This window comes from Zosterops lateralis, assembly GCF_965231275.1.
Source record: "Zosterops lateralis genome assembly, chromosome: 9".
In the NCBI taxonomy this organism is placed as follows: Eukaryota; Metazoa; Chordata; class Aves; order Passeriformes; family Zosteropidae; genus Zosterops; species Zosterops lateralis.
This window is the reverse complement of record NC_139769.1, coordinates 27,942,693-28,000,252: the sequence shown is the minus strand read 5'-3', so window position 1 is coordinate 28,000,252 and position 57,560 is coordinate 27,942,693. Positions and strand designations below refer to the sequence as shown.

The window sequence follows — 57,560 nt, the reverse complement described above, 5'->3', positions numbered from 1 at the left end:
TTTGAGTCATCCCCCAAGAAGTGGTGTTTTGTGTCTCCCTCACAAACGTTACCCTGGGGAGAAGGAGCTCAGCTCACCAGTCTGGGGGAGCTGAGAATGTGCCTGGCTGGAGACCTCTCCTTTTAGTCCTGGCTGTGCTCCACAGGGACAAAAACTGGGACAAAGGCTGCTCCAGAGGGCCGAAAATGGGACAAAGCCTGGGGTTTGTACCTTGCTTTCTCTCTCTCCTCAGATACACACAAGCTCATGAGAGGGTGAGTCACAGAACACGTCACCAGCAAACAAACTCTAGTAACCTCCTGTGAGCTGCATTTCACACTGCAAACCGGAGAGTTTTCCCGAAGCCAGAACTTACCCACTAATCACTTACTGGCAAGTACACATCTCTCCTCACGACATCAGGGCTGTGCTATGCATGATATGTCCCCAAGTGCACCTTGAAAGGTCACCCCAAAACAAGGTACAAAGTTACAATGGGGTAATAAAACATTTCTGTCACTTTTCACCTATCAGACCTGTTACTAAAATTTATTTTGGCCAACACACACCCCAGCTGCACATTTAAATTGTAGCTGCTGAAACTTTCAGGAGTTGTTTTAAATATCTTTGGGGACTCTTGAGCAGAACCACTGAGTGAAAAAGTCCCAAACTGATTTATGTTGTGATGTGTGTTCACACTATTATCCCATCACTCATCGTTCATGCTGCTTAATAAGAAAACTTGTAAAAATGAAAAGAAAAAACTAAAAGCCTTATCATCACTGTAATGCAGTGGGTGAGAGCAGCAGGAATTTTCACATAAACTCATCCCTGTTCTTAAGAAGTCAGCTTTAACACAGTGCTGCTCAGAGATACTTTCAGGTCAGGCTTTATTTGATCTGTGGTGCCCTCATGCCAAAAAGGCTGTGCCAGCTATTTGCGATGAAGTTGTGGGGCCAGCATTGGCTGGTTTAGCAAGTGTAAACAAAATAAAAACCAAAACCCAACAAAATACTCAATGCACAATGTACAAAAATATCCTAAAGTTCAACAACTTCTGGTTGAAACTGTTTCATCCAATTAGTAAAAGCCTGACTCTGGGTGGTAGGAAAATGAGATTCCTTTAATAGAAAAGTGCAGCTAACCTTCAGAACAAGTTTGCTTTGCTTACTTTACTCTAAAGAGGCTGTACAGAGGTGCCACCAGATTTAATCTCTCAGGCCAAAGCAGCACAGTGTGACAAACACTGAGCTCCCTCCCTGGTCTCTGGTTTTTTCCCCTGGCAGAATTTTTTCACAGCTTTCCTTCTCTTCTCTTTAGGGGCTGTTAACCTGGAGCTCACCGAAAAGCAACGTGGCTGCTCTCGTTACCTTCCTTCCCATTATTTACAAGCAGGTGGGAGAAGGCACTGCCACCTCTGCTTCCTGCCACTCACGCCCATCATCTGCTGTTGTCTTTACTACTCTGAATTGCTGCATTGTTTCATCAGTGGCATCGTTTACCCCGCTTGTCACCACGGTGCTTGTAAGCCTGATTTTCTGGAGTGTTGTACATTAATCCTCCGGTTGCGTTGCTCAATGATTGCCCAACCACAGCTGTTCCTGAGCCCTCTCGGCTGAATCACCGCGTGGTGCTTCCCATTGTTGGTGTGGGAACCTTGGCCCTGATCCCCCAATTTCTTGCCTCAGCTCCACTGGCTTTCACCTTCCCGGCACTGGGCAACACCTTGGCTTTAGCAGCCCTGGTTGCTTCCCTCCTTTCTCTTTCCTTCTTTCTTTGGGCAACGCTCTCAGGCACGAGGTGTGATTTTTGGGGATCTCCTGTGCAGGCACGTTGGACTTGATGCTTGAGGGTCCCCTCTAACTCAGGACATTCTGTTTCCTTTTTTCCTTCTCTTTATTTCTGTCCTGGGTCCTGCTCCCTCCTGTCATTTTTAGCACTGCTGCAAAGTAGATGTGATTAATGTTTCCTACTTTTAATTCTGTGTAACTCTAATTTATTTTCTATTTTGAGAATTTTGGTATCAGTCAGCCTAGGGAGTGAGCAGCTGTGGCTCTTTCTGATGCCCACAATATTGACCAGGATGATTAATTCCTTTAAAACTTCTATCTTAGCTTTAAACTCAGCCACTTGAGAGCCTCAATGGGTTTCACATATGTCAGCAGACCCTACAATTAACTGTTTAAAAACGTGGTTTAGAATTTCCCAATGTGCAGGCGCAATGGGAACATCCTGATGGATAAATGAAGGAGCTCCCTCAAGTGGTGAAAAAATATTGTTACCTGTTCCACTTGAATATTTTCCTTTTAAAAGCATTTTAAAAAGGACAGCAATGTGAGATTTAGAATGTAAAGCCAGTTACAAATGTAGCATTGGGTGAGCTTCCGTTTTTACTTAACCAGAAATAATGGTGTGCATGTGAGACCGAGGCCAGAACTCAGTCAGGCAAGTGCTACAGTTAAAAAGGAAATAATTTAAGAAGCTGTGGAGGACTTAAGCCTGATCTGATAATGCATGACTGAATTTTGGCAGGAAAGCCAAAAACTGGCTCCAGCAGATATCATATTGTTGAGGATGCCTGAAGTGTTTATAAATCATAAAGTTTGCTTTTTAAAAACTCCAGCTCAAGCTTTCACAGTTTCTGCTAGCATCATGTCAAGATTTTGTGCATAAATACCCTTGCTCCTTTTTACTCTGCGTGAGGCATGGAGTTTTCAAAATATTTGGTGTGAGAGATTCAGATCAGCAAACTTTGGTGAAAAGGCAGAAGCAGCAGCAGCTACACTCATTTTCCATGCCGTGAAGCTGCTGGTTTTGCTGGTAGATGAGTTAGAAAGAAATGCCCCCATCCCTCTCGGCAGAGGGCAGTGGTAACCTTACTCAGAATCACATTGCTTTTTGCTTCTGAACTGAGATCATCCTTGGGAAAAAAAAAAATAAAAAAAAGTGAAGTCCTACTGCAAACCAGTGAGTTCCTGGCTTCCTCTCCCAGCTCAGAAATTCAAGTGATGAACTTGCCATGACCAAGCAGGAGGTGCAACAGCCAATTTAATTGCTGTGATTCCACTGCTGAAAGGGAAACCTGCGCTTTTTTTTTTTTTTTTTTTTTGTAATTAATTTTGCCTTTCCCTACCATTTTAGGTAATAGAATGAATCTTACCAGCTGGGATGGTGTAATAGTTGGGGTTTTATTTGTTTAAGTTGAGGAGGTAATTCTTCAGTATGTTTAAAAAGGAGGAGATCCTTCTAGTCTGGCTAAACATCAAACCATGAGAGGTATTGACCCTGTATAAATACTGTCTCACCCTGCTAAGCTGAAGTGTGTTTTCTGAAGCTGTTCTTTACCCTCTCTGACACACCAGCTTTCTCTTTTTGTTGGGCTCGGAAACTATTTCACCTGGCTCCCAACCGCATTATATAATATCATTGTTCTCCTTGTGACACCAGCTCAAACCAACCTCAGATTTATTCTGCAGCATACTCTGTTGCTTATTAAAAATGCATGAAAATATTGAACTGCCTCAATGAGAGGGTCTCTGAGGTTGTTTCAGCAGGAATACATGGAATTAAATGTGCAGTCAACCTTGGAAGGGTGACTTCAGAGAGAGGCATTTCAGAAGGAACAGATCTAGTTACCAGTATTGACTCTCCTGCATATAATATTCCTAATTTTTTTTTGTGGAAACAGAGCACTGAACTTGGCCAGCACCTCCTTCCCACTCCTACAGTAGCAAGTGTCCATGTTCCTTGTGACTCCACCGACTGCCAGCTGTGTTACACACCTGGGACCCTTCCTTGTGAAGGTCAGACACGGCAGGTGGAAGGGCAGACATTTTATGCCTAATTTAATGATGGCTTACTACTCTAGTGCTAATCTCTTCCTCTCCATTTTTCAAAAGTGTGTGCATCCTTTCTCTTTTCCCTAAATAAATACAAACCAGTTTGCTATTGGTCTCCCCACTGCTGCTGAGGTGGAGAAAAGAGTGTATGCCAGTATTTTGTATCAATTCCTTGTTTATTTGCTACAGTACAAATGTGCTGACTGCTGATGGACATGGAAGAGAATCAGTGCTCATGGAATGACAGATCCAGGATGATTCCCCAGAGAGTTGTTTGCAGGTAATCATGCAGTTCTTCCTGTTCTGTACTTTGCCAAGTGCAGCTTCTGGGGACTAATAACTTTCTGTTTGCAGTAATCAAGTGGCAAAGATGTGAGACAAAAACTACTGAGGTGCTGTGGGGAGACCAGATCAGCCTCTTTGGGGGAGTATGAGATCCTTGGGGCCATCAAGGATGGGGTCATCCAATGTCATGTAGAGAATGTCACATGGGGAACACCGTGGAAAAGTCCAAGAGCATTGAAATGGTGGCTAGAGTCATAATGCCAAAAGTGATTGATGAAAGACCCCAAAAAGTATGAGGACAGGGGGAAAAAAATAACCCCCATCAAAACCAGGATATATTTCTCAGAGGAGAACAAATATCTCCATTAAGCCACAAAAGATTGACTTTGCTGTAAACTAAGAAAGAAAACAGGTTTTTACTCTCAGTGTCAGACATTTCCTCTTTTCCACCTTGTTTTAATCCCCGCAGAAATAGATGACATGTACCAAAAGTCGTCCCAAGCAGGAGACATTTCTAAATCTGCCCAGCCAGCTCTTTGGCTGTCTCCATGGAAATGAGGCAGCACATCCTGCTGCTCTCCCTTCTGTGAGCTCCTTTCCCAAGTTTGACATGGACTGACAACTCCATGCCTTTGCAGCTCCCCTGCCAAAAACCTCCCTCTCCTCTGCTCAAGGCCAGTCCCATCTGTTCCACCCTGCTTCTCCCTGATTTTAGAAACACCTGGCTAGAGGGGGAATCCATCCATTGCTTCTCTGCTGCAATGATTCAGGCCAAGGAGGGACTGCTGCTGGGTGTACAAGGGGAGGGACTGGAGAGGGCAGTGCTTTCCTGTTTGGGAAGAAGTTTTGGATGATGGTAAGGGAGAACGCTGCAGGGGCCAGGAGCATAAACAAAGCAGAAGGAAGGAAAATCCAGAATTCTGTCTAGTCTCCCAAAAGAATCACACTGAAATTTGGCACCGCTGGCCATAGCAACAAATAGAGCAGTAAAGAATGTACAGACTTGGTACAATGCAGTACTTATTGAAGGAGATAACAAGCGTGAAGGAACACTTCCAAACCTCTGAATTCAGATAGATCTGTGTCACAGCTGAGTCTCTGGCAGCTCTCAACAGCATTTTGCTGAAAGTGGAGAAAATAGGAATTACAAAGCTGAAAGAGACATTTTTGCTATCAGCTGAGGACTGGCAGAAATGGGAGGTTCTGATGGAACTACACCAGGAGGTGAAGCAATCTGCAGGGTTTGCTGCAGTTGATCTGCCTTGGGCTGAGTTGATGTGGTTACAAAAACATCTTTGTGCTCAGCACTATTCCGTTGTTGGCCTAGTGCCTTGAGGCTTACATGCTTTGGAAATATGGATGAGGAGATGAAAACTTGAGCTTGTTTAAAGGATTTAAATCTGAAGATGGCAGGCCCAGGAGAGGGATTCTAAGTTCAGGCATGTAGGTCATGCAAGAGAGGTCTTGTCTTCACCAGAAAGTTAATGTGAAATATAGTAAAAGTGTTCCTGTTAGTTCAACCCTTACCCACACAAAAAAATCCCTCATTGCAAAAAGTGGCTGGAGAAACATAAATTGACAAAGCAACCAGAGAACAAGGTAAACCTTGAGTGAATTCACTTCATCCTTTACCACTGCTTTTTCTCTACAGTGGGGACCCACACTAAGGACCACCATCAAAACATCCAGCCGTGCTCACTCCCCACACTTTTTCCACTTGTGCTTTCCTTAGTAGCTGCTGACTCTCCCTTCTATTTGTGAGCTTATTCCTCCAGGTGCAAAAGGCCTCCAGTGCCCCCAGAACCAATCACTCATCTTCATGCAGAAGTCTTTGGTTTATTATTCTGCAACTGTGTCTAAGCAAGACCTCAGTTTCCTGTTGCCTGCTGATCAGACACCGAGTTATGGAAGAATCTCTGGCATGATGCTACTGCAGTCTATGATTTTCAGAGGAAGGATCCAGGCTGAAAGCTTTCTGGTGACATTCCAAGTAAGCTGTCATGAGAAGAGAATCCAACACCCAAGACCTCAGTGCTTAGGGAAAATCAGAGGGTTTCATCTACTCAGAAGAAAAGAGTAGAACTATAAATGCTAAGTCAGTAACTCCCCAGGAATGAGCATGTGCCGTGCTGAGACTGAATGCATCATTAGCAATTCCCTGGGGCCGGATGCCTATTTCAGACTGCACAGTATAACAGCTCCAGGGAACACCAGAGGATGCTGACAATTTCACAGTTTCTGCTTCCCCGTGAGGCAGAAAATAGAAGTGCTCTGAAGCTCTTTCCCAGGAACACAGAAGTAACGTTTTCCAAAGCCATCAAAAGCAGAGGAAGATAGGTGTTTCTGCAATCTGGGAGAAAGGGAAGCAGAATAACCTGCTGCTATGGCTGCTAAAGGAGGCTCTTGGCTGATCAGCAGGCTGTGTGGACTGAAGCTATGAACTGGTCCCCTGCAGAAAAGATTTTGGGGAAGCATGTGACATTGGCTCAGGTAGATGGATATCTCAGAAGCAGGTAGAGTCCACACTGGATTCACACCACACCAGTGCCTCCCCTCCTAGCAGAGATTAAAATGCTCCTAGCATTCACACTTTATCACAGGCAGCCCATGGGAAAAACTTGCAGGACAGATGACTCAAGGTAATTTGGTAGTGTGACTGCATCCTCAGAAAGAGCAGACAAAAAGGGAAAGGCAGACAGCCAGGCAGTCTCCAGCACGCTGAGGTCAAATTCCCCTTTCTGCCGCTCTCGGCTATGGGAAAGTTGAGGACAGCAGAGAGGTACCAGACACACTCCCGTGTCTGCTGGCAGAGATGGGCGAGGCCCCAGGCAGGCTGAAACCCTCCTGTGAGCACAACCATGCAATCTCTGCCATCAGAAAGATGATGCCCGGGTTTCAGGGATGCTCCTGAATGTCTCAACTTCTCTGCATAGTTCGGATTGCACAGTAAATGCCTCGGCTGCATGAGATGTGCTGTTGGCTCTGGGGAGGCATTATTTCAGGTTGGCTGCAGCTGGGAGTACGTAGCATGACTTCAGGCCTCATTAGATGCACACTTGACAGGTCTTCTGCACTAACATAAAGGGAAGAAAGGTTTTCTTAACAAAACAAGGCTTATACAGTTGTTCTATGTGTATGAGGAAAGGTGTGTCTGTCTTCTGCCCCAGCTGTCTTTTTCCTCACAGTAACTTTTGAACTTCTTGGCTAGTTTTATGCAAATTGGATGGAGAGATGAAGGTTCAAGAACTAATTCTGTTCCAATAGCTTTTGTAAAAAATCCAGCCTAGTTAGAGGACACAGTCTTAATTAATGCCCTGAATGGAGCAAACTTTTTCTGGAATAAGAATTTAAGCTGGCAGCAATTGCTAGTCCAGTCTCCTGCTGAAAGCACAGTCAGCTTCAAAGTCAGATGAGGCTGCTCAGGACTCACTTTGAAAACCTCTGAGGTGTCAGGAATCTACTCTGGACTCAGCTTCACAAAACAAATATACTGAGTGCAACACCTTTGGCTCTGCCAATCAGAGAATTCATTTCCCCCTCTTTTAAAAGAAGTATTGAAGTGGCAGCCCATGGTAAAGCCTGTGACAATCCCCACACCAGGCAGCCCATAAGGCTCTGCTTATGTTAAATCTATTTAACCAGCAGCTAGTTACTTTATTTTGGCATTCTGTGGTAGTTAATGATTCCAAGTACAAAGGTCATACTCAGAGACACAAGGCTTTGTGTATCCCATTGTTTGATTACCCAGAAGCTACAAGAGAAGGAGTGCTGCTCTGTGTGAGTGGGAACTACAAGCTACACATCCAGCCTGACAAGCTAATGAGAACAAGTCATTCATTAACAGGAGACTTGCTGCTAGGCAAACACACACAGCTGGTATGGGAGAAGAATTTGGATGTGAAATGAGACAGTGTAGTTGGTTTTTTTTATAAGACATTTCCTATTTCAGCAAGTTTACAGTCTAAATAAAGACCACACAGAACACATTAAGAGCCTGATCAGAGGAAGATTTGGGCTTATGTCTTTTCTGAAAGGTTTGGTAACGAGCAGAGAGGCAGAACTTGCAAAGAGAATGGAAATATTTGCATGTTTAACAGAAGGAACAAGTTTTAGATTTAAGTGAGATTTGATTATAAACGTAAATGCTGCTACCTTGAGTACCAGTCTATTCTGTACACACACACACACACACACGTGTATTCACAGAAACATCTTACAAACCTTTGGTGCTTTCTCCTGCTTCAGTTGTTACTATTACATTTTTTTTAGAGTTTCACACTAGTAAACATTTTTTACAGGATTAACATTAAAGTTGAAAACTGCAAAGCATGGCTATTTAATAGTTTGAGGAAGGAACACAGTGTCATTTGAAAGATAAAGTAAGCACTTACAATTCTTGCATAATCAAATAAAAAAGCCTGTCAAGAAAGAATCTCTCCAGACTTTGTGGAATGAAACAATAACAACATTTTAGAACTCTGACTTTCAAAGTGATTTAACTGTTTAGGGACATTGCAATAGAGCATGACACCATCCATGGCCAGGGCACAAATGGTCCAGATCACAAATGATCCCTACCATCCTAAATGTGTAACACAGAGCAGCAATCCTGCAGGAAGCTGTATCCTCAGGCTTCCTTATGAGATCAAAGGTTATATGCAGAAGTGTGTACAACTGAAAACAATACTAGGAGTGCAGTCACTGTGGGATTCATTATTGTTACAAAGGCATCTTCTGAAGATGTGTTTTTCAGCATGACTTAGAAAGGGAAGTGAAGGTGCTGGGGAAGATGGAGGAGAAGGAAATATTAGGGGAGAAACAAGAAGCAAAGAACATGGAGAGGAAGCACTGCTGATTCCAGAGTCTAACAATCTTTTCCAGCCTAAATGGCTCTATGGTTTTAATTCCATCTTATTTTAGCTTCACGTCTTGTTTTAAATGTATCTTTATTTTGTTTTGGACTATCACAGAGGTTATGCTAATCCAAACAGCACAGCAGTCATCAGAGGAATCTATGCTGGGATGAGGCTGCTCTCCAAGGCACTGGTGGAGGAACTGCAGTACAGCAGTGTGCTCTGAAGCATTTGCTATCACTTAACTAAATGTCAGCTCTCTGGATACAAACCTCTCAGCAAGAGGAAACAGGAAACACATGAAGAAAAGCTTCCATCTGCAAATCAAGAGAACCCCCTCACTGTCCAATGAGCTACTAAGATTTTAAATTAGGAAAAATAAAAATTAGGCTCCTAAACATAAATTAAGGCAACCCTGGAACTCTGGTGGCAAAACATTTCTATTGACCCACCTGCAGCTGAATGCCTAAAAGCCTGAATCATCACCAGCGCTGTTGAGGGACCTCACATTACCTCAGCAAATGTACTTTATCAGTGATCATTGTGCAAGCTTAGTACTAATTTGCAATTCCCAGCAGATGCAGAGGCTTGTCATCATTTTTGTTTGGTAGAGGCAACATTTTCCACATAAAAAGGCAAACAAACAACATTCTTAATGTTCTTATTAGCATACTCTTCTACAGCCTTTGGTGGCTGGAACAGATGCTTGGGAAGGGTGGTGCAGCTGTAAGACTTAAAAAAATCTATTGAACAGGAAAGAAATTCCCAAAGAAGTCCCATAATCTCATTAATTCCATCTCTCCCCACCTCTGGCTCGGCTCTTCTGGAGGCTGTGAGAGGTTATGTGTTATACCCTGATGGGTACAGGTCCTGCAAAACCTCAGCACGGGTAATGTGCTGCTGTTGACAGGTGACAGATACATGCACAAGCTACACAGTTCTGATCCGTGAGGGTGCTTAGTTACCCAGCATAGCTAACCCCAAAACACTGGGCCAAATAAAAGAAGGATGAGGATGCCTGAGATGCTGTGGTGAGCTGGCTGTCTCTACACACTCATCTTTTCCACTACACCACCATGTGCCCAGTCCCTTTTCCCCCATGCATGGAGCCCTTCCTTTGCTGGCTCTCTGGGCTGGCATCAATGTTTGGACTTGTGGCAGTGTTAGAAGAGTGGTTTGAATGAGGACAGTGCTGAAGCAGCAGAAAAGACAGAACAAAAGGCTGCTAGCACAGAGGAGGAGGATGATTTGGGTAGTGGGATGCAACATTTGTTGAAGTATGTATGTATAGTTTTCTTTTTATCTATGGTGGAAGAAAGAAGAGTTATTGACAGAGGACATTTTATCTGCCAAGGGCTGGATGTGAACCCTTCTGTGCCGTTGGGCAAAAACTGTTACTTCCCCAGAAAGCTTTTATCTTCATAGACTCTCACTGAACAGGCATGAGAGTACCCCAAACTATCTTGTATGCACTGTACATAAATTCTCATTTAAATCATAGTAATGATTCAAAATAACTTTTAAGACAACATGGAAACCCTACCTATTGTGCCACGACAGGTCAGTGCAGACATTTTAAGAGCTGTCAGTCAGAGATGAAAGGGTGAGTGTTTGAATGTTACACCAAGAAATAACATCCTCCTTTGATATGGCTCAGCACTTACAAGCTTTCAACTCACCTTGTGTCACAGAGCCTTTATTAGATTCTCAAATCTTTATTTTTTGCTTTAAAGCTCTTCCCCAGAACCCCTGGGTGGCTGAATCCCAGGAGCCAGGTGGCTCCCTGGTATCAGGAGTGGCAGAGGGAAACAGCAGCACTGCCCTGCAGTGGGCAGTACCCATTGCCTTGCAGACATCCCAGGGGAGCTGCAGCTATCCTGAGCTCCACAACTTGTTCGGACCCTGCAATAAAGGCACAAAAATCATGACATGCTGTACCCAGGTCAATCAATCAGCCCTCTGCTGTTCTACACACTTAGCAAATACACTAACTAATACATCTGCATCCTAAATACCAGTCAAATATTTCACACACATCTGTTTCTCTGTACAGATTTGGTATACAGAAGGTATATGATCTGGAAGAAGAGCAAAGATTACTGCTAGAGTTAATTTTTAAGCTGCCACCAGCATCCTGCTAGCTAATTTTTTTAAGTTACAAATAGAAACTGCCCAGTTAAGTCAACACTCAAGCTCAGGAGCCTCCAATTTGTCCACAGGCTCCTTCTGGCACAGAAACCATACTTCAGGCAGATGACAGTGAGACTGTCATGCACAGCATGACGTAAGGCTGCTCAGCCAGAAATTTTTTGAGTGCGTGATTTTTAGAGCACGCTATGCATGGGGAGCAAATAAACTGTCAGTGCTTATAAGAAGCTTCAAGAAATGGATATACCATTAATATTTAAAGTTCAGAAGTGTTTCTAGAAATACCACATTTCTTGTCAGGCACATGACTGTAACCTCAGTGTTGCCTTGGTCCTTTTTATCCCTTACTTGAACAGCTCATGAATGGCAGATTGACTGGAAACCCAAAATCACCGGGACAGTAACCGTTACTGATGCCTCATTAAAGCGTGGTGCCAGACCTTTTCACAAGAAATTACCCTTGAAAAACAACCTGCTCCCAGTGCTTCATGAGGCTGATAACATGACAGCTAATAAAAATAGATAGCATTGGTGCAGATTTTACCTCTTGGCTTTGCATGGTTAATAACCATGACACTGTGTGAAGTAAATACTTATTAGCCTCCATTTTAACAACAAGGAATGGTGTGGCTCAGTGTCATTGATAACTCAGCAGCACAGAGCCCTTTTCAGTTTGGGGAGTTTCTTGTTTATATCCCCACTGCTGTTCTAGCAGGGACTGGAAGAGCTGTCACCAACCAGGGCATCCCCTGTTTATATGACACCATAAAAACGATGTTGCTGAGGGGACCAAGTAGGGCGCAGTCTGAGGGTCTGGCTTGTTTAGCACACATCAAGCAATGACTGGGGCTCTGGGTTTGTTTTTTTTTTCACAGAGTACAGCATGATGTTTAAAAACTATTATATAACAGCAAAAACCCCATGCTGCTGCCCTCTTCTCCTTGCAACAGGACTTCTTAGAAAGCCCCTACCTGACCCCATCCCCAGGACAATGGTTTTGTGTATCAGACAAGTTTCCTGTAGCTGTACATTAATGTAACCCACAGTGAGCTGTTCTATGTGCAGAAGGTGCTGGGAGAGAAAGTGAGAGATTTCATGGGATTTGAGGAATATGAACAGTGTTTAAATCCAATTCTCCTTGGTGCACTTGCATATAACAGTCTCTTGACACTTGTATCTTCTTTTAAAATACTAATAGCTTTCCTCTGGATATTCTTCATGATCAGCAAGTAAAAAGCATTAGGAAAGAAAAACAGTATTTCTGTTGATTTTTAAAGAGTGGCTCTATGCTACATGGCAACTGCAAATGGCACGAGGGAGTTCTGTGTTTGTTGTCTCTACAGTCTCCAGAGAACATATATTTTGTTTACAAGGCAAACCATTTATAAATGCCAAATCCTGCAAATTCTAGCTGGAACAAGACCAGGAAATAGCTCCACTGCAGAGTTTACCACGGGCTAGTTCTGCCCGAGACTGTCCATTCTGCAGGAACACCCTCTGCTCATATCCACATCCATACAAGGTCCCAAGCTTGGCACCATGTACCCCATGCTGCACCCTGGATGTTCCCAGCACTATTTTAAGAACTGTTTTGTTGTGTGTCATTAGCAGGTCTGTTTGTAATTCCTGATCTCCCAAATGTTCTTAGGCCATTAATTTAGTGAGTTAAGGCATTTCTGGCTCCACGTGCTCCTCATTCCCATTTACTCCATCCAGCCTGTGTCACAGTACACATCAGTCCAGTGGGATGAGCCACCCCTATTTTAGGCAGAATTATTATTGCAGCAGGGCTCAGTTTGAGTACATGCACCAGTATGGACAGCACCTTTTGACCCTGGGAAGGTAGAACATGAGCTCAGAATTCCTGTCACTGAAAGCTGGCTTTCACAAAGCTCTGAGAGGAATGTCTCATCACCTTCCCACCATAGGACAGCGACACAGAGATTGGAAGCTGGTTGGCTCTGAGTGTTACCAAGCCAATTTGTCACTGTCACATCAGTTCTCAGTGGTCAGAAGTCTTTTTCTGAGGGGAGCGGCACTGTGACTCATCCAGGAGGAAGCAACTTTACCAGGACATTGCTGAAAGAGTTGCTAGCATGGAGAGAGAAATATTCCCAACTGACCAGGTCCTATGAACTGTGACAAGCACCCTTATCTTTCAGGATGAAACTTCCTGCCTTCTGCTTTGATTGGAGCGCCTTATGCTAATATTACAGAAGGTGAAAGAAGTTGGTTTATTAATGAGTGACAGAACAGAGTATATGTATGTTGGTTTATTAATGAGTTCAGAATAGAGTATAACCACCCAACAACAAGATGCTGCTGCCAACCACTCCAGCTGTTATTCATACAGAAGTGTTTTCCTCCTTCTCCATGCCCTTGGCCAGGACAACAGGTCCTGGTGGGAGCCCAAGGAATCAACCTGGAGCCTGGTAATCCACAGAGATCACAGAATCAATTAGGTGGGAAAAGACCCTTGAGATCATAAATTTCAACCTATGACCTGACCATCACCATGTCAACCAGTGAGTGGTGAGTGCCACATCCAGTCTTTCCATAAACACCTCCAGACGGTGACTCCACCACCTCCCTGGGCATTCCAATGTCTAAAAATCCTTTCTGTAAAGAAATTAATCCTAATGTCCAGCCTGACCTTCCCCTGGCACAGCTTTAAGACTGTGTCTTCTTGCCCTGTCCCTGGTGGCTGCAGAGAAGAAGCCAGCCCTCACCTGACTACAACAACCTCCTTGTGCACAGCTTAGGACAAGTCCAGTGCTGCTCCCTTCCATGGCTGGGCACACGGCCCTGGCTTTAGCCTCACGCCCGTTCAGGTTTGTAGGTGAACCAGCCTGGCTGTAGCCTACAGGCAGAGTCTTGCTCGGGCTAGGGCAGGCTTGAGGCCACGGCCATCGCTTGACAGAGTTCAAGAAGTATTTGGATGACAGTCTCAGGCATACAGTGGGGTACTTGGGGTTGTCCTGTGCAGGGTGAGAGATGGGCTTGATGGGTCCCTTTCAACTCAGGAGATTCTGTGACTCTCCTGGGCTGCTCCTTGGCTCAGGGCCAAGATGGGAGGCCTGTCCTGGGGTGTGATCCGGCGAGATACCTGAGTGGACTCTTGCCCCTCAGCCCACGTCCATGTGGATTCCCTCGTGTGCCCATCCCCACTGAGGTGCTTGCCTGTGGCAGTGCCAAGAAGATGGTGCCCAGAGGATGGTGCTCCTCAATGGTGCCCAGAGACAGGAGGAGGAGCAATGGCCATAAACTAAAACCCAAGAAATTCCACCTCATCATGAGCAAGAACTTCTTTACATTGAGGGTGGCAGAGCACTAAAACAGGCTACCCAGGAGGAGCAATGGCCATAAACGAGAGCCCAAGAAATTCCACCTCAGCATGAGTAAGAACTTCTTTACGTTGAGGGTGGCAGAGCACTAAAACAGGCTGCCCAGGGAGGGCGTGGAGTCTCCCTCTCTGGAGACACTGCAAACCCTCCTGGACACCTTCCTGTCACCTGCTCCAGGTGATCCTGCCGTGGGCCTGGGTGATCCGCAGAGGTTCCTTCCAACCCAAACAGTTGTGGGATTCTGCGTGCCGCGGCGGGGCGGGCAGGGCTGGGCTGGGCTGGGCTGGGCTGGGGGGGGCGGCCGCCCTCTCTCTCTCTCTCTCTCTCTCTCTCTCTCTCTCCCTCCCAGCTTCCCTTCCTCCCTCCCTCCTTCCCTCCCTCGCTCCCTCCCCTCCCTGGGCGGACCGGAGGCGGCTGCGGGAGCCGCTCCGTCCCCGCTCCGCCGGCGCTCTGTGGTTTAAGATGGCGGCGGGGGCTGCGGGGGCGAGCCCGTGAGCCCCGGCCCGGAGCTCCGCGGGCGCCGCCGGCACCGGCCGCGGGAGGAGCGGGGCGCGCCTGCCGGGCCCGGAGCGGCGGGAGCGGCGGGATGTGAGCGCGGCCCGCCATGGGGCAGCAGGTGGGCCGCGTCGGGGAGCCGGGCGCGGGGCTCCAGCACCAGCCGCCGCCGCCGCAGCAGCAGCAGCCGCGGGGACTGCGGGGGAGCAGCGCGGCCAGGCCCGCGGGCCGCCGGCGGGAGGCGGCCGGGCGCTCCGCGGAGGGAGGATTCAATGTCTTCACCCAGCACGGTGAGCAGCCGGGGCGAGGGGGAAAGGGGCGCGATCGGCCTCCCTCCCCTCCCTCTTTTGTTGTGGTGGGTTTACTGGGGGAGGGGAGAGGTAGGCGGGGGGAGCGGGGCCGCCACGTCCCGGGGGATGCTCGCCCTCGGGGGAGCTCTCTGCCCCCGCCCGCCGGAGCTGGGGATCGGGGCCGCCCGCCGGCCGCAGCGGGAGCGGGGTGGCACCGCCGGGGTCGGCGCTTGGGGGTTCGGTCGCTGTCACCGCGCCGGTTCCGAGTTCTGGTTTTGTTTACAGAGGTAAAGGTAACATGTGCCTTGTCCGACTGTTTGCCGAGGCGGTTGTGACTTGCCGTTCTAGATCTGTGAGACTGTATAGCTCCTGACAGAGCAAACAATTCCATTTTGACTGGGGTATTACAGCTGCCGTCTGATTCTCGGCTGAAGTTTTTGCCTGTCCACTTCTATTCGTACTGCTGTAAACCAAGACTGGAAATGTTTCATTTACACGTTTCTGTAACCTCTCTTGGAAGGACCCCCACAACTTCAAATCTCCCTTTGTTACCATGTTTCTTTTTTTATATATCTATTTGTGCCTTATGTTAAAATGTTGCCAAGTTTTGGATGGTAAGATCTACCTAAACCTGTCTGCCTTGACATGAGCATGTTCAGAGAGTAGATGTGCAGACGCATCTCAAATCCTAAAGACCTGAATCAGCTCTGGAGAGCTTGGCTGGCTTGGCTTCAAGTGGAGAGAGAGTTGTCAGTGTTTATAAAGCAAGGCTGCTTCTGACAATACACATTTTCTTTTGCTCAATAGAATGAGCTCAGGCAAAAAGATTAAGGAACGTGCAACCACCAGTCTGAAAGTAAATATCATCTTCAGTGAGTGCTGACATGGAAATATCTATCAAAACAAGAGCACAGCACTAAATCTGGTTCTTAAAAATCTCAGTGTTATCACAGCTTTTGAGTTCAGGGAGCAGTATCAGCTTTAAAACCAAAACAGAACATGCTTGCTGAATGCCTGACCCACAGTTAAACTAAGAGTTGTTATTTTATTGCAACTTCACATTTTACTCTTCGTATTTTTGTACCTTAAAAGGTGCTTTGGCTGAAACGTTCCTCTCATAGACTGAGCATTCACAGTGTTAAGGACATCTCAGAAGTTATGCACATAATCCATTTCTTTCAGTGGGATGTGTCTGAGTCTTTAGTAGCAGAGCAACAATGCTGTAGAGACTGCTGTGTATGCTCCTGCTAATGTCAAACTGTCTTTTCATGCTTTGGTACCAAGATGACTCTGGTTCCTGCTCTTACAGGGCAAGGACAGAAAGGATGTTTGTGGGAAGGGCTGTACAGCATGTGGGGATGTGTAGTGACTTCCCGATAACACAGCTGACACTGACTCAAGAGCTTCTTTTTGTTATTGCTGCATGTTTTGGTAGTAATTTACTTAGCATCCTGAACAAATCCTTCTAGTTCCTCTTCACACCCTACTAAATTTCAATGGTGGAATGTAGGGAGAATTATTTACATGTAGTGGCAGGGAAATGGAGAGGAAAAGCTTTCTGAAGCATGCATGCACACCAAGAAGACAAACTATGTGTCCTGCCAGCCCTTCTGCTCTGTTGTCCATAGAATGAGAAACAAGAATGAGCCTGGAAGGCCAATGCACTGAATAAAACTCTTCAGTGCCACATAAAAAGAACATTGCTCTGGGACAAGAGTGGTGGTATCTTTCAAAATAATTTCTCTATTATTTATATTGCTTAAGTTATCTGCTTCAGTGGTAAGGTAATGGATGTAGCTTTACTTAAGGTCTTTACTTAGGATTGTTTTTGTTATTTTCTTTGCAGACTGTAAAGGAAGGTGTGTCTTAAAAACAAGACAGCTTTTTATTCTGTTAGATTATGTAGAAGGGGTGGGACTTTTTGGCAACTCAAGTTTTGACAGTTTCAGAGCAGCCTTCAAACTCCTCTTCCATCTTGGTGAATGCCTTGGCTGTGTTAAATTGTTCCCTGGTTCCATTCACATTTTACTAGGAATGGGTTAAGTCAGTATTAATAATCTGTAGTAAGTGCTAGTAGAAGTTTGGTACCTTTTTAAATACTTGTGTTGGGCAAAAGCTAAAATGTATGTAGTGTTCCCGAATCTAGACTTCACTTCCTTTGTCAGAGAAACTGTTTCCTGTGATCCTGGCTCTCCTTATCTTAGGGGATTTTTTTACCATCAACTTGTATTCTTGTTTTCCATTTAATGACCTTGCTCTCCTGTTTTACTTAGCCAGCAGCAAGCCAGGTTTTCTTTAAGTGAGTCATATGTTTCTGCTGCTGAGATGCTCTGGTTGCTGGTGGTATTACTTGATCCAGATGCCTCTTTCCTAGTAATTTCTTTCTGAACTCGACCTTCCATCCTGTTTCTGGGATGTATTCACAGTGTATGCAAAGTGATGGAAAAGCACAGGATTGTGGGTTAGGACTCTTGGACCAGTGGCTGAAAAACCCGTCACAGGATGGGGCTGGATTATCTCCCTTCCTCGGCTTTCCTTGATGAAGTCACAGATGTGAAGAAGACAACCTGTTGCAGGTATAAATCCCTACCTTGGGAGGGATTGTTGGCAGCTTTCCTACCACACTATGCCAGCAGCAAACTTTGCTGAGTATTCCTACCAAGGTGCATTTTGCTTCTTCTGGATTGTTTATGAAAAGGGTGGAAGTAAACAATGTTTTCAGCCTCAGACCCATTTTGCTACAGGATTTTGAAGAGCAGTGTGAGTCAAATAGATGAAGTGTAAAACCCTTTTCACTAAGCTACCAGAAATCTGAGACAAACATATTCACCCAGCTAACTTGAACCATAGATGTCCTTGAAAATCAAGGGATTGAGTAGAGCCAGTTTGTCCCATGATTATTTGCTGGGTTAGAGTTTGTGTGGCAGCAACTCTACAGGAGAGGCATTACAGACCTACTTCAGGATGTACTTTTGGAACAAAGAATTTGAAGACGTTTTCTGTTTTATGGACAGAGCAAGGGGATCTGTATTGTGGCACCCCACTATTCCATCATGAGAACAGACACCTAGACTGCTGGTGCTGTCAGCTCACAGTGGTATTGAGTTCTGTGTGTGACATTGAGCAGAAAAGTCCTAAGCCAGCTGATACACCGGTGTGATTCCATTAGTTATGGCATGGAGTTCTCCAGGATGCAAGAAGATAATGATGGAATTCGCAGTCTTCTGCAATTAACCCTTCAAAACACCCCCTTGTGAGCCATTCCTGGCATGTCGTCAGTGCCTTATAAAAGCAGGCTATGGATTGTAAGCACGTTGGCTGCTGTTAGTGTAGTAGAAAGGATGAGTGTAAACACAAGGGTTGTTCAAACACTGGCGTTCCACTGTGTGCTCCATCGGAATTCACGAGTACCACAGAGACAAGTCAAGAGGGAAGAGCTGCAGTGAACACCAGTTACCATCAAATTCTTACAGATCAGTGCAAACAGAAAAGACAATAAGTACTTGGTGCCATTACAGGATGAGCTTTCCCTTCCAGAGAAGGAGCAGGGGAGAGAAGAGGGAAGTCAGTTATCTCCTTATCCTTTCAGAAATTTGTTTGAGGAAAGGGGCACAAGCAACAAGAGCCAACAACTTCCAAGCTGCACTGACTCTACTCGGCTCCTCGTGTGACCTTTGAACAGTGACACTTGTAATTTTCTTTCAGAAGAGCGCTGATAACAGCCTACTGTACCAAGATACTCTTTGGAATGGTGTTAGCATGCTTTTCATCTCCAAAAAGACTTGCTGAGTGTTGTAGAGCACATATTGCAGGAAAATCAGATTATTTAAATCCTGGCTGGGAAGCCTTTGCAATACCTGTTTGCAATACTGCTACAGTTGCCTTGGTGATATATTTTGGGGTAGTGGAAGGCTCTGCCACACTTGAGCTTTTGATCCAGCAGGCGCAGGACATTTGTTCACTGTTTGGTTTTCTAGAGGAGGAGTTTAGCAACCTTTTACTCTGTGCATCAAGGTCAGGCTAGATAAGCCTATACTTTTAAAAATAAAATTATCATTAAAGCTCCCCTAAGGCAGTCAGAGTGCTATGACACATGATAAAAACATTCTAAAATAGGAAGAAGCATAAATAACACTGTCCCTTTGAAATTCAGTGAAACTGGAGGGCTGGATGCAGGAAAATGGAAAGAAGGAGAGAAAATAGGGTCAGTTTAACAACTGCACTTTGTGGGCTGCCTAAAATGTTCTTTATTTTCATCCCAGTGAAATGCAGCAAGCTCGAGCCAGAGCAACTTGCCCACAGACTTTCCTGTCAGTAAATGCCCTGTGCAGATGGAATATAATCACTGTATTCAGTGCCTGGCTTTTTGTACTGTAAATCAGAAATCTTGTGGGACCACAATATATAAATAACTCTTAACTAATTATTTGGGGAATAAAGGATAGTTCAGCTGAGTGTCTAGAGGAACATCCCTTGTAGAACATGAATTTATAGGCGTGTTCTCTATTGCATCCTTCTCCATGATATCTAACTTATTCTTGAAGATCCCTTGCATTAAATATTGATTTTTATACATTGTGTTAAGCTGGGACTTTTGCATAATGAATTTTACAAATGGGAGGAGACTACCAACTCGATGGAAGGGACAATATAATACTGACTACTGATCTAATTCTTTTTACATGGACAGGGAACACAGCCTGAGGAAGGTAGGACTGAAATGAAGTTACTTCAAAAGGTTTTACTCAGAACCAACTTAAAAATCAAATTTCAAAGCCCAGACATATCTCAACTTCTCAGTTCTCCCCATGTAGCAGATGGTGTGGTACAAGTTGTTCTAGCAATATTTCACAAACTTGCTATTGCTTGCAAGCGCAATGTTTTGCAAAAAAAAAATTGTGGGACTTTTTTTGGAATTAAGGACACGGCCAAGTGAACAAATTGGTGGGAAATGAAACATGGACGCACAAGCAAATTGTTACAAGTGACTTAAACAGTCCTTTCCTGATCTAGTGGGATCTCCAGCTCACATAATTAGAGTGGGGAGAGTTGGAATATCTCCTGGAGGTGCTCTAGCAGAGTTGGCTTCAGGAATATTTTATGGCTGGTACTGATTACAGATTCTGGGAGAGTAAACCTGAAATCATGTTTTCTCTGGTGTTGAGGAGGAGTGACCTGCTCTGTGACCCACTTCAGCATATATCACGTTTGTTTGTTCCTAAAGCAGGCCAGTCCTTGCTGAAGTCAAGCTGTACTTTGTAGATCTTTGTTTTATAGCTAAAGCCAGACGATCGTTAGCATGATTTATTCTAGCTCATTTCTCTTAGTTGTCACAACTTAATGTTTCCAGGATACTTACTATCCATAAACTGCCTTCTAAGTACTGCTGACAGCTGACTAATTTACTGTCATAAGAAACTATCAAAATCCAACTAATACAAACCGAGGAACAGCAGTTTGTACTTACTCCACTATGGATGTGTGGGGAAGTTGTTAAAAGTAATACAGTTGGGTTTTGTGTGGTGGCTTGCAGAGCTCTTTTTCACCTGGTTGTATTTCAGAAAGCCAGGGGTGGATGGATGACCACAGACCAAAGCCTCAAGTACATCCTGTTTCCAACCTGCTCTCCCAAATCCCCAAACCGTTAGCAGTGCTTTCAACAGCGTGTAATTACCAATGACACAAGGCTTGCAGTGCACATGGCCCCAGGACTGGCTTTGCAGGTGAATCTGTAATGTAGGCATAGAGTTTCCTTCTTAACAGCCTTCAGAACAGTATTTACTGGGAAAGAAATACTTCTTGTAGTTGTTAGGGCCACTGGCAGCCTCTTTGCCTCCACACAGCAGGAAAGGAAAGCTTGTGCTGAGGGGTAACAGCATTGTCTTGCTGGGCCTGAGGTCACGGTTTCCTCACCGTTACTGCATCATCCTTCACTTTTCTCTGGCTTTGTGGTTGTGAAATACTTTATTTTAAAGGCTGATCTTGGTATTACCCATAGAGATTATTCTCTCTGGAGTAAGTGACACTTACAAAACCATTGAGGCTTCCTGTTGGTAACGCTGCAAACCACAACAACAAAGCTTAGTTCTATTACCCATATCTGCTTAGGAAGTTGCCTGTGCTTTGTGGGCTCTCTATAGAGACATGTGCATCTTGCAATACAGTTGCTTGTCTGCAGCTGAATGTAAATTAACTTTTTAATAGGTGGCTTTCAGTACCAGCTAATTCAGCAGAGGAATTAAAAAAAAAACCAAAAAAAAACACAAACCAAAAAAACCACCACCAACAACAACAAAAAAACAACCCAAAAAAACCCCACCAAAACAATAGCCCTAAAGTAACTTTGCCTTTTTGAGGAGGAGACAAAGATGTACAGAAATTTCACTAAAAATTAAATTAGTTTTATTTCAATCTTCTGGTGCTCTTTAGAGGTCAGTTAAACATACTTCTTTACTTCTTTTTCAAGAAATTCCCCTCCTCTTCTTCTATACTTCTTAGCCAAACATTGTCCTTAGACTCTTAATATTACTAAGATACTTCAATTAAAAATAACTACATGTGTTAATGAACTTGGAGCTTCACTTACATTAATTTGAAAGTTTTCTGTGACAATAGTGATGCATGAATTGGGACTACAATTATGTAAGAAAAGTAGCTCTTAAATGAAAGAACACTCATTTTTCTACAGGACAGCATGCCTCATCCTTTATAATGTCCCTAGGTTGGATCTTGGTCTCTTTCCTGGTTTGTTTGGTGTTTTCTTGGTTTTATTATTTACTACTGAAGTGAAAAGGAAGTAGCTTTTTCTTGTTATAAGCTGTATATGGCAAAGGCATAGGAACCATCTCCTGCTGATTTTGGGTCAAATTAGCAATTTAATTATAGGATAAGAGGATGTGAACATTCTGGATTTGTGACCCTGTATACCTCCATGTCCATTTCTCCTTTGTTTCTCTAATAATAATCCAAACAACAAAGCATCAAGTATGTCTTGGCTATTCCTATTTGTTGTCATCTCAGCTAAAATCAGCACTGTGGCTGATTTTGAAGCAGGTTTCAGGCTTGCTTCTGGTTAAAAGGAATTTTTTGAATATTGGCTAAATTAGATTAGTATTATACATTTTGGAGCATGTAGCATAGATCATGAAGTGTTCCTGTTTCTCAGATTATGTTTTTAGTTAGACTCATATTTTTTCAAAAAGTTAGCTGCAGAGAGTAGTGTGCCTCAGCAAACACACCAAAACCTACAGGAATTGCAAAGAGAACAGACATTTCCCCATCACAAATCTATACACTCCAACATGGCCTGGGGCAGGAGCTTGTTTAAATATTGTCATATCCAAGTAGATTGGTATTACCTCCTCCATTAACCCTAAATATCAGAGATCTAAAAGGTGTTTACAGAGCACAGATCTGTTTTCTAGACAAAACCCCCAAATATTTGCACATTCTAATTTCATAGCCCCTGGATTGTGAAGATAACCCTTCAAACCCAAGCTGGAGTGTAAATTAATATAATGAGGCTGTCCTTAGCCTGCAAGGCCAGCTCAGTTTCTCAAGATTATTTCCAAGCCTTTGCTGCTCAGGGTTGGTTTTGCTAACCAGCAGTGTCACAGAGTTAACAAGACTGTTCAGTTTTACTGTTGCTATTCAGAAACCCGTGGGAGGCTGCACGACTGATGAGAATATCAATTTTGTGTTGCTGCTCAGGGAAGCCAAGAGCAGAAGTAGAGGGAAGGTACAGCTATAATGGTATTTCTGAAAATTGCTTAATAATAGAAGGAAACTGGAAAGATTATGTAGATTAGCCTTGAAGAGTTTTTTTAAAAAAGGAATTTTTTTTAAGTGTTATTTCCCACCCAGCAATCTGTAAAAACTGGCCAATTAATTAAAGTGTAGTGCCTGTTTAGCAGTGAAAAAGCTTGTTTATGTAAATCTTTTAAAAATTTATACAAATTGGGTCATCTAGGAAGAAGGAAATGTGCTCTAAGAAATGTGAATAACCTTGAAGATGTTTTGAATAGTGACATAACTTCCTTCCTCCATTAGGTCACTGGGTGCAGCAGAACTCAAGGTTATACAGGCCTGAGCTGGTTTGCATAAACATGGACTTAATGCTTGTGTTTAATGCAAGTTTTTCTTAAAAGACAGGTTTGAATTATAAAGCTTTTTCTACGTTCACCATTCCCTTCAGTACAAGTGAAAAAGAAACAGCATCCATTGTCTGAGAGCTGATTTGTGGTCCATTTTCTCTTGTAAATTAAGTTTTTTCACCTATAAAGTGACAAATAAAAAAAAAAATCAGTCTAATAGGTGGCAGCTCTCAGTCTCCTAGATACTAAAGTTAAAATAGCAAGTTTTTAAAACTTGAACTGTAAATTGCTGAGTGTCCTTTGTGTGCTCTTTGGAATATTGTTGATTTTAATAAGTGGAATCTTGGTAAAGTTGCTGTCACAGTGGCAGCTTAATCAAGGCATGAAGGCTGGGGTAGAGACCTTGAACAGGTGCTCTGGAAGTGATTTCTTTGATCATTTTGTGATGATACCACTCAATTCTGGTTTGTTTTCAAGCCTGCTTTTCACTGACTGGGATGGCCATCAAGTAAGCCTGATAAGCTTTATAATTCGTGGCAGTAAAATATGAATAAAAAATAAAATAATGAGAGTCACCTCTCTACAGGTCCTGGAGGATTCCTGTGCCCTCTTCTCCTGCCTCAGAAGATGAGGAGTGTTTGGGGAGGTTTTGGCATCTCTGGCTGAGGCAGGGAGATGTCTAAGCCTGGGGTGGGATGAGCAGAGCTTGTGTGATCAATACCACTGGGAAACCTGTGCTCTGGCCTAATTACTCAGTGAAGCGCAGCAAAATACTTTTTCACCAGTCATCAATTGTATGCTCATGGTTTGGGGTTATGTTTGTGGGGTTGATTTATGTTGGAATAGACAGAGAAAGCAGAGGTTGAACCCTTGTTACATCTGCTTTGTCAGAAAACGTTTTCACTTTTAGGTCATCATAAATAAATATATTTGAGTTCTTTAGGGGTAAAATATACATAAAGAAGGCACTGTCCTCTAAATCAGGCTCATTGTTTGTGTGGCAATTCTTGCATTTAGAAATACAGATGTGCTTTAAAAAATTGAAATAGACCACAGGGCTTATATCTGTCAAAGCTAAGGTTGCTGTAGTCTTGTGCAGAAATTCGAATTCTTATTTTGAATATGCCTGTATGGCTTCCATCTACTTTGTTGTCAAAGGGTTGAGCTGAATTTGAACGAGGCACTTGGCACATGTCTTTCCATCCACGCACAACCTTGCACCATGACAGCAGAAGCACAGGGACTTTTTCTGTGTGCCATGTAAGCATTTCTGCTAAATAAAACACCTTTTTTTCTCGTTTTGTGGTCGGTGGCAAAGCTTGGAACTGCTCCCAGATGCAGCCTGGCTCTGCAATAATGCTCAGCTGGGCTCTCAGTACCTGCTCTGCCCCAGGTGAGGACTCAGTTTAAACTTTTACATTTCCAACTAACAAGGTAAAAGATCGATGGCAGCTGCTCGTGCCAAACGCTATTTCCAGCCTGCCACGAGAGGGTGCTCCAATGCCTTCGTTTATCCGTTGCTAAAAGGTTTTTTTTTTCCACTAAGAAAAGTGAGGTGTGTTATTTAACATTACCGTGTTACAGTGCAGTGTTTTCAGTGAGTGTTGGGTTATGAAAGCAGGCAGGATCCACATAGCAAAAGGCAGATGTGGCTGTATTAAAATGTAACAATACGTGTTTATTTTGCTTTTGCCATTAAGAGCTGGGCTGCTTCCCTTTTAGTTGTTTTGTTTCTGTTGGGCTTTATCCTAAGTTAACTTCATCTGCCAGCAAGGGAAGTTTCCTAACTTGTTTATGTGCAAGTATGCAGACAGCTTTCGTGCATGGAAGGACATTAAATCTGATACTTTTGCAAGGTAATCTGAGCACTCAAATTAAGAGTCACTTTTCATTGCTTCTGTGCACTTCTCATCTGTAAAATTGCAAAATGCTTGCTTGGTTTATGGGGCTATTTAGACTTAATTTTGGCATAAACAAACACAGGAAAGCTGTCTGCAGGCTAAATTAAATGTTCAGTCATACACTCTTGTCTCATCCTGTAGGCTTTGGAGAAATGTGTTTGTTGTGGCTCTAGCCTGTATTTCAAAACATTTGTGGCGTGGTAATAGGTCCAAGGGAAGGGCAATGTTTGTGTTAATTGTTGGGCTTGAGAAGGAAGCTCAAAGCACTAGGCTTTGCTCAGTGTTATCTCTCAAAAATCCATGAAGAGACTGAAGCTACAGTGAATTAAAAACAGAGAGAGAATGTAGAATAATGTCTTTGGCTGTTTAGCAGTAGAGCAATACAAAGAGAATTGCACTAAGCATTCATGCCCTTGGGCTGGTGGCTGGGAAACAGGATCTCTGCAAAGGGATCCCAAACTTGGTGTTAAGGGCATGTAATTACCCAAAAATAAGAACACCTAACACCACAGTGGTGTTAGCCATTGACTGCTGAGCTGTGGGATAGTTGTTACAGTAAATTGGGATACAATTGTGTTTTTCTAAAAGTCACTTATCATTCCCTTTAGTACAAGCCAGTGAAAGGCCATGTTGAAGAAACGTATTTATCAGTCCTAAAACAGACTTCTAGAAAGGAAATATGGTCACCAGTTTAAAATTCAACCAAGGCAGACCTCCTGTCTTGCATACTGTCATGCAAAAGCAAAGGCATGGCTTCTGGTATGCTGTAGATGCCCTTTTATTCTCCCACAAACTCTCCTAACTTGCTACAAAGTTGAGATCTTAGGTGCATTTCAGGCCTTGGCATGTGGTTTGTTACATCCTCCCATCTGTTCTTCCTCTCACACAAAAATACTCTTCATCACACAGTTACCCCCTGAGCTGCAGGGAGGTGGGTTTGTAATTTTTGAAACCTAATAAAAGCTATTACACAAACAACATCTCTGTTTGCTAGTAGAGAAGTAGGCTTTAGTACATAAAATTAACTGTTCTCGCACACCAAAGTGAAGGTTGCAACTCCAAGGATTCATCTTGTGCTTTTAGAAATTAGATAGTGGCCCTGTATTGGGAACAAGTGTCATTCCATGGACAAAACTGTGTGAAATGAGAGTGTCTGAGGTTTAAGGGCAAACAGAATTGAAAGTCCAAGTGACTAAGTAGGCAGAACAATTCCTTTTCCTCAGAGCATTTAGCATTCTTACTCAGCTGGTGTCTTATTTGGAGCCATATCTATTCTGAAGATGAGACAGGTGATGCACAATGTCCTTCTCTCTGACTGTGTGCTCTCAAATCTTTGTTTGTTCTCAAATCTTTGCCTTTGCTGACAAAGGATGTCAGCTCTAGAACTGGGAATACAGATGTGCAGGAACTGGAGAAAATCGTTTCTCCCTGTGTATGTACATACATATATATATATACTGGCAGAGTAGTAAATTTATAAAAGAAACATTGTTTTTTCACACAGATAAGTGAGGCATGAGCACACATGGTGGTTTATGCAGCACATCTCTAGTAGGACTATGGATGCAACACCCTTTCCACAGGATCATGCTCTTTTTTCCAAGTTTGACTGTAGAGACTGTAGAAGATAAACTTTCTATTATGCTTTGCCCTATGACAGTTTTTTTTTTTTTACCTTTTTTGATGCTGGAACTCAAAACAATTTATTTTAATCCTACTTCAGTAGTGTGAGTAAGAATAGGAGTTTTTGTTTAGACAACATCAGTAGTTGGGACAGTAGCTGTTTTCAGAGTCTTTTATGACTTTGATTGAAAGTGTTATTTATTAGTTAGATAGTGTGAGGGTTTTGTAATGAAAGCTCTGATTGCACTTTAGGAAGGATCACTGATCAACACCAGCTTAAGTCCTGCTCTGCTGTAGCTTCCTGATATTTAGGAAATGACTTTTGCTTTGCTTTAGACCTTCTTCATAGCACAAATTTATCCTACTACTCCGTCGGGCTGTCAAAAGAATCAAATACCAAAACTGCAAGACACTCGATATATCAAGTGCTACAAAAATATCCTGTGTAGTATCAAGTCATAATATTAGCATGCCCTGACTGAGAATGTTGTGTAGGCTGTGAATTTAATGTGTCTGAGAATAGGCATTTACTGCTCGGTAGAGCATGGTTAGCAGCAGTGGGAGGAGTCACCCACAAAGCAGGTACAGCCTCACCACAAGTCTGGGATTTAATACATCCTCTTGCTCTTCCATCCTTTAATTGCTAATAAAATGTTTCAGCAAAAATTGTGGCTCTTGCTGTTCGGTTACCTGACAGGGGAGATGGTTACCTGCTAGAGGGTTTAGAAATAAATCTTACTAGAATTCATATTCTCAGTGGAAAAACATCATTGCCTCTTGTCACAAATCTAGAAAGCAATGATCCAGATTTAGAAAAACCTCACAGTTTGGGATAAAATACTCATGCTGCTGTTTCCTGTCTGCCTCTTGACTAAAAGAACAGGCACATCAGCAGGTGGCAGAGGAGTCCTCTTGGCTTTGTGTGGTAGCCCTCATGCAACTTTAAATCTGAAAAAATATGTGCCCGCACACCTCATTCCAAGGAGAAATGCCCTTTCTTTGGAGCGTGCTCCCAGAGACAGCTGCACGGTTAGCACATATGTCTGCACAGTGATCCCCACCCCAAAGCTCCAGACAAAAACAGGAGATGGATCTCAACAGCTGCAGAAGGTTCAGTTTATGACTCTTAATTAGGGTTAGGACTTGTTGGAGGTGTTTCTTTTCATAATTGTCTGGTGATGGTTTTAAGAGCTACATCTCCCACTTCAGGTTGTCAGGGTAATGCTAATGTCTTTATAGTGGAGGAGTTCTGGTGATCTGAGCCTGTGTGAGTGCCACATCCCACATCCCTCTAAAAATAAATAATGCTTATAGGGACCGTAGTGTTCTCCTGTGCCCTACCAGGGTGCTCTTAGTTCTCCTTCCTCTTTTCCCCTGCCCAAGTTACACATGTTTTTGCACAGGCTGATTTTTCCAGTTGTATTTTTTCTTTGAGAAGAGGGTACCACCCTTGCAGCTCTTATGACATTGGCAAAGCTCCCACTAAAACTGGTTTGAGACCTCCACATCCAGACCTGGTTATTTTTCCTCACCAGTTTAAAGGAACAACCTGTATTTTATGTATTTGTCTTAGATTACAGCAGCCACCCTCCTGCACTTAAAAGAAAGCCATGACTATCAGTTTCCCTGTTATTCTGTTTTATCTGTTGTTGTGTAGGACTCCCTACCCTTGCATTAGAAACAGGATCATTAATTTTCTAATATATATTTTGAGTAATTTCATATATTTTGAGTCATTTAGTTTCAACCCTGCTTCGGCAGCACATATCTCTTGTATTTTAAGTGATTTCCCCTTAATGAAGCCAACAGTAGTAATACCAGTAGTATGAAGCCTGTTTTAGTCTGCCTGCAATATTCACAAGACAATTTCCAAAAGATTCACCAGCAGTTTTCAAAATAAGAGGAATAGTGGTGTTTTTTTATTTTTTTTTTCTCCCTATGATGGGGTGGAGTTGTAAATTAATCTAGGAACTACCCGATCTTGAAGTAAAGTTTTACAGGACATATCCTACTTGTATCCTGGTCATTTGTGATAAGGCTAAATGGATAGAAACTTGTCAAAAGAGACCAATATATCTCCACAAAGAGTCTAGTTCCATCAATGAATCTGTTAATCTAATTTTGTAGTAATTAGGAATGAAGTTCTTACCCTGGTAATCTTTCACTGCATTTTCATTAGACCCAATTCAGATGTGGAAGTTTTACTGAACAGTCACGTTTGACGTTGCTGGGAAGGGGACACACCATCCCAGATTAGTCAGTCCTTCTGAGGCTGATTCCACTTGCTGTATTTGATGACAACTATTTGATGTTTGCCATTACTCAGTCTCTGGCGTCAGAACCCAAGGTGTGACCCTGTATGTTTAATTTACTGGTCTTTTTAGAGGAAAAAAAAATAAATTAAATCTTGCTCTATGCAGGTCCCTGCTGGATGTTCTCCAGGCACTCATTTTTTGTATATCAGTCATCGATAAGGGTGCTGTTCAGAGGCTTTCCCTTTTTGGGGCACTATTCATGATGAAAGCATGAGTTGGTCCCTCAGCCTCTGCTGATGCATCGTGCTGGAACTTCAGCATCCTTGCTGGAGGAACTGAGTGTGCTGGGTGCTTCCAGATTTCAGCTCTTGGGTCAGTTTTTCAGGGACTGACCATACAGGCTTTTAAAAAATTTGACAGTAGGTATGCATGTGTGGTTTATTTTAGACTTAAAGAGACTTGGATCTCAAAGCAATAAGAAGTCCATATTTCCTTGCCTCGTTCTTTTTGACAGTTTTGGCATTTGCTCAGCTCTATAACCTCTCCAGGTTACTCCTAAGCAGCAGCTCTGTTATGTTGACCATTAAGTGCTTAAAGTAGCTTTAAAGCTGTGAGAAAACAGTTTCTGGCAGTAATGTAGATGAGCAGGAAACATGTCATTAATTCTAAAGACCCTTCAAATAACTTTCAAATATTAATTAGCTCCTGATTCTGTGGAGTCCTTTTAAGCTGAAAACCCATTTTAAACCTCAAGCAGCTTTCCATCAGGAGTTAATGGGATCTGCCTCTGGATGCTCCATGGCTTGCCAAGGAGCAGCTGCTGGGCTGAGGCATGTCTTGTAGTTTGCCTCAAGGGTACCTTTTCCAAAGAAATTTACAAGTTAAGTGACACATCACAGCATGTTGGAATTCCAAAGGAGGAATTCCCTGAAAGACAGGTTTAGTGGCATCTCCAGAAGCTGGCACTGACTGACTGTCTTGTAGTAAATAAGGGGTGTCCATAAGGATGGGAGAGAGAAGCCCTTGGCTGGAAACAGGCTCTTCATGGGATGGTAAATGTTCTGCTTTCTAACTACTGTACTGAGGAGAGCTGTGGTCATTTAAATGTCTTCAAAATACAGGACTGCCGTAGATAACTGCTAATAGTAGAAATGAAACTGAAAGATCTCACAAGCTGCCAACAGCTTTGGAGTGGCTTTAATTTCCAGTACCTGGGCAAAAGACAGAAGACAGGATGCCTTTGCTGTAAGAGGCTGAGTCAGAGTGAGTACAAGTTCACCATGAGTTTTGGTTGCTTGGGTAGCTGATTTGGAGCAGGTTTGTACTTTGAGAGGCTCAAGAGAGAATGTTTTGAGAGGAGCATGTGGAGGACTGCCTGTTGTCTTGGGATTTCCAAATTCAAGACAGCACCTGGTGTGCTGGTACAGGCCAGTAGTGAGCCCTGATCCCCAAGGAAGCACTTTGTGTGGCTGGTTCCTGCAGGGATACAATACAGCCCTGTGTAATCCAACCAGTCAGCTGTCTGACAGCCAATACAGGCCAGCAACAACTGGGAATGTTTTTCTGTGGAGTGGGAGGAAAAAGGAATGAGGTGGAACTCTGTCGAATTAGAAAAAAAGAAAATATCTGAATTGAACAAGAGAAAGGGACCCTTCTTGGCCTTTCAAACCAGAAGGTGTGGGGATGCTGCAAGTTGGCACAGCCGGACTTTGGTCTCAACTTCAGTTCAAAATTGACATTTAATGAAACAACACTTCTGAATGAGGCAGTCTGACATAGCTCCCTGGAGCCAGCTGTATGGCACAACTGGCCAAAGTCTTGCCATGAAACACAATGTAGCGATGTCCTTTTGTCAGAGCCTTTTATTGGCTCTGGGGAAAAGCATCTTACTATGTAAAATCCACACAAACTGATGTTGTGGATAGATGCAATTTAGGAACCAACCAGTGCTTTCCAGAGTGAGAGGAAACGAAGTGCTGAGTGAGCCGCAATGTTACACCTCCCACTGGGAATTTCCAGCCCTTTCCCTCTTCCTTCCTCCCTCAGAATATATATAGTAAATGCACTAAATTAAGCACTGGGGGAGGTGGCACCCAAAGGCAGGAGCTGGAGCAGAGGCTCGGTGGCCCCAGTTCAAAGCAGCTGACAATACCCTGACCAATCCTCTGAGCATCCCAGTCATACCACCCGCACTGGCAGCAGGGGAGATGTCTCAGACAGCTATGCCAGTACTGAGTGGGAGGAAAGCTCTTTAAATAACCACCAGTGGGTCCTATTCCCTGAGTGTGTCAACACTGAGTTGTTGTTTTGTTCTCTGAACAGGAAAAATTAGTCAAGTAATTGTGTGGCACGCAAGTGACAGAAGTGAAATAATGTTTTTTGCTTTTTCTAGTTGCTGGATCTGTTTTAGCACACAGCAGATACTTTCTTGTCATTTTACATTTCTATTCAAAAACCTCCAAGCAGTGGAAGAAAAACAGAACAAAAGAGGAATTGATTTGGCTAAAATCAGGGTAGTAGCATTCTATTGAACCTCATCACTGACTACTCCAAAAGAACAGGACTTGTCTAGGTTTTGAATTTGGAGTGCCTGCATTTTGAGGGAATAAGGCAGCATTGGTCCCTTCCCCATAATTTTTAATCTTTGCATGTGGTTGAATTACAGTTCATAACCCAGTCTTGAAAAGCATTACTCTTAATATACCTTACCGTGTTGGCCTCTTCTTATTCCAGGTGAATAGCAGATGTTGTGGTGCCAAATCAATAAAATAGGATTTCATTTAGTTAGTATTGTCTCACAGCCCATTATGATCCTAGATAAATCCAAACTACTGTTTTCTCCTTTCATATTTCCCCAGCACAAGGAGGGGAGGGTGGCAGTGGTATAGAGAAACAAACCATTAGTATTCAGGTTAGCATTGTAAATTGGCAACAGATCTCAGCTCTTTTAGGGATTTGCCTCTTGACAAACTGTTAGATAAATCTGAAATTGTAGCTACCTCCCTTATGATGTTTGTTGTGTGTAGACCAGATCCTGTCCTTGCTAGTCTGATCTTGCTAGCCAAATTGAAGGTTAGTCTAAGCATTTCCCAAGTCATTTCTGCTTTTTGAAATGGCAGTCATGAACCTAGCAAAAGATGTGGCCTAATATGTCTGGGGAATTAAGTCACTCATTTTCACACTGTTGTACTTTGTTTGCTTTTCTTTACTGCTCTGAAAACAAATTAGTAGAAGAAACATCATCTGTGGGATGTTTTTGCTGTGTTGGCATCCAGGCACAGTCAAGTTTTCCTCCTCCTAGGTTATTTCTCCCTAGAGCGAATGATACTTTCTTTAACCAGTCTTCTAGTTTCCTTTGCAAGGTCATTTTTATCTTTTTACTTATTTATTTATTTAATACTCCTCACCTTAGGATAGCAGTATCTGCTGACTTGACCAGATCATACACTATGAACCACTGCTTGTAGTACATAACCTGTTAGAAGACCTCAATTTATTTTTTTTTTAATAGGGTCTAGAAATGAAGCAACTCTCAAGCAGGAACAAAGTCTTTTACTCAGTTTTCTAACTTTCCTTAAATTCAACTGTGTTTTTTTTGGGTTTTTTTGGTGTTTTTTTTTTGTTTTTTTTTTAATTAAAAGCAGCTATGACAGATGATGTGAAGAAGAAACAAATGGCAAGTAGTAAACTTGCTTGCAGGAGGGTGCAGGTTGAAGAAGCAGAACAGGATTCAGTGTGAACATGTAGAAGGTGGGACACAGAGAAAAGGGTTCTGCCTTTGAATGTGAAGTATTAAGTTCTGAGCTGCCCCCTGTAACAACAGGAATCAATCTCTGAGCTGTAATAAGATGTATCATGACAACATTTAGAATTATAGTCCAAAAAACAGAGCATTAGGAGTAGAAAAACATGTAGTTCCGCTACTATACTAATCTATGATTTGAATCCTGCATGTAATTCTGATCTGATTGTCTGGAGAGGTGTGTGGTAGAGCTAGAAAAACCCAAAGGAGGAATGTTTAAAAGTGCCCAAAGGCAACAACATCAGACCTGAGAGAAATTCTTCAGCCTGAAGGAGAGGTGGCTGAGGTAGAATGAGATAAGGGCTTATAAAAATCACAAGTAGCAGAGAAAGCACCTTACAGGTACTGATCATCTGGGATTTGCCTTGTAGAGACTGAGGATCATTAAATGAAATTAGGAGTTGTCCTGTCCAGGACCAGTCAGAGCCCATTCTTTGTTCTACAAGGTGCTGTGAGCTCCTTGTACTGAGGCAGGGTTTTGCTTATGTGTGAGGTTAATTTGCAATACTTCAGACAGCAACTGGACAAAATAAGGCCTGTCAGGAAGTTTAACTGCAACAACACAAGATCTGGCTCACCTCAAGCTACAACATGTTGGAGGCTTGGAAAGTATTCTGGAAAAATGTGATTGCCCTTTTCCCAGGCAGGATGCTGGGCTGTAAGTGACCCAGGACAGTGGTGCTTGTGTGCCTGAAGAATCCCAGTTGTCAGCTGGCTGACTTGCTTTTGACATTCTTAAGTGTTCTGCTAAATCTGAGGGGCAGGACTTGTTTTTCCTCTCATACTTCCTTTAAATGTTCTATAGTTTTGATGTTAACAATCAAAAAGTGTTGTACTCCCTAAAAGGTAATCCACAACTTTGCTGTAGATGTAAAGCATCTTTAGCAGCATAAAATTCCATCAAGTTTAGTACGTTGGCTAGTCTTACCTCTCTTTTAAAGTAATTTTAAAAAAATACTGCTTCTTCTATTATTCTGTCTTAATATATTTGATCTACTGAATAACATACTAAATTATATAAACATTTTCAACCCAGCCCCACTTAACTTATTCATGATTTTGTCTATTCACTTGCTGTTGTCTTTCTTTGTAATAAAACTGATTTTATTTCTGCATCAGCAAGTCAAACAGTGACCTTTTTGTAGCTTTAAATACTTTTAGGACCACTGAACCTGCTCAGTCTTACAGGGGCTTCTTTTCCTTCAGAGCTGTACTGATTCTGCCATAACCCAGAAGGGATTTTCCAAAGACATTATTTCAGTGACTACATTCTTGATTTAATTACTGAATTCAGATACGTGAGGGCCAAACACCGCCGTTAGATTTGGAAAAGCAAAAGTGGTGACACAGCTTGAAACTGCAAAGCTGTCGGCAGCAGTGAGCTCGGAATTCTCTCTCTGGGGAGGCTGGGCTTGGAATTCTCCCTCTGGAGAGGCTGGGGCTCGTGTTACCCTGGTCCCTGAGCAGCTGCTGGGCCGGCGCTGGTGAATGGAGCCCCTTGTCTGGAGCCAATGACAAGTGTCTGCCTTGCGCCAACAGGAAGTGGCTCCGCAGCCAGAGTTAAGTTTAGTGCCATGGATTTGTTCCTCTGACTTCACGTTGCTGCTGTTTCCCCACAAAGGAAATCAGCCCAGAGGGCTGAGAAGGAGCAGGACAACTAAACCTGGCTCAGCTGCTTGTCAGGGGCTTTCCACGTTAGGAGTTTTCCCTGGTTCTGAAGTTCACACCACGGCATGCAATTTTTGGGCAAGTATTCACGTTAAGGCTCGGCTTTTCTTGGAGGAAAGGAAACGCTTGTTTGTTTTTTAAGACAAATGTATTTCAAAGGAGGCAAGATCACAAGGGTATTTTAGTCAAATGAAGTAAATATTCTAAAAAGGAACCCCCTTCTTTGTTCAAGAGAAGAAAATGGCTGTGGACGATGGTTTGAACAGCATATTGGTTGCTGACAAATGAGGTTGACAGTTTTGTGACTTATTTTTAGCTGGAGAATTTTTTTTAAAAAACAGAAGTACTGTGTAGCCTTGGCAGTTGCTGCATATTCGGTGTGGGTGGATGGAACTGAGAAATCGCATCTGTGCTAACAAGCGTTTTGGGATTCCATTAAAAAATTAAACTCATGTACTGGAAACTGAAGCTGTACCAGCTCACCTGGGGAGCGCTGCCCTCTGAATATCCTCCACAAGGTAAGCAGTGCTCCTGGTCAAGACACTTGCAAAAATATTTGGGCCTCAAGATGTGATATCAACTCAAATTTGGGCTGTTAGATTGACATTTTCTGTCTGTCCTGAGATTACAAGTCAATGAGTTAATCTGTACCCTCTCCTTCCAAGCTTTTTTTCTAACTAAAAAGCCTAAAAATAAATTTCTGAAAGGCAGCTGAGAAACAGTTCAATGTGGTCATTGATCCAAATGCTGAGTCTAAGGAGAGTACCTAAGACTGTAAGGCTTCTAATAAGATGTAATTATGTCACTGGGAAAGCAGCTTGGACACATATTATGTTAGCTCGAAGGTCTGATCAGTTAGTGCTTCACATCTGCCAAATAAACCTCTCTCCAGCTAGACTTTGTGAGTGAGTGTGGGTATTTCTGGCTTCTTCAGGGATCGGCTGAGCCGCGATTTCTCAAGGAGCCTTTTTGCGGAAGGGCTCTTACTGCAAGTGTTTGTGTTACACTTTTCAGTAAATAAGTACCCATCTGATTTGCTTAGAAGTAGATAATATCTGCCTTTGATGTGGCCAGTAGTAGCAACTCCCCAGGAATTCTGTTGCAGTGAAGTGTAATCCCCATTAGGCAACTTCTCTCCCAAAGTACTGATTTAAAAAAGAGTGGTAAATGACTTGCTGTAAGCTGTCATATATTTGGCCATCCCACCTTTCCTGGAGCAGGACTGGGTGACCTAATCCTCCTCACCCTTCACCCTGGAGAGGTTTACTGGAACTTGCCAGGACAGAGGAAGAATGTCAGACAGACTTTTGATCTACAGTTTCCCAGTTACCTTCGAAATCTGTGTCCCTTCTTAGCACTCCTTTCCCTAAAGCTGACATTGTGGGAGTAGATGCTGTCCGCTGTGGGCAGCATTCAGAGGAAGAGAGATTGGAGCTTCAGTACTCAATGGAAGGAGGTATGTGATACAGAGCATTTACAGTTTCTGGTCCCTGCTTATTTCTAGACTTGCAGTTGCAAAGCTGACTGGCTCTATGGGAGCTGAGCAAGTCCTTGGGAATTAAGGGAACAAACACTTTGATACAGTATTCAGGATTTGGCAAAAGGGTTACATTTGTAGGTTTTTGTAAATACAGGAACTCTCTGTATTTAATTTGAATTACATTAAAATCTCTCTTTGGGAAAGGAAAGGGGTTTTTTTCCTTATCTGTTGTGCTGTTGGGTTTTGGCTGCTCACCCAGAGGTCTATTTAGAGAAGTCAGGCTTGAATTGTGTCTGATCCAGTGCTTCTGACCATTCCCAGCACCTGTGGCAAGATACATCTGTTTTATCTTTTAACAACTGTTAGGTCCAGCTCTCTTGTGCTCACATGGATTCCTCACCCTGAAGTGTTTTTTAAATACATCTAAACCCCTGCATCATTTTGCTGGCTGCACTTACCTGCTTTCCTGACAGAGTTCTGTGAAAATCTTAGAGGCGATGAGAGCCAGACTATTTGGTTAACAGTATTGTACTGAACATGATCGATACTTCATCTGCTTTGAAATTCTTTCTTAAAACAGCAGAGCTACCAAATGCTTCTGTAGATGGTTCAGTCACAGCCTATACTTTGATCTGTGAAGAAATTTATGCATCTTGGTTTCAAGGAATGAAGATTTTCAAATGAAGGCTTGGGGGTTTAAGCTTGATTTATTTCATACTGGATTCTGCAACAAAAAGCTACTTCACCAGAAATCAGTTGTGGAAGAAATAGGGGAGCACTGCATTATGTTGATAGTGTGAGAAATGTGTCACTGACATCTGAACAAAGAGATGGGCTGAGGGACACCTCTGATTGCATTAATAACAAAGGGAGGGGATAACTGGTACTAGAGAAACAGAAGACAGGCAGTTTGTCTAAAATCTTAACTCAGCTAACCCCTTGTAATGTTCAGGTAGGCAGACAATGTCTTGAATGCTTCATATATTGGTGGAACTTAATCAATTGAGATCAATTTGTCTCTCTCCTTTTACCAGTTAGAATTCAGTAACACCAAAACCCCAAATCTTGTCTTCCCTTGGATTTTTGTATCAAGCTAGACAAGAAGCCCCTCTTCTAGGCAAAGACCCACCACTTTAACCCCTGTTTCATATCAGCACTTCATCATGTTGCAAAATTAATCTTTGCAAGAGATGAAGTGGATAGAGAATTCTTTCTCCATATATTTCTCACTCAGAAACCAAAGATGACTTATATCTGTAAGATGTATTTTGATAATTGAGGCATGACAGTGCTGCCAGCTTGAAATATTTCCTTTTATATGATGTGAGCTGTTCATGATGCAATTTTGTCACCGACTCTGAAGTCTCCTCCCTTTCTGTCTCTCCCAGCCTGGTACCATAAATAGAAACCTACTCCTTGCCCATCCCAAGTTCTTGGCTTGGAGCTGTATTTCTTGGCTTTCCTCAGTGGGTTGTTTACAATACTTAAACCTTGCCCCACTCTGTGGGAGGCCCAAGGACTAACTATGGGTCTGTGCTTGGCTCTAGCAAACCACGTTATTAAGAGTCTGGTTGCTTGCAGGAGAGGAACACCTAGGAATGGCATTTAGTTAGTGCCTGCTTTTTACCAAAGCCATATGTGAGCTGTCTGACCCCTTAAAACCAGTGTTTTTCATGGCCACATGGATGTCAGCAGAAAGACTAGGTGGTCCATTTAGGTAAAGGCTGCAGTCTGTTACAGGGTAAAGGAAGTTCACAGGTCTGCTTCAATACTACCACATTATTAGACAGCAGAAACTTGGCCTGTTCAGCACTGGTTGCTTTTCAGTGTGTCGCTTGTCTTGAGTATTTTTGGTTAGCAGGAAGCACCGAGACTTGGCTTCAGAAACAAAGCTGCTGTAGAACTTGATACTGTTCCAATCGTGTCAGCAAAATAGGAAACCCACTTGCTGCTGTGTTATCAGTTTTGTTTCCTTGTATTCATTAAGGCAGGAATCCTCCCACTAAGAAGCCAGTTAAAGATCTGAAGGTCTGGTGTTGTAATGTGATGTATATTTTGAAGGTGCAGTGGAAAATACCAATTATACCAGCCCTCATTAGGTACTTGATGGTCTACTTTCCATGAGCTGATGACCAGTACCTGTTCTTTGGAAGTCTTAAAAGCAAGCAAATAAAATGAGTCTGTCTGTAAAACAGCATCATAGGTAATTTATTGGTGTTTAGTTTAAGGATTCAAGAGGGAAAATAAAGTGAGATATGTGGCATATGCAGGGATCCCGGTGGCTTTGTATTTGGGTTGTCCCTATGTGAAACAATACATACAAGTCTACAGCCTGTGGGTTTTGTTTTAAAACACCAATATATCAGATTAAGACTGTATGCAATAACCAGTATTTACCCTATAAACCTTGTCTCTCTCTTTCCATTGACAAACCAGTCACCTTGGCCTATGGCCAACAACACCGAATCAATTTTAGGGCTGTATTTTTATTAACACGTTCTTTTCTTTGATTAAAAGACATTAAGAGACATTAAAATTCAGAGTATAGCAAGTTTTTTAGAAGGTTCCTGAACTATACATTACAAAGTAGCATAGTCAGCAAGATTTCCTTTTATTCAACTTTTCCCCACTACTGGAAGAACTAGAAAAATGCTTCTAAATGGATGACTTAAGTTGTACAGGAAGGGTAACCACTCTCAGGAAACAGCTTTGAAAGGCACCACAGGGAATAGGGTAAAGAGCTGGGAAGAGCTGCTGTGCCTGAAAGGTGGATTCTTCCACTGAGGAAGTTGAGTGTACCAGAATTAAGATTTTTATATCGTGCACTTACTGTGAAGGGCACAGGAACAGGATGCAGATGTGGTGGGTGCAGATGTCAAAGTGATGCCCTGCAGTGTAAAATAACTATCTAGGAAAATCAGTTTTAAGAGAGATAATGCTCATTTGGAAGCCAGAAAGATGCTTGATTTTATTCTGGCTGGGTGCGTTTGACAGGACCTTATGAACTGCTGTGTACTCTGTGCCCTTTCTACTGGAGAGCACCTTCAGGAGGGTGCCTGGAAAGAGTGTAGGCACAAAATTACTCTGTTGCAGGAGACTTACAGCCAAAATCTTTCTCACCCGTAATGCCAGTGCTGGCAACTACATGATTCCCATCAGGAGCTCTTAACACCCCAGCCAGCTATTAAGCTTTGGCTACAGACTTCTGACAGAGGCTAAAATTGATGGGGTAAGTAGGGATATGTAAAAGATACATTATTAATCCAACTTAACTTCCTGCTAATCCTTCTTTGTTCAAAATACCAATTACTCATCCGTTGTACTTTAACTAAGAAGTAAATGTGTTATTTTAGCTAAGGTTAGTAACTGTCATAGCTGAGACTAATCTAGCCACAAATTCATACATAGCTTGCACTTTCCTGACACCATTTTAGGTAAGGGTGATTGTCACAAAGCTCTTCTGTGTCTTTCTGAAGCTGTACTGGCTTTCTCCACAAATTCTGATTATTCTTTTTGTATGAACAGTTATGTTAAGCTTAGTACAAATGCCAGTGTAATTCAGAGTAATTGGAGCAAATGCAAGCTGAGAAAAGAGTAAACTGCAAGAAGCAAAACAAAGGGAAAAGAGATAAAGCCCAGGAGCTCTCAAGCAAAGGTAGCTCAGACTCTGACCACTAGGCAACTTACCGCAGGATTCACTGAGCTCAGTTTTGGAAGAGAAAGAAAAGAGATCACCCCCTTGTCAGAACTTCAGGAACAACAGTATTCAGGTGTCCTAAGTTAATTCTTTGCCTAGTTAGCTTTCCACAAATATCAGGTGTTGGTTGCAAGGGAAATGACTCTTGTCAGAAGCCATATGGGAACACAACTCCTCATCATCACAGCATCTCCACAGTTCTGTAGGCTTTTTTTTCTACATTCACAGCCTTGCAAAACACAAACATCTGGAATAAGCCTGGTTACTTACCTTTAGTCTAGCTTGAGTCACCATCACACTGCAGCTTGCCCCTCTCACAGAACAATGAAGTTCACAGATTACAGAAGTGCTGCTTTCTTACCTCACTGGACTGCAGCAACTCCTCTCCCCTACAAAGACCTAAACCACAGAGTTTCCTTTCCCTGCTCCCTTTTATACCCCTCTGCAGGCCCACCACCCTCCCAGGTGTGAGACTGCCATGGTGAGTGCTGCTTTGTTACCCTGCCATGGCCACCTGTCCTGCCACAAGGTAGCTCTCCTAGAAAACCAGGGCTTTGAGAGAATTCATCAACAAATCTGGGGGTTTTGAGAGGTACATTGATGGCGCCCTTGTGGGGAGCTGTCTGGAGTGTTACTAAATCAGCAAATGTGCAGCTCAGATGGGTGCACTCTGCTGGCCTTGCTGTCTGAATTCCAAACATGTCCAAGAGCGTTCATGTGCTCAGTGTTTGTACCTCTCCAAGATGTGGATTTTCACCAGTGTTGATTCCCGTAAGGAGTGCTCCAGCAGTGGTATGTGGAGTGGAAAAGTGAATCAATCTGGGCGGTCCCCTTAATGGGTGATCTGTTTTGTAATTTGTGCAAAGGAATTTCTCCAAGGAAACTGTTTGCTTTCTTCCCAAACACTTTGTTACCTAACTCGTAGTGGAACAAAACTCTGTCTCCATAGTTCATCTCAAAGTTGTTTCAACTTGCAGTCCAGTCCCCACATCCTCTGTGTGTTCAGCAGTCCCTGGAAGGCTCCACCCTCCCATCCAGTTAATAACCACATTAACCCAGGAGCTGATTTTCCCAGTCTCTGCTTTGCCCGCCCGGCAGCGCTTCCTTTCCCCTTGGCCCCCGGCCTTGCCAGCAGCGATTGCTGTGTGTGGAGCCTTTGTGCTCAGCCCAAAGCAGCCTCTTTGCTCTCTGGGGAGCACAGCATGAGTGTGGGGACAGTCCTCTTCCAGTCCAGCAGCTATGGCAAGGAGGGCAGCCTGCTCTGCTGCCTCGGCGAGGGCACCTCCGAGCCCGGCGTGCGCTTCACAGGTAGGATGTTATCAGGGGTGTTATCCTGTCCTGTGCCTTCCCTGTGTTTTTCCAAGTGCTTCAAGGAGGATGAGGTCCTTTCAAGTCTGTCTTTGTCTTGTAGTATGAGGTCAGCTACAGGCAGGTGTAAGATTGCCAGCTTTTATTGGGGTTTTGGATTAGTGAAATGCTTCTTTTCTATGAGCAGTTACATGGTCTTTCAGAAATAGAGACCACTTCAGCACTTAATGGGACCCTGAAATTTAACATTTAGCATATTCTACCTCCTTCTGTGAGACCAAAGAGATTGATGGTTGGAGTGTTGGCAGCAAGGGTGGGGGACAAAGCACCCCTTACATGGTGTCTGCATAGGAAAGCATTCATATCCGGAGAGAAGCAAATTGTATTGTGGGAATAAAGAAAAGGAAGGAGATGGATGAAGTGTAACCTCCTTGTGTGACTGTGTATTACTTGTTCCCTAAGTGATGATGTAAGTTTTCCATTGCATAGGAAATGAAAGTGATAATATAAGATTTATGGTTAGCCTTGAAAAGGAGCTGATATAAAACAGAATTTCCCAACTAATTTCCTGACTTTTGGTGTGGACAGAGCTGGCAGACTATTCAGCTGGAGGGGCACTATTGGTGATATAATTTGGTTATCTCTGTGATGATCATGTTTCACTTTTGTGATGGATGGTGTAGATCCCACACTGTATGGAACAGCATGGGCTGTTATGGAATTATAACCTGCAAGAAATACTTTTGTATCCTGGTAAAAACCACTTTAGGTATTGGGTAATCTTTACAGTTATTTAAACATTCAAATCACTTTAACGTGAAAGTGAAGGAAGTTAGTGAGACGTGAACTCTTAAAAGCATTTGATTTTTAGGTAATGTGATTTTTAGGTAAGCACTGTAGCTAAGTGATTGAAGCTTCTCATCAAACATTAACTTCTGCTGGCTTTTTTGTACATCAAGTAGGTGTTAAAACATGTGCCAGCCTCCCAGGCATTCCCAAGAAAGTGGTAGGAATCCCACATGTGCTTTAACTCCCTGCTGCCAGTCCAGCACAGCCCTGCACGTTTCCATGTGGGCAGAACTCCTGGTGCTGAACAGGAGTGGCATTTCTGCTGGCTTTGCCTTCCCTGCAGTGGGCTCAGCTGCGCACAGGGCTTGCTGCAGCAACTCTGGAGCTGGGCTGGCCCTGGGCTACTACAGGCCATCCATGGGTGCATGGATAAACATTCAGCTTCATACTATCTGTGGAGTAGGGCTTGAGCTTTTCTGGCTGGAGAAAGAAACTTAAAGGATATTTTGACTTAGAATAAATTTATTATTTTTTTAAGCCTTTCACTGGTTGGCAGGTACATAATTGAGAGTTAGAAGGTAATTAACACTGATAAGGTATTTTGGAGCTAAAAAGTTGGGTATTTTTTGGAAACTGCCTACTTTTTGTGTTTGCTCTCTAGTAGAGATGTGTAAGTCAGGGTTCTCATACACACATTTGATTTTTCTTAAAGCTTTGAAAGACTCATAACACAAGTCACTGTAGGAGCATAAAGAATGTATTATTTAATTAAAAACATACTTTTACTTCATTAAGAGAGTTGGATTTAGGAACTGATGTTGTTTCATGGAGCTCAGTATGCACACATCCAGCCCCAAGAAAATACAGTAGGATGTTGGCAGCCATGCTGTAATGTAGTTAGCTGAGCATTTTTCTTATTTTCTATGACAGCATCCAGTCTGATGGGTTAATATCTTGTAAAACTAATTGCAGTTGAGAGTTAGGAATAGGAAGTGTATGTAAATATTGCATCTGCAGGCAGTGCAATCAAGGAACTGATATTTTGGTGCCTTAGTCTGTAGTCTCTTCTTTTTGTTCTAGGAAAACCTTGTTTTAGGTTATTAAGTAATTGCAAGATGAACAGGTTATGCAAGCAGTAGTACTCTGAATAATTACCAGAAATGCAGTCAAAAACCACTTAGCTACGTTTAAAATGGAAACAGAACAAGCCTCAACCACTTACTTTGTCATATACTACAATACAGTTAAAAAATTATTTTGTAAGCTGGAAACCCCCTTAGTCCTCATTTTCTAGGCTTGAGCTCTGTCCTGTGACACAGATTTGGCATATTACTGTGCCTGTTACATGGCACACGCTTCTTCCTGTTTTGTGTCTCACTGACTTCCCAGTTTTCCTGTCCTGTGCTGCATTTGAGCTCTTTGTTCCTTTTCCAAGTGCCTTATAGACCAGCCCTTGCTCATGAGTGTAAATGTCAGGGGTCTGTGGGGAAGGGGGTAGGTGTAGCCACACATACATTTTCTGGCAATGTCTGCTTAAAAACATCCCAAACCTGACTTCTCAGGCCCTCAGAAATGGGCCAAACCAATGACTGTAAAGCCTCAGACTTTTTTACAGAGAACTTTTTATGTTTAGTGCATTTAGTGAAATCTCTTTGCAGTATACATTTCTCTTAAGTAAGTTCAAGTAGAGAATTCAGAATAGATATTGGGACTTAGATCTGTGCCATCAGAGAAAAAGTATGTAGCTTTACACCTTCATATGCTTTTGTTCCTTTGAGCAGCCCCCATGTATGAAACCACACCATCAGTCCTTGTCTTAATATTGAAATTTACTCTGCTACATGTTCCTGGAAAACCTCTCAATGAGTTAGAAAACCAGTGGTGGTCTTGACAGTACTAGCATGAAGTGTTCACAGTTTAACTTCTTATTACAGTTCTTCCTAAACCCCTATGGATTTAGATTGGTTTTAATCATCACAAGAACTGTAGGGACATTTTTCTTTTGTTGCTGTCTGATTCCTCTCCCCGCTCCCTTGTACTGACAAATTTGCATCAGTCGTACATTGCAACAGCAAAACAAAAATGCTGCTGCTAAATACCCAACATCACCTGTACTGCTTTCTGTCCCTGTTCCTGTCAGTTTTCCACCTCTGTTTACACAATCTTGAAATGTAATACAAATCACTGTCATTCCTGTTAATACTGAACCAGTTACTATCCCAACTTACACATCTCATTTGTATCATAGTTCAGTCTTACCTGTATTTGTGATATTGGTTTCAGATCCAGGCTATGTCCACCACAGAAACAATAAGGACAAAACATAACATTTTGTGATGGAAAGTTTTCCTTCACTACTTCATGTAATTTTAAAAAGTGTTTTTAATTGTGCACCTATTTTCAATCTATGCATGCTTAAATAATTTTTAATAAAGGTGTAGATAAACAAAAGCATATCTAATATAATAAATACTAAATAGAAAATTTATATACATAGCTTGCTACTTGTCTTATAGCAGTTATATCACTTTCTCCAGGAGTTGGACTCGATGATCCTTGCGAGTCCCTTCCAGCCCAGGATATTCCCTGCTTCCATAACTAGAATTGTACACAAAGTGATTGGCTGTGCTGTCCTTTCCTCAGAGGCCCTGCACCGCCCCTACGGTTGTGAGGTTGAGCCCCAGGCACTGAACGAAGCCATCAGGTGGAGCTCCAAGGAGAACCTGCTTGGAGCCACTGAGAGCGACCCCAATCTCTTTGTTGCACTTTACGATTTTGTAGCAAGTGGTGACAACACACTCAGCATCACCAAAGGTAAGGCTGGGAGCAGCTGTGGGCTTGAAAACTTAGCAACAGAAATCAGGAAATAGAATCCTTGCCTGGATAGGAGTGGGAATAGTGCACTTAGGGAGTGGGAATACTGCGCTTAGAGAAGGTGATTCCCTACAGGGATGGTGGAAAGCAGACAGGCTGTCCCTCATGGTGCTGGAGGGACACCTGCTGGGCAGTGATGCTGGGACAGGCACAGTCCAGCCCACTCCTGTGCCAGGCTCCCCAAATCACTGGCCCTGTGAGATACCTGCTGTAGGAAGGGCAGAGGGGAGCGCATCATAGATGGTAACAGAACTCAGGGGCAGAGTCAAGAATTAAGCTTGCACAGACACTTTCTGATTCTGGTCAGTACATGTGTCAGAACTGTTAAATTGTATGTCTTTTAAAGCTTCAAGGAAACAAACCTCATCCCTCCAAGAAAATAAAGTCTTCCTAGTCTAATGAGCTGGAGTACAGGAAGGTTTTTGAGTTCATCTCACTGCAGTAAAATCAGTGGACAGTATCCTAGGTATTCTGTCTGAGCCTTTGCTTCATAAATACTTTATGTGTAGCAGTTCAATTATAAGATGATTTCTATTCCTGAGCTACAAACCCAGGCCCAACTGATGCTGAGTTTCTCCCTCAAGGAGACACAACATCTTGCACTGTGCTTATTTTGTTTTCCTTTCTCTCTGGTCACAGGTGAGAAGTTGCGAGTCCTGGGTTACAACCAGAATGGTGAGTGGAGCGAGGTACGTTCGAAGAACGGGCAGGGCTGGGTCCCCAGCAACTACATCACCCCCGTGAACAGCCTGGAGAAGCACTCGTGGTACCACGGGCCGGTGTCCCGCAGCGCCGCCGAGTACCTGTTGAGCAGCCTCATCAACGGCAGCTTCCTGGTGCGGGAGAGTGAGAGCAGCCCGGGACAGCTCTCCATCTCGCTCCGGTACGAGGGACGTGTCTACCACTACAGGATCAACACCACCTCGGATGGGAAGGTAAGGACCTCTGGACAATGCTGTGGGGAGAGGGTCCTGGTTTAGGGTAAATTTGGGAGGAAACTTCCGAATGGGGCTCCTCTGGAGAGCAAACCCAAACAGCCCCTTCCCCCCCAACCGTTCTGGGAAAAGAACTTCCTCTGAGAAAAGTGGAAAAAACTATTTATTTTACAAACAAACTGCCCACAAGCAGAAGGAATGAATAATATGAAACAATAAAACTTCTTGCTGGTCCGAAGAGAGATGGCAAAACTGAGAGAAGTCCTTGCTGGGAGTTAGCTCAGCTCTCTCAGCTCTATCAGTCTCAGTCCCTTCGGTGCTGGAAAATGCCAAGGTCCAGGCCCCGGTGGGCCACAGGTGCAGCTCCTGGTGCTCCTCTGGGTTTTTCAGTCCAGAGCGGATTTAAACAGTCCCAAGAAAAAAAAAAAAAAAAAGTCCAGGAAGCTTCTTTGCCTCAGCTAGCTAGACTAACTAAAAGGAGAAAAACTCTCTGGCTACTGTCCGTGCATCCAATGAACACGCAGTCCCAAGGAGGAAGAGAAAATGCAGAGGAGTGAACACTGTTTTTCAAAGCAAACTGCACACTTCTTCTTTCCCTGCTCACTCTCAGAACCAGTCTTAAAGGTACAGAACACACAACACACACAGAACAGACGATTGGGGATACAGCCTCATAGTCAACCTAGGACAGAGAGGAAGATATTAATTAAGAGATGGTGCAAAATCTCAAGTTGCAGATCCAGTATTAATACAAAAGAACACTTGTGCCAAGGGTATGGTGGTAAGTCCCCCAATAGCACTTTGGAAGAAGTGCAGACAGTTCTTGTCTGGGCTGAAAGTAGCTGAGTAGCAAGGCAACTGTGGCTGGAGGTGGTGATAGCCTTCCACTGACCCCCTCAGAAGCAGCAGAGCTTTGGTAAGTTGGCATTTTTAACCAAGATCAAGTAGTGGCATGTTGTGTTGAGACACTTAAGAATTCCAGTTTCTAGTCCTGTGAAGCACAAGGCAGGAGACAGCACAGCTCTTAATTGATGGCTTATATGTAGTTGCCTTCTGCAGGTAAAAATCCCACAGATAAGTAGCTCTTTCCCCAACAAGAAGAACAAATATTCTATAATCCTGATTTTTAAGAAAACCATTAGAATATTTGTACCTGTTTTCCAACCTTACTGGAAACTTGCAGCTGCCTTCATTTAAGCAGATTCCTGTTTCTGCCTTGACAGGTCTATGTGACAGCAGAAAGCCGTTTCAGCACCCTGGCAGAGCTGGTGCACCATCACTCCACGGTGGCAGATGGGCTCGTGACAACCCTGCATTACCCAGCACCCAAGTGCAATAAGCCCACCGTGTATGGAGTGTCCCCCATCCATGACAAGTGGGAGATGGAGCGCACCGACATCACCATGAAGCACAAGCTCGGGGGAGGGCAGTATGGAGAAGTCTACGTGGGGGTCTGGAAGAAATACAATCTCACAGTGGCTGTGAAAACCTTAAAGGTGAGTTTTCAGATCTTGGGCACTGCTCTTGGTCACTTGGGCACTATTTGGTCACCATTTATGACATGAGTAAGGAAATTGTAATGTTCTCAACTACACCTCGTGATATGAACATTAGAAGATGGAGTGTGCTGATCTGCACAAAGTCCGTGCTTGAGAGTAGCTTTGCAGATCAAAGTGACCCCATCAAACTTACACCAGTGCAGGTGGCTTAGAAACAAATTGGAATTTTGGCCCAGCAGGAGCTGCATGTCCAAGTCAGACCAGTAGAAATGGTTACAAACCCAACTTCCCTTCCTCCAGAGGAGCTGTGGAGGCTTTAAGAAATCAAAGGTGTAGAAAATACCTTCTACAAGCTGTCCTCCACTCTTGAAAAAAATTCAGCTTCTCCATTTCTCTTCCTTTTCAAAACCTTGTGTTTGTTTCAACATTAACAACTGCAATTCTAAGTGCCTTCTGAGTAACTTAATTTTTGTAGCTATACAGGAGAGCTAAGTCAGTGATCCTGAGAGCCTTCCTCTCACCAGCCACAACAGCTACCAAATGAACAAGCCTGGCCCTGCCAGGGTACTGCAGATGGGTCTGCAGGACAGCCAGGTAGCTGTTCAAGGCTGTTAGTTTGCTTTGGTAAAAGCCAAAACAGCAGAATGGAGACAAAGATGCCATCATTTATATTCAACCTGGATATATGGTGTTAACCAGACCTTGGTCATGAAGATAAATGTTCCCTTCTTTTGCCTCTCTATCTGTCTAGGAAGATACCATGGAGGTGGAAGAGTTCTTGAAAGAAGCTGCTGTGATGAAGGAGATCAAGCATCCAAATCTAGTGCAGTTGCTAGGTCAGTGAAATGCATTGCTGTTTGTGCTCTTACTTAGTCTTCATTTTAGTCTTCAAACTTGCCTGGTTTAAATGCATTGGCAGCTTTTCTGTATTTATATAACTTTATGAACCAGGTCAAGTTATGGGGTGGTATTTTTGACAGCTTTATGTAATATTGGAGCTAAGAGACACTAATTTTAAATAAAACATCAAATAGTCACTTACATTAGTAGACAACTTTGCTGTTGAGGCAGACTGTTACATAAAAGTTTGCAATATCATCCTGCTGGTTTGTGTCCTTGGCCTTAAACATGCTCCAAGGTTCAGTGATCAGGTTCAGATTCCTTCTCTGCTCTGCTAAATTAGATTTACAAAATCATTTTCTGTGACTTATTTTTCTGAGAGGATAGGAAAAAATTGTAAGAAAATTCAAAGTAAAAGGAAAAATTCTGTTGGAAGCACAACAAATTATATTCTCCATACTTCTCAAATCAGAGACATTTACAGAAAAGGCTGCATTGAAGAGAACAAATTAGTCCATAATTAGGCAGAAGACACCAGATTGCTTCAACTATGGGGACCTCTGTGTATCACCAAATAAGTACATAAGGTCAAACAACTCAGGACTGGAAAAAATCCACAGGCTTTACATCTTGGCTCTGCCCTGTTGTCTCACTGGCAAATGCATGATATGATGATCATTATTAAGTAGTTTGCATAGCTGTTAAATCTACATGCACAAAGATTCTTAAGGAGACACCCTAAACCTTTACTGGTGTTTAATTGCCTCTGGATTTCTGGCACTGTCAGGAGCAGAGCTGTCAAGCCAAGCCTAGGATGAAAGGAGAAATGTGAAGAATGTGAAGGCTTTTACTAATGGCAACTGTTCTGTACCCATTTAAAAAAAAAGGCACAGACGAAGTGTGTGCCAGCCCTGTCTGGCTCCAGGAGCAGCGACTCAGAGATTTGTCATCTAAGAGCTGCATTTTTGCTCTTTCTGATGCACGGTGCAGTTGTGCTTTACTCCTGAATGTGTCAAGAGCTGCAGGGGGGATCCCAGAGCTGTGACAAGGGTATCCTGTTGCCCTCCTCCTCCGCCTTTGCATGCTTTGTACAGTGACTGTAGCAAGGAGTCATCCCAGGAATGTGTGAGAATGCTGCTCTAGGAGCAGGTCCCACCGTGCTGATTCCTTACCCAGCACATAGTAGTGCCTCACATTACTCTGTAGTGACATTTCAGTCTGGAAATCTTGCCAGCTGACAGGTACCTGCTTCCAGTTGGCCACCCTTCAGCTTTATGAAGGCAGAGAGGGAAGAAAAAGCAAACTGCATGTTCAAAATTCTCCTTTTTCACTCCGTAACCTTTCAAGGAACAGAACAAGTGCTTAATGTATATTATACAGGCATAGTGGTACTTTCATAGATGTGTCTCCCTCTATCGATAAAGTGGATGGAGAGAAAAATAGACAGAAACCCTGAGTTTTATGTTGGGCTGCACTGACCTGGGTCTTGTACATGGAAGTCTTCACTTTCCCAGAGAAACACCCAGTGGTACAAAACACAATAAATGGCTGTTAAATCAGGAGCAGCGGTGAGAAAGGGGAGCTTTGTTCACACGCTGTCTGCTCCTCCCTGGCAGGTGTGTGCACCCTGGAGCCCCCGTTTTACATTGTGACGGAGTACATGCCCTACGGGAACCTGCTGGATTATCTCCGCGAGTGCAACCGCGAGGAGGTCAGTGCAGTCGTGCTGCTCTACATGGCCACACAGATCTCCTCTGCCATGGAATACCTGGAGAAGAAGAACTTCATCCACAGGTGGGTGAAGTCCCGTTGAGCTGCTACAGTTTCAGATTGCCGTGATAAACAGGCCACTGGAATGATGGGCCAGGAATTCCAGCTTTTGGGGAGTAGGGATTCGCACTGGCTTATCCATTGGCTGTGTTGGCTTCAGTACTGTCTTGCAATTCCTTCTCCCCAGGACTCTGACAGCAATCTTGTGCCCAACTGCCTGGCAACACCTGTACTCCCTGTATGCAGACAGTGTCCACCCAAAGTCCTGTTTAAATGCAGACAAAGCTGTGCCATAAACCTGTTACCAGTGTGTGATGAGCTGCTGATCCCATCCTATCCTCAGGAAACATAACTTGGCAGCATAACAGCCATCATTACTGAAAACTTGGTAGAATTTAAAGAATTAATACTAATCCTGATTTACCTCGTTGCTCCTAAGAATAAGTCCAATCAGTTTCTGACACTGTTCAGGGCAAAGCTCACCTTGCTTGTCCAACGTGCTGTATACAGAGAGCAATTCCTGATCCAGGAGAGCAGGGCTCCAAAACTACCTGCAAAAGCCCTGCTGCTGCTGCAGTGGTGTCCTTTGTTCCTTTTACAGGGACCTGGCAGCACGGAACTGCTTAGTTGGGGAAAACCACGTGGTGAAGGTGGCTGACTTTGGCTTGAGCCGACTCATGACTGGTGATACCTACACAGCCCATGCTGGGGCCAAGTTCCCAATCAAATGGACAGCTCCTGAGAGCTTGGCCTACAACACCTTTTCAATCAAATCGGATGTATGGGGTAAGAAAACTCACCTTCAGTGTTCTTTTCTTGCTAATTTTGATTTTTTCTGCCAGCCCAGACAATAACTTGCTTTCTGGCCTGGGCAGAAACCTTTGTGAAGATGGTGACATGCCAGGCCAGGACTTCATGAATCAATAGCATTTTTAGCATGTGGTGTCTCCACCTAGACTGGCCTGAAATCCCTGCAAGGAAACAATGCTGCCTCAAGCTGCAGCGAAGGCCACAGAGTAATGAACAACACAAGGACAGACTTATGACCAGGAATTTTTTTTTCCTCCTTTTGCAGCCTTTGGGGTGCTGTTATGGGAAATTGCTACCTATGGGATGTCACCATACCCAGGCATTGACCTCTCTCAGGTGTATGATCTGCTGGAAAAGGGCTATCGGATGGAGCAGCCAGAGGGGTGCCCTCCCAAGGTGTATGAACTGATGAGGGCATGTGAGTATCTTCTGCCAGTCTTGGAGACAAAGCCTGGGAGGGTGGGAGGAATCTGTAATTAACAGTCAGTCTCCAGCCATACCTGATCCCCAGAATGTCAAAATCAGGGTGGGCTTCAGTTATGAAACAAAGAATGTGGGGAATGATGAAGGATATTACTACTTTAAAAACCTTAAGGAAGCTGACAAAAGCCCAAAAGCTGGGAATTCATGTGATCCTAATGCAAAATAAGCAGAATGCCAGTGACTTTCCAGACCCTATGGTGATACCAGCAGACAGTGCTTCCAGAAAAGTGCAGATTTCTAACTACACAAATTACACTTTTCATCATGATACTCTTCTGTAACTTTTCAAACTCCACCTAGCATAAAGGCACTCTCCTCCTCTTTCTCCCTCAGGGTACACACATCCTTCTTTTGGAAGGGTCTGCCTGAATATCAGTATTAAGTGTGAACAGGATGGTGCCTGGAGCTTTACACACTCAGTTATCTGTGACTGGGGTAGATGTGTTCAGTCCAAGCAACCAGGGTAACAAATATGGAATTGTCCTTTGCCCAAAAAATTCAGAAAGGGGGATAGGGAGATCTGAAAAACCTGTAGAATTGGCAGAGATCTGGGATTTTTAGAATTGGTTCTTCTCAAGGTTTGTTTGTGAGGATACAGTGGGGTGACTGACTGGTGCCATGAAACCAGTATCTGTGAATGACTCTAAAGCCTGTTTAACACTAGGCCAAAGTCTGACTACTTTGTCTCCTTGGATAGAAGAAAAATTCGTTTCCCTGTTGCAGGCACTGAGACTTACTCTGCTTTCTGTCTTTGCAGGCTGGAAGTGGAACCCACCAGACCGACCTTCCTTTGCTGAGACCCACCAGGCTTTTGAAACCATGTTCCACGACTCAAGCATCTCAGAGGGTGAGAACTGCTGCTGTTTTGTTCCTGAAACAGCACTGGAGGTTATCCCCAGAGTGCTGGGTCTCATGGATGAGCCCTTAAGGCTCATCTGCTGGCAGTGGGGTTGAAATGGAGCTCCATCTGTTATTCTCTTAGCCATAATTGGGATAAATAAGTTTTCTTACTTGTTTCACAAATACTTAATAAACTTCAGATGCATTCCAGTGCAGGGAACAGTGTCATTTTATTTGAGCACTAAGATGCCAAAGAGCTGATTAAAGAATATTGTCTCCTCTATCAGAGGAAATCTCTTGTTTTGTAGGCTGAAGGGTGAGGAATATTAAGTGATGGAGAGAGAGAAAGGTGTATGCATATCACAGTCCCTTGCTGACTGCAGCAATTAGGTCATGAAATATTATTCTACCAGCCTCCACTTCTAAAAAAGTGTGCTTTAATCTCTGGATTTTCTGCTTAGCTACTTCTAGGAGCGAATCTGTGCAGCTCAACTCTGAAATATAATCTACCAGGAGATAAATACTGGTGAGGAATGTGATGCTATTCAGCAGACAAGAAGAAATGTCAGAGCATTCTGCTCAGTTTTTAAATTAAATATGCAACTGATCCATCAAGTTCCCTACTACAGAGAAAATACACTAGATGGAATTTATTCATTTCTTCATCTAGGGGGATGCAGTGCTTTGCCTCAAGCAAAGCAGCTTAGATCCAGATCCAGGGAGGACACAACTTTGGGGGTGCATCAGTAGGAGGCACCTTGATTAAAAACAGGCAAATGCATCCAGTGCTGCCTTTAGCTCTTGAGCAGATCCTTAATAGACCTTTAATAGACCCCCTGTACAGATCCAACCACTGCTTTTTTTTGGGCTGAATTTATAAAGATGTAAATGAGTTTGAAATTGTTATGAAAAAACATCTGACCCTGAATACCTCTAGACTTGAACAAAGACTAAATCCATAATTTATGTATTTCTCAGTCATGGATCTCTTCCTGCCAGTCTGTGTTTGCAGTAAAGACCCAGGGGTTTTTTTTTCCTCTTCCTTTGCTGGTCTCTGTTTTGACTGTTCCCTTTTTTTCCTTACAGAGGTAGCAGAGGAGCTTGGAAGAACAGCCTCTTCCTCATCCATAGTTCCTTACCTGCCCCGCTTGCCCATGCTTCCCTCCAAGACTAGAACGCTGAAGAAACAGGCGGAGAACAAGGAGAACATTGAAGGAGCTCAGGACACCGTGGAGCACTCGGCGTCCAGCTCAGCACCAGGTGTGGGCACAGGGAGGCAGTGAGGCCACATACTCTGGGTGTAAATTCCCAGAGAAACAAAGAGCAACGTGACATGGGCATGCTTTGTGCTGCTGTGTCAATTATTTACTAGCAAATAGAAAACACTGTAGTTTTTTCAATGTTCTTTTAGTAAATCCCGTTTTATTTTTTCTTTGAAATTCAGTTTTGCTGCTCTTTTTTAAATGAGAGCTTCAAAACTAAAGTTAACAATGCAGCAAGAGATTTTCTCCTATTCTTATGGTATTTAGAAAGGAGCAGCAAATTACAGGAAGGGAGCAATAAGCTGAAAGAAAAAAGCAAATCTTTTCTGATCTCTCTCCAAAGTGGCCTTCTCAGTATAGACAATAGACCAGTCACATGCAGAAATGGAAAAAGAGTAAAGAAAAAATAGAATACAAGTGCTCAGTTCTTCCCTCACTCAATCTCTGCAGTACCTGGGCAGGTAAATACACCAGGCCTATAAAACCCAGCACAGGACAGGGAGGTGGAAATGGAAATAGATTGTCCATCTTGACATCCGTTTCTCCTGCCCAGGTTTCATCAGAAGCACACAGCCAACAGGCGGGTCTCCCGCACTTCCCCGCAAGCAGAGGGACAAGTCCCCCAGCAGCCTCTTGGAGGATGCCAAAGAGACCACGTTCACCAGGGACAGGAAAGGGGGCTTCTTCAGCTCCTTCATGAAGAAGAGGAATGCTCCCACGCCTCCCAAGCGCAGCAGTTCCTTCCGGGAGATGGAGAACCAGCCCCACAAGAAATACGAGCTGACGGGTAACTTCTCCTCTGTTGCTTCCTTGCAGCAGGTGGATGGGTTCTCCTTTGCTCCCGCGCAGCAGGACACCAGCCTGGCTCCCCCCAAGTGCTACGGAGGGGGCTTTGTGCAGAGGACCTTCTACAGCGAGGAGGGCACTGGGCCCAGCAGTGCTGGGGCTGTGAGCACTGGTGGAGGGTGGTCGGGCATCACTGGCTTCTTCACGCCACGCTTGATTAAAAAGACCCTGGGTTTACGAGCAGGAAAACCCACTGGCAACGAAGAAGCTTCAAAGCCTTTTCCAAGGTCAAACTCTACATCTTCCATGTCCTCAGGGCTTCCAGAGCAGGATAGGATGGCAATGACCCTTCCCAGAAATTCCCAGAGGTCAAAAATTCAGCTGGAACGGACTGTGTCCACCTCCTCTCAGCCCGATGAGAGCACAGGGAGGGCCAGTGACCTGATTCCCAAAAGGTTTGAAGAAGGCTCTGCTTTGACCAGAGAGAGACCAAAAGCAAAACTCTTGCCAAGGGGTGCCACAGCGCTCCCCTTCCGAACTCCCTCCGCATCGGAAGAGAAGGACGGTCCAGGGCTAGTGGCGGCTCCTAAGGGCAAAGAAAAAAACAGTGGGGCACGACAAGGGGCCCTTGAGGATGGCGAGAGGCCGGGGTGGTCGTCTCCGGTAAAGGCTGCAGCAATACTTCCAACCACTCATAACCACAAAGTGCCAGTCCTAATCTCACCCACTCTAAAACACACTCCAGCAGACGTGCAGCTCATTGGCACAGACTCTCAGGGTAATAAATTTAAGCTCTTATCTGAGCATCAGGTCACTTCTTCCGGCGACAGGGACCGGCCCAGACGGGTAAAACCAAAGTGTGCTCCACCTCCACCGCCGGTGATGCGGCTCCTGCAGCAGCCGGCCGCCTGCTCGGACACAGCAGAGGAGCTGAGCGGCGCGGCGGGAGCCCAGCACGGACTGGAATCCAGTGAAGGGAGTAAGAAGGCAGCAGCAGCAGCAGCACCTGTCGGTGGAAAATCTGGGAGGCCCGTGATGCCTCCGCCCCAAGTGCCTCTGTCATCGTCTTCCACCTCTCCAGTGAAAATGGCCAACGGCACGGCCAAGGTGGCGCTGAGAAAGACCAAACAGGTGGCCGAGAAAATCCCGGCGGACAAGATCAGCAAGGAGGCGCTGCTGGAGTGCGCGGATCTGCTCTCCAGTGCCATCGCCGAGCCCACGCCCAACAGCCAGCTGGTGGACACGGGGCACCAGCTGCTGGATTACTGCTCAGGCTACGTGGACTGCATCCCGCACACCCGCAACAAATTCGCCTTCCGGGAGGCCGTGAGCAAACTGGAACTCAGCCTGCAGGAGCTGCAGGTGTCCTCGACAGCTGCTGGCGTCCATGGGGCAAACCCCGTCCTTAATAACTTATTGTCGTGTGTCCAAGAAATCAGTGATGTGGTGCAAAGGTAGCTACTGTCAATCTGGGTAAGAGAAACACACACGGGGAGGGCGGGACTGCTTTTCTGTACTGATGCTTTCAAAAGGAAAGACTGATACTTGAGTATGTGAAGTACCTCAGATCACTGAGTTCTCCTCACGTTTACAGGTTCATCTCAAAAAATTGGGGATGGAGAGGGTAGATTAAAGCTGTAAGGGGCAGAACATCAAGGATCTGTCCCTACCTAGTCAGGCTGATCTGCTTGGTATGGCAAGGGAAAGAAAGTTCCTTCTCCTCCCCCGGAGAGGCAGAAGAACCAATGGCAGGTTCTCCCTCTGGGCAGGACGGTGGTGACCGCCGGAGTCCTGGGGTGGCTGCAGCTGCCTGGCTGCACAAATCCTGCCCTGGCTGCACCCCCTGTGCTTTGCTGTCCTGATAAGGCCAAGGAAAGGCACCGGGGCTCTGCTGGTACCAAGGGCAGAGCAGCCAGAGCGGCTCCGGAGGGGAGTCGTGTGCAGCTGAGGGAAAGGTCTAATGCACTGACAGTATCCAGAGCTGCTGGAGGTGGATGCACTGGTCTGGATGGCTTGACTTCCACAGCGCTGCTGCTGCTGTAATGAGAACTGCAAAATTAGTTAATATATGAAACTCTCCCTTTTCCCTCCTGTCCACCTCATCCACCACGTTCTCATCGTCATTGGGTCGGAAGTGTCAGGGATGCTGGGCAGACTTACCACTGGAATTCCCCCTTCCCACCACACAGCCTTCACTCAGCTGATACCTATTTCTAGTGGTCTAGCACAGGTGCTGCTTGATGGTCATTTTTGAGTAGTTTGGGGCTCTTGCACAACTTGCCAGTGTTGTTGTTGGGGCGGGTGGGTGGGCTCTTTCTTTTTTTTTAAGCTCTAGATTGTTTTTAACTTGTTTACCAGGTTGACTCCCCAGTTCAGTTTGATCACTGTGAGGACCCGTGGTGGGTAAGGCAGAGCCTCTGCCCCCCTGGCTGTTCTCCACACTCCTTTAGCAGTCACAGCACTGCAGGGCCAGCTGGAGAACCAGAAAGGTCCAGACTGCTCACCACATGTCCTTACTGCTGCAGGATTCCCTGGACCTCTCCCTAACCCTTCCCACTGCCAGATTCCTGGGATTTGTTCTGATGCTTACCTGTCTCACAGGCTTCCAGCTTCCCTGCATCCCAAGGTGATAAAGTATGGCAGCACACAGGAAACACCACGGGCAACTCCATGTATTTATTCCTGTACTTTAAAGGCTAGACCAGAATCCTACCTGTGCACTCCTCTGCCTGAGGCATGGCAACAAAAGCTGTGGCTCTACCTTGAAGGGCTCCCACTGGGTCTCTAATGCCCTCTAACAACCCCGGAGTGAGAGCAGCTCGGTGTTGGCATTGTCATCCTTGGTCCTGGTGCTGTTTGCAGACTGCTGTGGCCTCAGAAGGCTGGTCTGTGTCTACGCACAACTCCCCAAAGCGGAAATGTACTGGCAGGTAGGAAGAGCTCAGCTGCTGGTTTGTGAGAGGGAAGGAAACAGGCCTGAAACCTGGCTCCAAATACACCTTACCTGCATGCTGCTGCTCACTTCACACTGCTGGTGATAGAAGATCTTGCTTGCTTTGCACCTTAAGTCTTTTTTGGTTTTTTTAAAACTTATTTTTCAAGTGTGGCCGTGCTGCTTTTAGTCTGAGCATTTAGAGTGGAGCTGTGGCATAGGTGGGCACTTAGAAGATGGGCACTTCATTTCTGTCTAGAAGGACATGTTGGTGCTTGGAAGCAGGCTGGGTGTCTCAGCAACTGTCCCTGTTTTTCCCACAGAGCATAGCAAGACAGGCCTGGAAAAACCTTTAGAAATGGGCTGATATCTGAGAATCCTCATTTCATTACTGGTCTGAGCTAAGCAAGGTTGTTTCAGGGTGAGTGGAGGCACAGCAGAGGAGCAACATGTGAGGTACAAGGGACCAGGGAGCTTCTGTGGCCCAGTAAGTGAAGTGGTGGGGGGAAAAAGAACCAAGCAACCCCTTGTGCTGGCAAGTCCTGATCCCCTGCAGCCCTGGGGGCTGTCCCAAGGCTCTTCCACAGGCACAGTACCAGCCCCTTATCTCCTAGACTTTACTGAGGGCTTTTGTGGTTTACTTTATCTCTTTCAGTCATCTTCATGGAAGGTGTGCATCC

The 57,560-nt window shown here is 44.0% G+C and overlaps 1 protein-coding gene across 1 annotated transcript; it reads left to right on the top strand.

The window, feature by feature from the left end:
* Positions 1-40,954: 40,954 nt before the first annotated feature.
* On the top strand, positions 40,955-56,228 carry ABL2 (ABL proto-oncogene 2, non-receptor tyrosine kinase; the record flags this gene model as incomplete). Its single annotated transcript, XM_083867518.1, has 11 exons — positions 40,955-41,060; positions 44,493-44,663; positions 45,363-45,658; positions 46,882-47,154; positions 47,909-47,993; positions 49,614-49,791; positions 50,369-50,553; positions 50,843-50,995; positions 51,818-51,907; positions 52,987-53,160; positions 53,716-56,228. 11 exons carry the CDS (start codon positions 40,955-40,957, stop codon positions 55,404-55,406), a joined length of 3,402 nt encoding a protein of 1,133 aa, XP_083723644.1. The 3' UTR covers positions 55,407-56,228.
* Between the last annotated feature and the right edge of the window lie 1,332 nt (positions 56,229-57,560).